Genomic DNA, 72,089 nt, shown 5'->3' on the forward strand with positions numbered 1-72,089 from the left:
GAAAATATGTAGAACTTTAAAAATAGGAGTAATGGGGAGTCCTGGAAGAGCTCAGGGAGGTCTTTGCTATAAGAATGGAGAAGGAACAGGAACATAGATTATGATTTACATTTTTTGTGTTATTCGAAGTTCCTTTTCCAAATATCCCAGGCTCTTCCTTTTCCCATAGTGCTGAATTCTTTTTCTCCCTTCAGGTTGGTGATATGATTTCTAATTGCGTATTATATAATGGAGTTTCTAATTTAGTTTTAATGGGCAAACCAAACTCTGTATTTTCATTGGATTTCCAAATACTGTTTGGATCTTGAGGAAACAACCCTAAAGTTTCTCCAAATTGACTCCTCTATGGACCCTCTCTTAAAGGAGCATTCTTTTCTCCTTGGTTCAATATCTCCTGCTAACCTGTTGAGCCATGATATTTTTTGCAAATTGAACAACACTATTTCCTATTCTGCTATAGTTTCTCGGTCATTACAAAGAAATTCCCTGTTTTGGTTCAGATTATTCAAGAGACCCTTGATGGTCTTCCAGGGATTCCATCTGACACCCCTAATTCTTTGGGGGTGGCTTCATTCTCAGATATAAGTTGTTAAAAGTCCTTTCACTATCACCATTATGACTAACGAAATCTTCCCCTCCTCTACTATCTATTCCTCCATATCCTTTGTCCAGGGAGACCATCAAAAGTACTATGCCATTATTGACTCTTAGAGATCAAGGTTTTATTGTCCCATGTAAATTATTTTTGATATTCTTATTTTTGCTGTTAAGAAACATAAGCCAGGCCCTAATGGTAACCTGTTTATCTGTGCAACATTTTATTTTTATTGTTGTTTTGTCTCATCTATCTCTGTCAGCCTTGGGACTATAACATTCCAATGTTGTCCATGGAGTTTTCTTGGCAAAGAAACTGAAATGATTTGCCATTTCCTTTTCCAGTGGAATAAGGCAAACAGATAAAGTGACTTGTCTAGGATGACACAGCTAGTAGGTGTCTCAGGCTGGATTTGAATGTAAGTCTTCCTAATTCCAGACCCAATACTATATCCACTGAATCCCTAGCTGTCTCCAAGACTTATATTCTGTTAACGCCTATATTATGCTCAGACATCCAATATTTCCCAATCTTGTGACCACAATCTCCTTAAATCCCCACTACCTTAGGGGCAGCTCGGTGGCATTGTGGATAAAGCACCGGCCCTGGAGTCAGGAGTACCTGGGTTCAAATCCGGTCTCAGATACTTAATAAATACCTAGCTGTGTGGCCTTGGGCAAGCCACTTAACTCTGTTTGCCTTGCAAAAACCTAAAAAAAAAAACTTTATAAAAACTTTATAAATTCCACTACCTGTTTTTGCTCTGTTAAATCTTTGATTTTTTTTTGGGGGGGGGGTATCATCCTCATTCACCTAGAAATCCAGAGCCTATTTGCCTTCCTTTGGAAAAGTGGACTTCACTGCCTTGTACAAATTGGCATTTAAAGAGTCTCATTCTATTCTCTAGCATCTTGCAACTGGATTTGACCTTCATCACTTTCAAAGTCTCCTCTCTGATTCAATACATTGATGATCTCCTACTAGTATAGCCATTGTTGAGGTCTGTCAAAATAACTGGCTTTTTTTCTCCAGCTTCATTTGAGATTATAAGATTTCAAAATCTAAGGTGCAGAACTGACTCCCCCAAGTAGTGTTTCATTTTAATTCTCTCTGCTTGTACTAGCTCTGTTTTCCCAAAGCATGTAAAGTTTCTTTAACAATTTTTGGTTTCCATGATTGAATGCTATTTGGGGAGCAACCAGATATTGTCACCAGTGGATTCTGTCCTTTGATGAGATCACTAAGCTTCTAGTTTTCCTAACCAAAGATAATGTTTCAGAACAATGACAGCTTGAATCAGAAAATCTTACTATCTATGTGAATCTCAAGATAACCCTGCTATTAGTTATAGTCATGGGACTTCTAGATTACAATAATCCTCTTTTTTTGTTGTTTTTTGTACATTAACAATGGGGATGACTTCAGGGATTCTCTTTCAATCCCTAACATCCTCTCTTCACATTATAGCATATCACTCTCTCACCTAGATTCAATAGGTACAGGGCTCCCCCCTGAATATAAGTATTAACAGCCATCACAATTTTAGTTAAAATTAAACAAATAAAAAACTATATAATCTGGTTTTAGAGACCCCACTTATAGAGCAGTGTCTCCATGATTTTGAGATCTTCTTGTCAGGACAACATTCTAGCCTTTTTCTGATCAAAGACTATATACATATATATATATATGTATATACATATATATATGTATATACATATATATATGAATATCATTTGTCTGATAAAATGTGACTCTAAAGTATTCTTAATTCTCAACCCAGCTACAATATTACCTTGTTTAGCTACTCAGAAAAGTTCTCCGTGCCTGTTTCCCTGTGTTAGTTATGATTATGAGACCCCACAATGACCTTTCAGAAACACCATTGAATAATCCTATACTTATATGTCTTGATGGCTTTACTTTTATGGGAGATGGCAAGTGGGTCTCAGTCACTGCAAAAGTTTCTGACCAAGGAAGTCTTGAGGCAACCACTCTGCCACCTAACCTCAATGTATAAGCTGTTAAATTTATGGTGCTCTCACAAGCTTGCCATCTGGCTGGCAGACCAAGGGCTGGCAGACCATCTATACTGACTCTTGCTATGTTTTTGGAGATTTTTGCAGCATCAGGATGCTATGGTTGCAGAGTGATATGTTGACATTCTCTGGTAAGAGTAACAAAAATTACAACCCATCAGTGAACACCTCTCTGCCTCTCTGCCTTGCTAACCCCTCAATGTCTATTGTCCTGCCCACACTAATGGTACTGACTCAGTTCAAGAGGTAGTGATTACTTTTCTCCTTGGGGTCTACATATGTGTTTTCATCTATTGTCATTCCTGATAATTTCAACTTCCCTCTATCTTACAATGACTCTGAAATTGCAAAGTGGAAATAGCACTTTTATGCCAAGTTTATGCCTGGGATCTTGATGACTGAAAAAGCCAAACCACACCTACCTCAGGGTTTCTATAATCAAGAATATCCATCATCACTAAGGGGTGAGATATGTTGTTACACAATCAATGGCTTATATGAAGAAGAGGGTCCTCCTTCAGATTACCTTGGTTGCTGTATATATTTGAGCATTCTATCCTACTTGCAAGATATTTAATCAACATGTATTCTATATCTTTGCTTTTGAGGGCTGCCCTCTAGTTTATAATCCTGAACACTTACAAATTGATTTCATATGCATAACTAAATCTGTTCACTCTAAGGTTAGTGCTGTTTTTCTCTATGTCTAGGACTAAACTTAGTTCATTTGTTGGATCAAGTTGTTTTAGGTTCTAAGGCCACAGCAAGTTTCATGGCTAAAATTCTTCACAAAGAAATTGTGGGAACTTCTGGGGTAGAGCCAAGATGGCTGTGTGAAGCTAGCATACTCTTAGTGCTTTTTCCAATACAACCATAGATGAAACCTCCATACCTTAAAGTCTCTAGACCATTAAATTACAGACGTCACCAACAAAAAAGAGTGAAACAAGTTCTTAACTCAAGAAATCATGCAGGATCTTCAGTATGGATATTTCTCTTCAGGGTTAAGGGAGAAATACAGCCCAAAGTGGGAAATTTAGCACAAGGTGGGAAAGCAGGAAAGCCAACAGGAGGTTTTAGTCACTGCATAGCTTAAGTTTCAACACAGTAAGCCAGCCTGATAGCAGGTCAAGTAGGAGGGTACTAATCCTGGACAAATTCCAAGAGCTGAAAATGCTGGAGCAGCCGAGAGGACTGGATTGGGAACAAACCACTGCATAGGCAAAGCACAGACATTAGGGAGGAAAAAAAACCTCTGCATAAGCAACACCTGGGCTGCATAGTTAACATTTTGACAAATAATAAGCCAGGGACCAGATCCTGGCCCCAGCACAAAATACTTGGCCCTATATTCCCTATACCTGAAGAGTAAAATTCGAATATCAAAATGAGCAAAATAAAAAAGGGAGGTATGCTATTAATCATAGATAAGGATGATAAAAATGCCATCTCAGACGAAGAACGCAGTGACACATTACCTACATGTGAAGTCTCAAAAGAATTTAAGAATTTACCTCAAATCCAAAGCCTCATGAAAGAGCTTAAAAATGATATTTTTTCATTTTAAAGATTTTATTTATTTTGAATTTTACAATTTTTCCCCTAATCTTACTTTCCTCCCCCATCCCCACAGAAGGTACTTTACCAGTCTTTATATTGTTTCCATGGTATACATTGATCCAAATTGAATGTGATGAGAGAGAAATCATATTTTTAAGATAAAGCAAATGAGATAGCAAGATTAGACAATAAGATATCAGATTTTTTCTAAATTAAAGGTAATAATCCTTGGCCTTTATTCAAACTCCATAGTTCCTTCTCCATATGGAGATGGTATTCTCCATCTGTAAAACCTCAAAATTGTGGCAAAATTACTGCACTGAAGGAATGAGCAAGTCCATCAAGGTTGATCATCACCCCCATGTTGCTGTTAGGGTGTACAATGTTTTTCTGGTTCTGCTCATCTCACTCAGCATCAGTTCATGCAATTCCCTCCAGGCTTCCCTGAATTTCTGTCTCTCCTAGTTTCTAATAGAACAATAGTGTTCTATGACATACATATACCAAAGTTTGCTAAGCCATTCCCCAATTGAAGGACATTTACTTGATTTCCAATTCTTTGCCACCACAAATAGGGCTGCTATAAATATTTTTTGCACTAGCAATGTTTTCACTGTTTTTCATCATCTCTATAGTACCAGTAGTGGTACTATACAATACCCAGTAGTGGTATTTCTGGATCAAAGGGTATGCACATTTTTGTTGCCCTTTGGTCATAGTTACAGACTGCTCTCCAGAAAGGTTGGATGGGTTCACACCTCCACCAAAAATGTATTAGTGTACCAGATTTCCCTCAACCCTTCCAACAACAATGATTGCCTTTTCTTGTCATATTGGCCAGTCTGAGAGGTGTATAGTGGTATCTCAGCCATGCTTTAACTTGCATTTCTCTAATAAGTAATGATTTAGAGCAATTTTTCATATGACTAAGGATTGCTTTGTTCTCCTCATCTGAAAATTGCCTTTACATATTATTTGACCATTTATCAAGTAGGGAATGGCTTCTTTTTAAAATAAAAAAAAAATTTGACTCAGTTCTCTGTATATTTAAGAAATGAGGCCTTTGTCAGAAACATTAGTTGTAAAGATTGTTTCCCAGTTTACTACATTTCTTTTACTCTTGGTTACAGTGGTTTTGTCTGTACAAGCTTTTTAATTATTGTAATCAAAATCATCTAGTTTGTTCTTAGTGATGTTCTCTACCTCTTCCTTAGCCATAAACTACTTCACTTTCCATAGATTTGATGGGTAAACTACTCGTGATCTTCTAGTTTGCTTATAATAATGTTTTTTATGTCTAAATCCTGGATCCATTTTGATCTTACCTTGGTATAAGGTGTGAGGTGTTGGTCTAATCTAAGTTTCTTCCATACTAATTTCTAATTTTTCCAGCAGTTTTTATCCCAGTAGCTGGTCTCTTTGGGTTTGTCAAATAGCAGATTACTGTAATTGTTTCCTACTAATGCACCCAGTCTATTCCACTAGTCTACCACTCTATTTCTTAGCAAATATCAGACAGTTTTGAAGACGAATGCTTTATAATATAATTTTAGATTTGGTAGGGCTAAGCCATCTTGTTTTGCACTTTTTGCATTGAATCCCGTGAAATTCTTGACTTTTATTTCTCCATATGAATTTAGTTAGCACTTTTTCTAACTCATTAAAGTAATTTCTTTTTTGAATTTTGATTGGTAAACTAAAAAAGTAGTTTAGTTCTGCTAGACTTGTCATTTTTATTATATTAGCTTGACCTATCCACAAGCAGTCAATGTTTGTCTAGTTATTTAATCTGATTTTATTTGTGTGAGAAGTGTTTTGTAATTGTTTTCAAAAAGTTTATGCCTTACAAATAGACTCCCAGGTATTTTATATTTTCTGAGGTTACTTTGAATGGGATTTCTCTTTAAAGTTGCTAATTGTTTCCAGTAGTTTTTTTTCAATGATTTCTTGGGATTCTCTAGGTATGCCATCATGTCATCTACAAAGAGTGAGAGTTTTGTCTCCTCCTTCCCTATTCTAATTCTTTCAATTTTTTTTTCTTCTTTATTGCTGAGGCTAACATTTCTAATATGATATTGAATAGTAGTGGTGATAATGGGCATCCTTGTTTCACCTCTGATCATATTGGGAATGCCTCTAGCCTCTCCCTATTGATTATAATGCTTGCTGATGGTTTCAGATAGATACTGCTTATTATTCTAAGGAACAGCCCACTCATTCCTACACTCTCAGTAGTAGGAATGGGTGATGTATTTTGTCAAAAGCTTTTTTAGCATCTATTGATATAATCATGTAATTTCTGATAGGTTTGTTGCAGATTTAGTTAATTATACTAACAGTTTTCCTAATATTGCTCCAGCCCTGTATTTCTGGGATAAATCCTACTTGATCATAATATATTATCTTAGTGATAACTTGTTGTAATCTTTTTGCTATGATTTTATTTAAGATTTTTGCATCTATATTCATCAGGGAGATAGGTCTATAATTTTCTTTCTCTGTTTTAACTCTTCCTGGTTGAGGCATCAGCACAATGTTGGTGTCATAGAAAGAGTTAGGCAGAGTTAGATCTTTACTTATTTTTCCAAAGAGTTTATACAGAATTGGAACCAATTGTTCTTTAAAAGTTTGGTAGAATTCACTTGTGAATCAGGCCCTGGAGATTTTTTCCTTAGGGAGTTCAATAATGTTGAATTTCTTTTTCTGAGATAGAGTTGTTGAGGTATTTAATTTCCTCTTCATTTAACCCAGGCAACTAGTATTTTTTGTAAATATTCTATTTCACTTAGATTGTCAAATTTATTGGCATAGACTTGGGCAAAATAACTCCAATTACTTAAATTTCCTCCTCATTTATTTTCCATTTAGGATACTAGCAATTTGGTTTTCTTCTTTCTTTTTTTTAATCAAATTGACCAGAGGTTTATCAATTTCATTGGTTTTTTTTCATAAAACCAACTCTTGCTTTTATTTATTGATTTGATAGTTTTTTGCCTTCAATTTTATTAATTTCTAATTTAATTTTTAGAATTTCTAATTTGTTGTTTAATTGGGGGGAGTTTAATTTGATCTTTTTCTAATATTTTAGTTGTATATTTAGTTTATTGATTTCCTCTTTCTCTAATTTTTTCATGTAAGCATTTAAAGATATAATATATACCCCGATAGCCACCTTAAGAGTATCCCCTAGGTTTTGGTATGTTTTTCATTATTGTCATTATGTAAAATGACATCATTATTTCTGTACATAATTTTTTGTTTGATCCACACATTCTTTAAAATGAGCTTATTCAGTTTCCCATTAGTTCTGGATCTATTTCTCCCTGGCCCAATTTTGCATATGATTTTTATTGCATTTTGATCTGAGAAAGATTTATTTACTACTTCTGCTTTTCTGCAATTGATTATTAGGTTTTTATGCCCTAGTACATGGTCAATTTTTGCGTAAGTGCCATGTACTGCAGAAAAAAATGTATATATTCCTTTCTGTCCCCATTCAATTTCTTGCATAAGTCTATCATGTCTAGGTTTTCTAAGAATCTATTTACCTCCTTAACTTCTTTCTTGTTTATTTTATGATTCAATTTATCTAAATCTGAGAGCAGGAGGTTGAGGTCTCCCACTAGTAGAGTTTTGCTTTCTATGTCTTCCGGTAGTTCTTTCAACTTTGCTTTAAAAATATTTTTAAATTCAAAGAAGAGAGGAAGAAGAAAAATGTAGAAAGGAAATGAGTGCCATGCAAGAGAATTATAAAAAACTGAAGAAATCCACTCCTTTAAAAGTAAAAGCAACCAACTAGAAAAGGAATACAAATCATCAGAAAGTAAAAATAACCAACTGGAAGAGGAAACCTACTCATTTAAAAGTAAAATTAACTAACTGGCAAAGGAAACAAAATGCTAACTGAAAAAGTAGAACCCTAAATATTAGAATTGTACATATAGACATTAATGGCTCTATGAGACACCAACATTCCATCAAACAAAACCAAAAGACTGAAACAATAGAAGAAACTGTAAAATAACTTTTAGAAAAAAGAAACAATCTGGAAAATAGATCCAGAAGAGATAATTTATAAATTATTAAATCTACCTGAAAACCTCGATCAAAAAAAAAAAAGCCTGGAAAGTACCTGTCAGGAAATTATCATGGAAAACTGCCCTAATATCCCAGAATAAGAAGACAAAATAGTCTTTGAATTAATACACATAAACAGAGTACCCTTAGAATAAACCTACAAGGCATATTGTAGTCAAATTCTGAAATTCTCAACTAAAGTTTAAAAATACTACAAGTAGCCAAAAGGAAGCAATTTACATACCAAGGAAGAACTTATCAGTTTCAACATTAAAGGACTAGAGAGTCTGGTATATTACAATCCAAGGACCTTGGATTACGATAAAAAAATTAATTACTCTCAAAATTCAGTATATCTTTTTTAGAAGGAAAATGGATTTTCAACAAGAAAGAACACTTCCAAAATTTTCCAATAAAAAGACAAGAAATGAGAATTTGTTTTTAGATTTTTGCAAGTCAAATGGGCTTAAGTGGCTTGCCCAAGGCCACACAGCTAGATAATTATTAAGTGACTGAGGCCAGATTTGAACTTAGGTACTCCTGACTACAGGGCCAGTGCTCTATCCACTGTGCCACCTAGCCACCCCTGAAGAGAAAATTTGATCTTCAAATACAAGACTCAAAAAGATGCATAAAAAGGTAAATAAAGAGGGGGGGGGGAGTCTCTAGTCAAGAACATCAAACTGAATAGATCCCAGTAAGGGTTGATAATACTTGAAACTCTTGAGAATTGTATTTTTTAAGGAGAGTTAAAAGAATTATGCTAAAAGAAAAGGTTCTGGGTGTAATAAGTTCTAATGAAAATTTAAAATAATTACAATCTTTGTGCTAGGATATTGGTTTAAATGAGTTATGAATTGGTATATTGACCACAAGAATTGGGATTGTTCGTAGAGGAAATGGATAAAAATACTGCTGCCTGGTTCAACTTAAAGCACTTGGATAAATTATTCACACATGAACGCTGTCCTTCATATTGTTTCATAGTATTTTTATTGTGTTTTTTTAACTCATTTGTTGTCCTTTTCCCCGGTCTACCCCCTTTAAAGGAATTGGGGAAATAACAATGCTATAAGCAGTCTCCATAGGAAGGATGGTCACGTATTCTATCATCTTAGAACAAATGGGTCCCATGGTTGCTGAGTTTGTTATATCCATCAGAGTAACTCTGATCAAAATGTGATACTCCCTGTTAGTGAAAAAGACTTTCCTCCACAATCGGAAGAATATGCTGATTCTGAGTATCCTAAAATATCACTTTTGAAAAGGGGCTTTTATGCCCTTTGCTTTAGTCATTTTTTTTGTATTAATGACCCTAGAAGAAAAATAGAAGATACCTAACCAAAACCAATATCACTGACCCAACTTTATAAGAAATAAGTTATTTTCAGAGTTAATGAGAACTTAACTGAAAATTTTAATCACTTATAGTTGCCACTCTCCTTTCAAGTTTTTCTTTTCTGTGTTGCCAAGAAGCAAGGTCATAATGACACTGTAGATTTAGGGGAAAAAACCTGAAGGTCTATAGATTGACTTTTACTTTTCCTGATATTATCAAAGGAAACTCTTCTTTACCTGTGCTAAAACTTGTCTCTTAATTGAGATAAGAGACAAAAAACATCAATGTATTTCATCAGTCAATCCTACTTATAATGTCTCTTGCTATATACCAAGCTTAGTACAAATTAATAAGAAGAGAATAATCAAACCTTTGGAGAAATTAAACATCCTCCGTTAAATGTTTTTTAAGGACTAGTAACTCCAGGGCAATTTTTTTTTTATTTATGATGATAAAGCTTAATTTTCATTTTCCCTGGATTACTTTGGAACATGAGATTTCCTGTTTGGCACCACCAGTATCATTCTGTAATCATGCTATAGGGCTACTGGAAAAAATTTTGAGAGTTTTATGATTTCAATTTCAAAACAAAAATAAGATGATCTCTAGTAGAGATGTGGTAACAATTGAAAAGATGGGCAGGGGATGAAGTTTCTCTGTCCTTGTTTCCATTATGTTTGAATTGCAGCACTAGAGTAGGCTGCTAGAAGCATCTCATTTGGAATTGAGAAACTTGCCCAGATCCCACATGAATCCATCCCTTCCCTCAAAATAAAGATAGATTCTTTAGTACAAATGGTCTTACAGAGCTATATGAGTCCTGTGCTATCATCAGTCAATCTTGTTCCTATCTTAACTGATCAGGTAAAATCATGATAAGCCTTCAGAGAATCCAATAGGTGATAATATAAATACAACTGCTTAAACCAAATGATTCCTCCTGTTTCTCTTGGTTGCAGGGAAATGACATTAGTTACTTTAGATAAGTAGGTTCTCTTCACTTTGTGAATCGCTATTATTTTAGGTTATGTATTAATTATAATAAATCATATAAAAGGATGCTTCCTTTTGGACTTGATTTGGTTTGTGTAACTGATAATGAGCATATAGAAACATTATAAATTTTCACTTTAGATAGTAATCCATGAGGGCAAGGGAATAAGGATCATAATGGGGAACTGTGAGAAGCAGACTGATTCTATTTTGTGAATAATCTCCATTTTGAATCATTACTTTAAATCACCCAATTTCGGGGAATTCCAGCAGTTTGCTCACCCTCTCCTAATTTGGTAATTCCCAAGTCTATATTACAATAAATCACCTAATTATATTCCTTGTAGTAAAAGATGAATATTAATAGTCCTTTTACTTAAGCATATTTGTCTTATACTTCAAGGAATATATTGCTATACTTGTTATAACAAAATTCTGGAACCTTTTATGTGATAGAAAAGTATCAGAAACATGGTATGTTTCCATCTATTGGGGAATAACTAAACAAATTATGATGTATGAGTGTAATGGAATATTAATGTGTGGAATATTTATGTGATAAAAGTAAGAGAAATTTGAAGAATACGGAGAAACATGAAAGGATTTATTTCATAGGTCAGTAAGAGTGATTAGTGCAGCCAAATATGATGATGTTTGTCCTTTGATCTTGACAAAAATATGAAATTAAGAAGGTGATACCATGTCAAGCAAATGAATAGAATTTGAGTGAGGGGACGCTGTGCCAGGTAACCAAGATCGCTTTCTCTCCTGAAGTCATCTAGATCCATAACCAGTTATGAATCAGAGTGATTGAAGATCTGTTGGGATGTAAGGCAATCAGGGTTAAATGATTTGCCTAAGGTTACATAGATATTTGAGTCAAATATCTGAAGCAAGATTTGATCTCAGGTACTTGACTCTTGGACTGGTGCTCTATCCACTGTACCACCTATCTATCCCATTAGATGGACACTTTTGAAGCCACAGTTATCTATTTTAGAAATATCATGATTATTAAATAAACAAAAATATAATGCTAATAGTGTATTTGTAACATTAATAGGGTGTTTAGATCAGTGCATTCTGTAGTTGCTATGAAAAATAAATTGAGTATAGACTGTAAACAGGAATTGGTTAACAAAATAGTTGATACTATGCTAATCCCTATAATATTGAGTGATAGATAGACACCCATAATTTACTTATGCTTGTTCCTTCCTTTCTGTGACCATTTATGTTCATGGAAACAACTCAGATAAGCAGAAATATATGGCAAGAGTCTATAATGATACTTAAATTTAACCATTTCTAATGTAAACATCTACTCTGACAAAATGGTACTTAGGAAAACAAATATATGAAACATTACCAGATTTTTTCCATATAGAATAATATTCTACTTCATTTCTTTATTCCATGTTAATGCGACTTTTAAAAATTTCATGACTCTTCTTCAGAAAGTCTTCCAGTGATGATACCTTATTACACTCATACTCTCTTAACTATAATTCTCCTATATTATAGACAGCAAAACTCTTCTACATTTTACTCTTATTTCGTATTTCCACTTGCTTTTTGTACTTACATCTTATTTTTGAATATATATTAAAACTAACAATAAGGACATATCTTCTACTTTAATTTTAAATCTTATCACGCTTATCCCAAACTCTACCCTAACAGTATAGTTCTGTGAGTGCAATAGCTACTATATATTCTTTAAAAGAAAGAATGAAGCAAAACTAAGTTGACTGTGCATCTAGAAATATGATGCAGTCTTGTAACTTCATTAGACGAAACATTTTCTTATAATTTAGTTATAGGAATAATCTATTGATACAAGCTTTATTTTTGTTTCATTTTCCTTTTTTAATAATCTTTTGGATTATTATTTCAGGGAAAGTTTTGATGCAAATTTATACATATTAATTAATTCAAAAAGGTAAATAAGTAAGCTGCAGAATAAGTGCTTTCCAAACCAGCATGAGGAATACAGCTGAATGACCAATTCCTCATCCATTTCAGAGAAGCAGGATAAACTCTAGACTTCCAACGATGAATAGAAATTACTCAATGTACATGCTATCATTCTGCTATATTTTGCCCCAGCAACACAAACTATCACTATTATCTTAATGTTATTTATGATAGCTAGTTATTTAAATAAGGGTAGTATCAATTTTCTTCATTCAAAATAAAATTCTGAATTTTAAATATTTGTTAAACAGTGATATAATTTTTTCAACCAGTTGTGGGTTCTAATTTAATATAGTGCAGGAATTATACATTGCACAGAATTTCTGTTTTCTATGAAACTTAATGATAGTTTTTAATGAAAGTTCTCTAGTTTGTGTTAATTTGCTTATGCATCCATCTATACATTAAACATCCAACTAATCCATTAATTAAAAATTAAATTATAACTACAGAATGCCTTGCACAGCATAGCCTTCACTTTCATAAATATTATTGTACAAATTATGCCACCAATTACTTGGTTTATTGGCATGATCCTCTTCAATGCCAAAGGATGACTCGTTGTACCAAGCTCAATGCTAGATATTGTGGATTAAAATTTAAAAAAAAAATGAGAGCCAGGAACCTGCTTTTAAAGCAATTTCCAACTTGATTAAGGTAACATCATCAATACCTATCAAAATTTATTGATGAAGAAATATATAAAAACATGTGTGTGTGTCTTTATATTTACATAATAAAATAGAGAAGAAAAAGTAAATAAGGGCTACAATGGTGAGGGAACAATTAGACAGCTAATGGGTAGAAAGATTTTTCAGGTTGGGAAATAACAAAGACAGAAAGAATGTGGCATATCTAAGGAAAAATAAAGTGGCAGGTCTAATTGGTGCAAAGGGCTCAAGTGGGGCGGCTAGGTGGTGCAATGGATAGAGCACCAGCCCTGAAGTCAGGAGTACCTGAGTTCAAATTCAGCCTCAGTTACTTAATAATTACCTAGCTTTGTGACCTTGAGGAAGCCACTTAAACCCATTTGCTCTGTAAAAAAAAAAAGAACTAAACTAAAAAAAAATTTTAAAAAAGAAAAGGGCTCAAGCTGAGAGCAATGACAGATGTGACTAAATAGTTTCAATGATACAGTGGATGGTATTGACTTTGTCAATATGGACACCTGAGTTCAGATCCTCTTTCGGTTATTTACTCTCCTTATGTTCTCAGGCAAATCATGCAACCTTGATAAGCCCTAGTTATCTCATGTGCAAAGTGCAGATATCTTCCTAATGTCTATTTCAGTGAGGCAGATTATCATTCTGCTATATTTTTCCCCAGCAACACAAACTATCACTATTATCTTAATGTTATTTATGATAACTAGTTATTTAAAGAAGGGTAGTATCAATTTTGATTAGATTGATTAGAGCATTATATCTAAAGTTAGGAATATTGCTTAGCAGTTGTTTCAGTCATGTCCAACTCTTCCTGACCCCGATCAGGACTTTCCTGGTAAAGATACTGAGATGTATTGCTACTTTCCTCTCCAGTTCATTTTACAGATGAGGAAACTGAGACAAACTGGTTTAAGTGACCCAGTCTAGTGTTGCTCTACTAGAAAGTGTCTGAGACCAGATTAGAAGTCAGAAGTATGTGTCTTCTTAATTGTAGGCCAGGTATTCTATTCACTAAGTCATCTAACTTCTCAAAAATAACTGAGTTCAATCCAGAACCAGAAGTGTCTGGGTGACTGTGGTCAAGTCACTTAGCCTCTATTTGCATCTGTTTGCTCAATCATAAAATAGAGATAATAAGAGTACCAACTTCATATGATTGTTAAGAGGATCAAATGAGATAATAATTATAAATCACTTAGAAGACTTCCTTGAATATTGTAGATTCTCTATCCTTTCTTCCTCTTTCCCCACCTTGGGACAATTTGAAGATTAAGTGAAAAATAACATGCAAAAGGTTTGCAAAATTTAAAACACTGTATAGATGTAAACAATTATTAATGAAAGCCTGAGAATAAAAGAAATCTTGAGGAAAGAAAATATTTTGGTGGAAGCTATCAAGAAGTTCATTTGTACCTTACTATTCCTCTTTGAGTTGGTGAATTTGATATAGGATATTGTTGCTGTTACTGCTACTGTTATCATTTTTTTAGTTATGTCTAAATCTTCATGCATTCTCCATTTGCAATGAGCATATAATACTTCTTTATTTAATCCATGAATCATTTTGTATTATTATGTCAAAATCCTTGACAAAAGAAAAATGAATGTTTTGGTATAAAAAGTACTGGACTGGGAGACAAAAGGTTCTGAATTTGGCCTTTCTCTATAATATGTCTTCAGTTCTTCTAGTGGTTGAGTAACATCTCTTGGTCTTAGTTTTCTTGACTACAGTAATGGAATTTAACTAGTAATGGAATTTAACTAACTTCCAGTCCCCTAACAGTTTAATTTCTTTACAAAATGAAGTACATCAATTTATTGGAACTGTGTTCAATAGATAGATAGATAGATAGATAGATAGATAGATAGATAGATAGATAGATAGATAGATAGATATACTTCCTGGAGTTGCCTTACCTGAAATCTCATCTCATTTTTTTCTTTTTCTTTCTTTTATAAGAAATTATTGCTATGAAGACCTACTAGGTATAGTCCAAAAGAAATTATAAGACTATCTTCCCCTCAGAAAAAGTACTAGCTGGTATGCAAGATAATATTCCTTTCTACCAGTAGATTTTCCAGGACTGGGGAGTGGAATGAGGATATATACCTTTTGTCTTTCTAAACTGGTATTAAAATCTAATAACCAATTCTAAAATTAACAAGCCCCCAAAACAGATGCATCTATGATTATAGAAAAATACTTTTTAAATTAGTTTTTAAGACAAATAAGATATTACATCTATATCATTTTAATTATAAACTTCAGAAAGATATACCTTTTATTGCCACTTTGTTTCTGGATTATCAAAGTATAATTTATTATACTATACTCTCCAAAAGCTATATTGAAGTACCTGAGAATCATACCTAACTACATGCCTAAAAATGTGACTCAAATTATCTGAGAGAGCATAACCAAATATCTGCTTGGCAAAGGAATACTGAGTATTGTTGAAAGTCAACAGAAATGTTTCAGCATAAAGGTAACTTTCTTCATAAGGGTAAATAATTCGTATTTTATTCAGTTTTACTTTTCATTGGAATGAGAATCTAATTTGCATTTACTTTGCCTTTATCCCTCTAAAAATATTATCACTAGCAGACAGAGAAGAAAAAAGAAAAAGAGACCTGAATTGAAATGAACTGTTTATAGAGTAACTCTGAGAATTTAGTCTCTTCTATGTTGCTGTCAAGTTCCATGTTGATGTTAATATTTTATGAAGGAGAAACAGATGTAGTCAAGAATCATTAAAGTTGAAAAATTAAGAAAATATTGGTGTTGTGAATTATAAAGAAACCCCCACATAACTGTATAGCATACTTGTGGGGGAACCACAATAAAAATCAAAACCCTTCTCTTAAATTGTAATGTAAAGGGAAATAAATTACTTTCTTTTTTGGTTTGTCTTTTTTTCTTTATTATACACCTATTTACTGAAGGAAGGCAATTTGGTTTATTTACATAGTAATGTTTTTGGAATGAAGACTGTCAAATTATAGCAGAAGTGTTTACAATGACTCTATTTTTGTTGGAGGGGGACATGGGTTTTATCTATTTTTCTCTATAGACTTCACAGAGTAAACAACACCTAACAGAATGACTTGCATGTAGTTTCAATACTAAAAAAATGTTGCTGAATGAGTGAATGAATATGAATCAATGTGAACAAAAATGAAACGTGTTAACCTGAAAGACCTTGTTTTTAGAGCAATGGTTCTTCAATATTTATATGTATCATGAACCCCTTTACAAGCTTATGTGCCCTTTCTCAGAATAATATTTTAAATGCATAAAATAAATCACATAAGCTTACAAAGGAAATCAATTATATTGAAATACAATTAAAATGTTTGTAAAGTTCAAGGACCCCAGGTTAAGAACATTTATGTTAATGTTAGAATGATTAATTTAAATATGTACACTAGACTTGCTCTTTTATTTGCATTCTAGGAATAATAATGAAGAACAGTTCTAGAGACTTCCTGTGGGACACTCTGCTTCCAATAATCCCATTGTGCTTCCAGGTTCTTTTGATTATTTGTTTTTTTCCAACCAGTTGGCATGTTAACTAGACAGGAAAAGAAATAAAGAATCATAGATTTAGAACTGTAAAGAACCTTAGAGGTCATCTAGTCCAACTTCTTCATATTTTACAGAAGGGGAATTTTTTTCTTAAAGATTTCAAGTTCCTTGTCCAAGGTCATATAGGTCAAATTAGTGTCATATCCAGGAATCAAACTGTTCTGGTTCTCTGACTCCATATATGATACTGAAAATTAAACAAAGTTTTCTGGTAAGAAATAGATAATGAAGGAGATGAGGAAATAACAGTTAAGACAGGAAAGGAGATCAGATATCTACCTGAAGACTGAATAGTAACATTCCCTGTCTATAAGTCAAATCTTTAGATAATCTATCTATATGCCAGATATATTATACATACATATACATACTTATATGTATTTATATAATCAAAAATATAATATTAGGTTGTTTTGGTGTATATACGTGCATATAGTTTTGGTGTAGAAATGAATATATACATCAGTCATTTCGCCTACAAATCATGCTTTGACATCATACAATACCCTGGATTTTAACAATATTTTATCAATATATTTCATACATATACATATAACAACAAACATTTACATGGAGGGTTGCCTTTATGCATTAATCAATGTCAAAGCCCTTCTGAGAATTATATGAACATTTAAATTTCATTTCAAAACATTTCCTGAGCTGATAAAAGTACAGTATCCCTGAGTTTTCTTTTAGTAGTTAGTGAATCCAAAAGATTACAATTTCTCATTATAAAAGGAAGGAAAATAAATGAAGATTATTTTTTAAAACTGTACAAAATATCTACCTAAGGACTTTCTGTCTACAGTGCACTGTATTCTTATAGGCAACACAAATGATTATAAAATATAGTCTCTGACCTCATGATTCATATAATTTGGAAGAAAAAATAAACACATGAATTATCAAACAACATTTTTGGTACAGCTCTGTGATATCTTCAATAAGTGAATTTATTCTTCTAATACAGGTGTCAATTCATTTATAAAATTATCTGAGAGTAAAGGCTCAAAGACATAAAGTGTCTATTGCCATTAATTCATTTTTGTTTTTCTTTAGTCATATGGGACTTTTTGTGAACTCATCTGGGGTTTCCTTTACTAGAGTGCTTTCCTACTTCCTTCTACAGATCATTTTATAGATGAGAAAACTGAGGCAAACAGGATTAATTGATTTCTCCTAGGTCACACAGTAAATCTGATGTAGGATCTGAATAAAGCTTTTTTCTGACTCCAGATCCAGTGTTCTACATACTGTAGCACCTAATTATCCCATTATTTTGATAAACATTTATTAAGCACTTCTATGTACTGTGCTAAAAATCCCAGAGTTTAAAAAAGGGGGTCAAAAGATAGTCTCTGATCTCAAGGAGTTTATAATCCAATGTCATACTTTCAGTATGAGCCAGAGATAGAACTGATGACTTTGTTATCACCATGTCATAACAAAGACAACAGAATTTTTTTGTGAACAACAGTAGGATAACTTCTCTTGGAATTCTCTGAAATCCTTGTGAACTTGATGTCTTACAAGATTCTGAATTTCTAAAAAAATAGGAACAGATGAATGGATGATCAGTTTGGTCATAACTTTAATCATATTTTATGCCATGCTGCTGCCTTTGAAATTGGTAATGCATGGTATCTGTGATAACTCCTCCTTCCCATTTACCAACTGTTGTGCTAAAAAAAAGGAATTCTTTTATACATTTATAAATCTTATCCTTCAGACCATTCATTGCATAAAATATTTTAAATTACTAAAAGCCAACTATCCAAGTGCACACATTAATGTCTTACTATACCAAAATTCACAAAATAAAGCAATAATATAGATTGATTTTTTGTTTTTTGTTTTGCTTTTTGCAAGGCAATGGGGTAAAATGACTTGCCCAAAAGTCAGACAGCTAGGTAATTATTAAGTGTCTGAGGCCAGGTTTGAACTCATGTCCTCCTGACAGTGCTGGTGCTCTCTGCACTGCACCACCTAGCTACCCCAAATGATAATACTGGAAAAATATATATTCAAGAAATTAACTCAAATATGATCACTTTCAATAATAATTTTATACTAAACTCCTCTTCCATATGGACAGAGCATGGGATTTGAAATAGTTAAGGAAACCTAATTTTAGTCTTGGTCTGAGATGTTTAGTAACTGAATGATCCTTCAAAACTCAATCAGTTGGTGATTGAAAATAATAATAGCACCCATCTTTTCAGATGTTTATGATAATCAAAAGAGATACTATATAAAGCTCTTTCAAACATTTCAAATTAAAATTTTATTTTATTTCAGTGCTCTATCCTTATATCCTCTTCCACCCCCCTTCTCTCCCACTTTAGATTTTTTAAAGCTCTTTTTATAAATACATACAATCAAGTAAAAGAAATTTCTGTATTGGCCATGTCCTTCTCCAAAAAAGATGTCCCAAACTATACTTTTACCCATTACCTCTCTAGAAGGAGGTGAATAGCATGTTTCACTTTAAGTCCCCTGGAATCATAGTTGGTCATTGTGCTGACATGAGTTAAGTCATTGGTATTTTTAATATTATTTTATTGTATGCATTGCCTTCCTGGTTTTGAGCATTTCAATCTCCATCAACTCATTTTTTCCCAGATTTCTCTCAAACCATTCCTTTTCTAATTTCTTACCTCCTTCTACAGATCATTTTATAGATGAGGAAACTGAGGCAAACAGGATTAAGTGATTTGTCCTGGGTCACACAGTCAGTAAATCTGATGTAGGAACTGAATAAATATCTGAACATAGTATAACATGTTTGGTTTTTCTCTAAATGATAGGCATCATTCTTTGTTTCTAATCATTTGTTTGACACACTGAAAGCAAATATTAGAAATAATTTTGAACATATGATTCCTTTTCCTTTTACTTTGAAGTCTTTGGAGTATGTACTTAGTAGTGTTATCATTGGATCAAGGGCTATGCGCTTAATGCTTTATGGATATAATTCCAAATTATTTGGCAGTTCCATGCATCAAGAGTACACCAGTAGACCTGCTTTTCTTGAAACTTTTCAATCTTATGTGTGTGAGGCAGAAATTCCTCATTGTTTTAGTTTGTATTTCTCTAATTCTTAATGATTCAGTTTTTTATTAAAGCTATTGATCACTTAGATTTTGTTCCACTGAAAAGAGTCTATTTTCTTTCTTTGACAGTCTTTTTAAAATAAAAGAAAGATTTTTATTTACTTTGAATTTTACAATTTAGGCCCTAATCTTGCTTCCCTCCTGAACCATCCACAGAGGGCAGTCTGTTAGTCTTTCCATTGTTTCCACGGTATATAATGATCCAAACTGAATGTGATGAGAGAGAAATCATATCCTTAAGGAAGAAACATAAAATATAAGAGATAGCAAATTACACAAGGTAAGTTTTATTTGATATTAAAGGCAATAGTCTGTGGTCTTTGTTCACACTCCACAAATCTTTCTTTGGATACAGATGGTTTTTGCCATTGGATATATTCCAAAATTGTGCATGATTGTTGCACTGATGGATTGAGCAAGTCCATTAAGGTTGATCTTCACCCTCATTGCTGTTAGGGTGTACAATACTCTTCTGATTCTGCTCATCTCACTCATCATCAGTTCATGCAAATTTTTCCAGGTTTCTCTGAATTCCTCTCCCTCCTAGTTTCTAATAGAATAATAGTGTTCCATGGCATACATATAGCACAACTTGTTAAGCCATTCCCCAGTTGAAGGTCATTCACTTAATTTCCAATTCTTTACCACAAGATTGCCTTGATTTCCTCATCTGAAAATTGCCTTTGCATATCTTTTGGACATTAATCAATTGGGGGCTTGTATTTTTGAAAATTTGACTCAGTTCTCTGAATATTTTAGAAAAGAGTCCTTTTTTCAGAAATACTAGTTGTAAAAATTGTTTCCCAATTTACTATATTTCTGTTGATCTTGGTTACAGTGGTTTTGTCTGTGCAAAAGGTTTTTAACTATTGAATTAATAAATAGTTTTCTTGCTTTCAGTTTCATTAATTTCTCCTTTAATTTTTAGAATTTCTAATTTGGTATTTAATTGGCAGTTTGTAATTTGCTCTTTTTCAAATTTAATTGGATATTTAGTTCATTGATTTCCTCTTTCTCTAATATATTCATGTAAGCATGTAAAGATATAATATATCCCCTTGATAGCCACCTTAAGAGTATCCCTTAGGTTTTGGTATGTTGTTTCATTATTGTCATTATCTAGGATGAAATCACTAATTCTTTCTATAATTTGTTAATTTAATCACTCATTCTTTAAAATGAGGCTATTTAGTTTACAATTAATTTTGGGTCTATATCTCCCTGGCTCAATATTGCATGTGATTTTTACTGGATTAAGATCTGAGAAAGATGTATTCAATATTTATTCTTTTCTCCAATTGAATATTACATTTTTATGCTCTAGTACATGGTCATTTTTTGTGTTAGTGCCATGTACTGCAGAAAAAAAAAAGGATATTCCTTTCAATCCCCATTCAATTTCTATAATAATTCTATCATGTCTAGGTTTTCTAACAATCAATTTATCTCCTTAACTCCTTTCTTGTTTATTTTATGGATATATTTATCTAAAAGTAAGAGCAGGAGGCTGAGGTCTCCCACTAGTAGAGTTTTGTTCTCTCTGTCTCCCTGTAACTCCTACAACTTCACCTCTAAATATTTGAATGCTAAACCACACACACACACACACACACACACACACACGTATATTTTATAGTCTCCTTATCTCTTTTATCACTATTTACTTTTGCAGCTGCTTTGTCTAAGATAAGGATTGGTACCCCTGCTGTTTTCCACTTCAGTTGAAGCAAAATATATTTTGCTACAACCTTTTACCTTTATTCTATATGCATCTCTCTGCTTCAAATGAGTTTCTTGTAAGTGGCATATTATAGCATTCTGGTTTTTAATCCACCCTGCTATTCACTTACATTTTAAGGGAGAGTTCATCCCATTCACATTCAAAGTTCTAATTGCTAACTCTTATTGTCTTATTGTCCTCCATGCTATCTTCCCTCTGTTTGTATTTTCCCCCTTCTTTTTACTTCATCCATATTCCCCAGTATTTTGTTTCTGACTACCATCATGTTCAATGTGTTTGTCCTCTTATATCCAAACCCCCTCTCCTTTCTTTCCCCTTTTTCTTTGCCCCTTCTTCCTTCCCTTCCTTCTGTTGGTTCCCCTTTCCTCCCCCTCCCCTTTTCCTCTTTTAATAATTGAAATGTAAAATAAGTTTCCCTAACTTAACTGAGTGTGTTATGCTAACTGTAAGGCAAATCTGATGACAGTAAGATTTAGGCAATTCTCATCTCCTGCCTTCTTCCCCTCTATTGCAATAGTCCTTTGTTCATCTTAATATAATGAGATTTACCCAATTCAATCTCCTCTATCCTCCTGTCTCCTTTGTCCACCTTTTTTAAGGAGCCATTGTTTGCAAATCATTCTATCTGAGTTACATAAAAAGTCATGAGTATCCATCCCTTCTAAGTATATTCTCTTTAATAGAGTTACAGTTCTGGAGAGTTATTAGAGTCTTTCTCCCAGGTAGAGCTATAGCCAGTTTCATCTTATTGGATAGCAGTTTCTCGAAAAATGTCATGATTGTCCATCACTTCTGGCTAAGTATATTCTCTCTAATAGAGTTATAATTCTCAAGAGTTATGAGAATCTTTCTCCCAGGTGAGGATATAGCCACTTTCATCTTATCAGATAGCAGTTGGTTTTTTATCTCTTTTTAACCTTTTTCCTGTGTCTCTTGAGTCTCCTGTTTGATGTCCAAATTTTTTATTTAGCTCTGGTCTTTTCATTAGGAAATGTTGGAAGTCTCCCATTTTGTTAAATGTCCATCTTTTCCCTTGGAAGACAAGGCTCAGTTTTGCTGGATATTGGATTTTTGAGTGCATTCCAAGCTACCTTGGCTCTTTAGAATATGTCATTCTAGGACCTTCTATTCCTTAAGGTTGATGCAGTCAGGTCTGCATAATCCTTGCTGTGGCTCCTTGGTATTTAATTTTTTTTTTCCTTTCTGTTTTTTTGAAGGATTTTCTATTTTATTTGATAGTTTTGGATTTGGCCACAATATTCTTTGTTGTTCTCATTTTACGATCCCTTTTCCAGAGGGGATTGCTGTATTCTTTCAATAACTATTTCGCTCTCTGGTTCCATATCAGGGCAGTTTTCCATCACTAAATCCTGTAATATTAAGTCCAAGCTATTTTTCTCTTCAATGTTTTCAGGAAGACCAATAATTCTTAAGTTGTTTCTTCTTGATGGATTCTCAAGGTCAGTGGTTTTGCTGAATATTTATTTTACATTTTCTTCTATTTTTTCCTATCTTTTGGGTTTGTTTAATAGAACCTTGTTGTCTCATAAAGTCATTAGTTTCCCTTCTTTTGTAGAGAAGAATTTTCTTCATTTACCTTTTGTAATTCCTTTTCCAATTGATCAATTTTATTTTTGAAGGAGTTTTCTATTTGTCAAACTATACTTTTGTGAGAATTATTCTTTTTGCATTTGTCCAATTGTATTTTCCAAGGATTTGTTTTCTTGTTGCAATATGCTAATTTTCTCTGGCAAGGTATTAATTTTCTCTTGAATTTCTTTTCCCAATTTTTCCAATTGATCTTTAGATTCCTTCTTGATTTCTTCAAGGAAGTCTTTCTGGGCTTGAGGCCAATTCACATTCTCCTTGGAAATTCTAGATCTTACTGGGTTAGGATATGTGTTTTCTAAATATTTCTTAATGGACTCGCCTTCCTTCATTTTCCTAGGATCTCGTGTTAAGGGATGGACTGGCTCTCAGAGGTGTGCTTTTGAAAACCCTAGAGACTTTGTTCACTTTGCTTAGTAACTCCAAGTGGGCCAGCCAGTAGAGGTTGCTCATTGCTTTCTCTGGAGTGTTTGAGGCCCTGTCCCTAAGGCCTGGACATGGTGGGGGTGGCAACAGAGTCTGAATTTTTCTTGAACAATCTGGGCTGGACTCTGGGGGAGGTAGTTAATCTCCCTTTCAGTTGAGGGAGCTCTATTGCCCACACAGGAGCCTGAGGGGTTGGAAGGTCCTTACTGGATTTTTTGGGGGGGAAGAGGGATCCACTAAAGGTATGGAGCTCAGGGCCAGGAGTGCAGGAGATTGATGGGTTCTGCTACTCTATGCTGGAATTCACCCTCCAGTTCGGCTGGGACTCAAACGTCTGCTACCCCAGCCAAATCCATGGCTAAAGTTGGTCCTTAGACCTGCCACTCACCAAAACCTTCATGGCTAAGGCCAGTCTTCTGGTTTCACACATCCCCACTCTGGTTCTCTGTTCTCAACTCCCATGGTCCCTTGGTTCTCCCATGGCCCCTTGAGGTGGTATTCCTCTCCTAACTTCTTCTCTCTCTGTTTTGCCAATTGAATTTCTGTTAAGAGGTTTCTTTCATATTATTTTTGAGGGGAAACCAGGAGACCTTAGCACAGTGCCTGTCTCCTCTCCACCAGCTTGGCCAGAAGTCTTGTCAGTTGTTTGTTCAGTGGGAGAATGACTTTTAATCTTACAAATTTGACATATTTCACTTTTCAAATATAAGAACATTAATATTTAGTTACTGTTGTTATTTTTCTAAAACAGTATAATAAATTAAGTGAAATTATTTGTGTGGTTTCCTGCAGAAAGAAAAATTTGAAAGAGATTACTCATGAATATTATCATAAACTTGATAAATTGAATCAATGTATTATGAAAAAAGGAACAGCATTGGATTTGTAATTAGAAGACTTGGATTCCATATCTCCCTCTAATATCCCATTAGATCTTCAATTCTATAATAGTCCATCAATAGATACAGACCATCATGAGGAGCAAATTGACCCTACCTCTACATTCTCAGATAAGTTTCTAATAGAATACTAATAAATGAAGCTGGAAGATATCATCTAGTTGATTTTGTCAATGATAAAAATGAGGTTCAGATAGTTAAATGCACTTCTCCGAAGTCAGACTCATTACGGGCTGATTCAGGACCATAACTTTCAGTACCAGGTCTTTGGATTCTGAAAATAATGTTTAACCTTTTAGACAATATACTTGCCATGAAACAAATCACTTTAAGCTATTGGGTTAAAACAAGTGAAAATGCACATGCTTCAAAAATGGAGACACATGAAGTATGGATTTTTTAATAAAGTCCATGATACCCCAACAGATGGCTATGTTGCTGTGACTTTTGTGGGTGGCTATATTTGGCACAAGGCAATGCATCAGCAGGTAGTACAATTCCTGTGGGCCATGATGGATTTCACAGTACGTCAGGCAAGGCAAAAGTCAGCATTTAAATCTGTCTTTCTCAAGAGATTTGAATGTTGAATAGTTGAATAGTTACCTTCACATGGCAGCTGATGCTCTGCCTGTTGAGGTAGCCTTTAAGAGCTAATGTACAATAGACTATCATTACAAATGAGCACCCTCATTTATTAAAATCTTCCTATTAGGCAGGCCTCAGACTTTCAGTTTTTACAGAGATATAAGAAGCCATTGAGGAGCCCTATATTTCTGGCCAAAGACATTGCCAAGTGTGCAATAGAGAAATCTTTATATATGATATACATAATGTTTGTAACTCCAGTGATTAGCAATTTTTACATACTATATGTTTAATAAATGTTCTATCCAGTGATTCATTTATTCAATAGATGAAGAAGAATTATGAAGAAAACCTAAGAGAAATATTAGTAAATTGTTCCATGTAAGTTAGGAAGAACTCTATAAGAAGATGACTAGGAACTATCAAGCCAAGAAGTACTTTGTAAGCACCCATTGTATGTTAGACATTATACTAGGGATGAAAAGAAAAGAAAAATAAGCTCTTTTCTTAAGGAATTCACAATTTGTTGGCAGAGTCGGCATGCAAATAACCATGTAAAAACAAGAAAATTATCAACTTCTTAAATTAAATATAATCTCGCACCAGCCCTGGAGTCAGGAGTACCTGGATTCAAATCCAGTCTCAGATACTTAATGATTACCTAGCTGTGTGGTCTTGGGCAAGCCACTTAACCCCATTTGCCTTGCAAAAAAACCTAAAAAAATAAATATAATCTCAAAGGGAGGAAAATTTTGAAAACCTTCAGGTAGAAAGTAGTATTTCAGCTGAGATATGACTGAAAATAGGCAGCAAAGATGAGGAGGAAGAGTATTCCAGACATGGGGGATGTCAAATGAATATTCATGGAATAATAAGTTGGAGTGTCTTATGGATGGAAAAAGGAGGAGGACATAGTCATTAGGTAATATTAGAGAGAAGGTATAAGAGAACTGCAAAGGTAGGAACCTGGAAATGAAGGGCTTAAAAAGTGATAGGAAAAAATGGTAGGAAAGGGCTAACAAGTTCAAGAGGGATTAGATTTGATAACACTTGATCACAGATCACAGAATTTATAGCAATAAGTCCAAGTTGCAGAGAGGCAGAGGTCAGTTCCATATAATGAAAAAAATAAATAAATCCTAATTAGCTCTCTGGGCTACCTCAAAAGGAAGCATCTTCATCATAAATGAAGATCCTAAAGCACAAAGAGAGAATAACTACTTTGTAAGGTTGATAGTTTATTTCAAAGTACTAAGGGACTTTAGAGGCCAATTAGGTCAAACCACTTTGGGTTTTATATATACAGAAAATGAATCCAACAGAGATAAAGTAATTCATGTAAGGCATGACTCCTATTCAGATATAATTTGAACAAGATTCAATTAGATTAAACAAACATTTATTAAGCAGCTGCCATATCAAATTTCTGAGCTAAGTTCTAGTGACCCAGTCAAAAATCTTGTAGTACTTTCTTCCAAGAAATCAAATAGCTTCAGAAATTTCTAAGGTGTCTTCCATTCTGAGACTTATTTTTCTCTTTGCTTCAGCCTTGAAGCAAAGTACTTTTCTTCGTTTTTGCCACAGATTTTTTTTGCCTTTTTTCTTTTATTTAATGTTTGAATTATATTTAATTTCTCTGGTTCTAGCACTTAGCAGTCACGCCCACATTGCTATCTGCTATTTAATATAATTGTTATTTCCATTACCTGGTATCTGAGTCATTTTCTGTGCCTCTGTTCACTCCAACCTGTGAATATTGTCTTCATTAACATCTGTTTGCCTTACTCACTGTCCCTGCCTAGTCTGGTTTATTTTCAGCCTCAGAAGCATATTTATTTCTCTCCTGTGAAAGGTTTACTGTGCTGCCATTAACTCTAAATAGTGATTTCCTTCCAAGGCAATGGATCTTCCCTGATGTTCTCTAATTATCCTTTCTCTCATACAATCTTAGTAGCTCTTAATTTCTGGTTGCCTTCAAATGACTCAATTCTTTAAATAGCTCATGTATTATGAGTTTTATTTTTATAGTAAAAATGAATGAACAAAACATGGGCATGTTGAATGTAGATACTACTACAGACATTTCACTAAGAAAAAAAGCAAAATATCTATATCTGAATAAGAATTAATGTTACATCAGTTTCAAGGGCATTCCACAAAACAAGTGATTCCCCAAAACAAATAAATCCTTATCAGTGATATTAATTTCTACTGAGGCAAGTCAAAATTAGAGGGAAAATAGTGAAATAATATTTTTACAATAAATAATAATTAATGTGCTTATAATTTGTGTGAAAGAACAATTCTAAGAACCCAGGCATGATCTATCTGATCCTATTCAATAAGTCCAACAGTTATCCATTTTATTTATTTGTTTTTCAGGAAGTAGGCTTGTTTGTTTTTAATGAAACAGGAAGCTGGATGGTCTTAAGTAAATAACTCCCCATCTCTTTGCCTTAGTTTTAGAAGAATTTGGATTGGATGATACCTAAGGTCCTTTCGAATTATAAAGATGAGAGAGTCTTATGAACCTACAATAAGACATCAGGAGTTATTTAAATCTGATTCAGTCACTAAGTATTTTTTAAACCAGGAAGTGAGTTTAGTACTGAGAATACAAGGGAAGGCAAAAGATATTTCCTGCCTTTGAGCAGCTCATAATCTCACCGAACCTTGATGATAGCAGGAATGATGGGATGTGAGTACAGTCAAAAAGTAGAAAATAAGGAGTGAGAGATGATAAAAGAAATGTAAAGTTTCTCAATATAATTGTCATCTGTTTAAAAAACTGAGCTTGTGACATACCACATTTCCTTCTTGAAGTGAAAAAAGGCTTTTATACACTAGAACTACCACAGCTGTAAGACTGACTATATAGTGATGTAACTGCCAATTAATGGAACACAAAATGTCCAGGAAAGTCATACTACAACCAAGAGAGGAATGAAGCATAGTCAGCCTGGGTCCATCCCCTAAGCAGAAGTCACCAAGAAGGTCTCACTAAAGGGAGAAGGATGTTAAATGGGGAAGAAGCCAGCTGAGCCATGGTGGCTAAGGTGAGGATATTTCTTTTTTTGTTTTTATATCTTTCTATATAATCTGATTTCTCCTTTTCTTCAATTTCCTTTCACTTCTCTTCCCTTCTTTCCTTCTTCTTGCCTTTCTATTCCTTTTCTTTCTTTTACATGACTTTTCACTTTTTTTAAACAACTACTCTCTGAAATAGACCAGACAAATACTTTATGCGTTTCTATAGATGAAGAGAATTATGATTATATGCTAGCAAGCATATTATAATATCATAGCTTTACAGTGTGAAGGAATCAGCTGATCCAACTTCTCACTTTATAGATAAAGACACAGGAGCAGAGAGGGTGGTATCTGAGCCCCCATTTTGAATAACTGAGAATCCAATGTTCTTTCCACTATACCAAGATTCTGAATGGTCCTATTCGACAGATGTGGCATTTTTAATATAAGAGATAAAGCAGAATTTGGTGTAATATGATTTTTTCAATAAACAAATAATTCTTGATTTAGCTAATTCAATAAGATTTGATCGCATCTGTTATTTTCTTTCCTTGCCACAACACTAGCTACAGACTTCCTACCTTAACAGACCAATTCTCTGTTTTCAATAACTATGCTATTGCCCTAATCAAACCTGCATGCCTATTTGTTTTGGATTAAGGTTTTATTATTTACTAATCTGCCAAGCATAGACCAACAGTTGAAGGGCTGCCACTGGAAATCTTGTTATCAAATCTAAAAAAACTCAAGTTCTTCAGAGCAGCATGGCTAAACCCAAAAGAGGGTAACCTTTCTTCAAATCAGATTAGCCCTTTTTATTATCTTTCTCTAGGTTCTCTTTATTTCAGTTCTCTCCATCTGCTATTGTATGCTCCTGGAGGACAAAAAAGCCACATGTTTTTTATATTGACTAAAAAGAATTATAAATGCTCTTGCTTGTAGCAGATTCAAATATATTGGGTGAAGATAATTAACCTAAGGCTAATGGCTTTTCAAATCAGAATTTGCATATAAATATAATATTATTTCTTTTAGATATTTAAAGGGTCAAAAATAGGAACCCAAAATTACATGGCATTTTACTATCACAAAATATTTCTGTATATTCTTATTCAATTCTTGAAACAATTCAGAAAATTAGTGGACATAGAATTATCTCTATTTTTTTTTATTAGAAAACTGAAACTAAGAAGTGTCTTTTCAGTCCAGATAGAAGATGGTGGGGTATGGGATGATGGAATCAGAGGTGGAGAGAATAATATGGGAGGTGAAATCAGAGGAATTGTTTATATGAGGTATTTATTCATAGTTTTATGTCAATTATGTTAATTATCTGATTTTTTGAACCTGCAATCAATCAACTCTAGGTCATTCTCACAAATGAAGTAGATCATTGGATTGTCATCTCTCTCAGTCTTATAAGTGTCAAGTACCCTTTAAAGTCTTAGAAATTACTGAGTAGCTATTCCTCAATAGCTTTTATATATGAAAATTATATAAAATAACATACATATATTTAGAGAGAGATAGTATATGCATATTATTTCTGTTGATATTTATCATTTCATAAATTAAAATTCCTTCTTGTTATTATGAAAAGAGTTTTGATTATATAGATTCCCCCTAAGTGTCTTAGGATACCCAGGCATTCCAAGACCACATTAAAATATCTGATTTAGATGATAGAAAATCAGAAAGTATTTATTTTTAAGAATGTGTTCATGACATTTACCTAGGTAAGTAACATAGTGGTCAGGCTAGGAGAAGAGAACTGATTTCCCACAGGATGCTTTGTACCTGTCTGTTAACAAGGTAAAATGAAAAGAGCACTAATTCTGGAGTGGGCAAATCTAAATTAACAAATATTCTCTGTGAGATCTTGAACAAGACATTGAATTTCCTTAGATGTCAGATTATTCTTATTTTCAAAAAATAAATGACTTAGAGGGCAGCTAGGGTTGCACAGTGGATAGAGCACTGGAGTCAGGAGGACCTGAGTTCAAATCTAACCTCAGAAATTTAGTATTTACCTAGTTGGGCAAATTTACCTACCTGGGCAAATCACTTAACTCCATGGCCTTGCAAAAACCTAATTAATTAATTAGTTGTTAGTTAATTAAACAAGATAGCCTCTCATGACTCTTCCACCTCCAGATTGTCTTTTAGTTTTTGAATCTATTTGGTAATTTGGTAAGGGCACCTTGGAGAAATGGGATTCTGCAAGTTCATCTGGCATTCATAGTATGAGAGAGGAATTAGTTTGTGGTAATGATGTAAAATTAGGTAAGGACTAGGTATATGATTGAGAGTTTAGTATGTTAGGTGAGGAAATTTATTCTGTATTTTGTGAGACCCCTTTAGCAATGCTAAGTGTTGTATAGCTGTTCTACTTATCTCTCTTCCTTCCCTTATTTGGATTTTGAATCCACTCATATGCTACCTTCAGTTGACTCCTCTTGAGTTAGGTTTTAATATTGACACTGCTATTTTCTTCTTGTGCAACCTTGGAAAGATCACTTAGCTTTTTCAGTATCTCAGTTTCCCTAATTGTAAAAGGAGGGGTGGAATTAAATTGTTCCTGACATTTGCAAGTTGAAGTATCCCTTTTTTTGACAGAACATATTTGCAGACTTCCAAATAAATATTAGTAATTTTTGGAGAAAATATCTAAATGACTGATATCCATTAAGAAATCAAGTAATACTTCCAAGATGAATATATATTTCACTGCGCACACTAACACCTACATAATTTGTAAAAAAATGGCAACTGATTAATTCTTTTTTTAGAAAGATTTCATTTATTTTGAATTTTACAGTTTTTTCCCCTATTCTTGCTTCCCTCCCTCCCACTCCTCACAGAAGGCAGTCTGTTTGTCTTTATGGTAATACATCGGTATACATAGTATACATTGGTATACATGGTATACATTGATCTACGTTGAATGTGATGAAAGAGAAATCATATCCTTAAGGAAGAAAAATAAAGTATAAGAGTTAGCAAAATCACATAAGATAATGCTTTTTTTTTTCTAAATTGAAGGTGATAATCTTTGGTCGTTGTTAAAACTCCACAAGGTTTTTCTTTGGATACAGATAGCCCAAAATTGTCTGTGATTGTTGCAGTGATGGAATGAGCAAGTCCATCAAGGTTGATCATCACTCCCATGTTGCTATTTGGGTGTACAGTGTTTTTCTGATTCTGCTCATCTTGCTCAGCATCAGCTCATACAAATCCTTCCAGCTTCCCTGAATTCCCATCCCTACTCATTTCTAATAGAAAAATAGTGTTCCATGACATACATATACCACAGTTTGTCAAGCCATTTCCCAGTTGAAAGATATTCACTTAATTTCCAATTCTTTGCCACCATAAACAGGGCTGCTATGAATATTTTTGTACAAGTGATGTCTTTACCCTTTTGAATTATCTCTTCAGGGTATAGACCTAGTACTGGTACTACTGGATCAAAGGGTATGCACATTTTGTTGCCTTTTGGGCATAATTCCACATTGTTGTCCAGAAAAGTTGGACGAGTTCACAACTTCACCAACAATGTATTAGTGTCCCAGATTTCCCACATCCCTTCCAAAACTGATCAATTTTCCTTTCTGGTCATGTTGACCAGTCTGAGAGTTGTGAGGTGGTACCTCAGAGACGCTTTAACAACTGATTATTTCTTAAATTGAATCAATGAGACTGTTGTTATTCAATTATGTTTGACTTTGCATGATTTTTGTTTTCCGAGTTTTGCTTTTTTTATAAAGGTGCTGAAGTATTATGTCATTTCCTACTCCACTTCATTGTACACATAAGAAAACTGAGGCAAATAGAATTAGGTGATATGTCTATGGTTACACAGCTGGTAACCTGAGACCAGATTTGAAAGCAAATCTTCCTGACTCCAGGCTTAATACACTATCCATTGTACCATCTAGCTGACCCCAAATGAGATTGGGCCCCTTGTTATTATTGAAGAGTTCTTAGAAGTCATAGGGGTTCTAATGAAACTTGTCTTATTTTTTCGTGATAGCCATGATCGATGATATCCACAATAGCATAATTCTAGACATCCAGACATCTCCTCTATGACGCTTATTTTTGTTGTAGTTCGTGTATGCAGTTCTTTGTGTCAAACTCTATGTGACACTATGGACAGGTTCATACTCATTACTTATAATAATAATAATGATACCTTTTTTGAGTCTTACTTTCCAACTATAAAAGAATGGGGTTGAAATTGAACATATCTAAGATCCCTTTGAACTCTAGTTATATGATACTCTAATCTATGGAGGAAGCAAAGTGGTAGAAGAAGAGTAACATGAGCTTCTGTTCTCTCTTTTGGTTTATCTGACCCATGGTCAATTTTTCAATCAAAAACACAAATTAAAGAATAGCAATACAAGTTTACTACTTGCCAATTCACAAATATCCCCTTCAAATTTAATTTCTTGATAAAAACTCATTTCTACATACATTTTAAACTTTTTAAAAAATTTATTTAGAAATGACAAATTTAAGAAGATAAAAAATTTATAGAAGGTGTTGAGATGTATGGTATAGTGCCAGTTTCTACTCTCTGATGATAACCAAAGGGAGACCTTTTGTGACTTGAGATTCCATCCCCTGTACAAGAGGATAAAAGTTTTAAAGCGGCAATAATTTATGTTAGTATATATAACTCTTAAATAGTAGAAAATTTAAAAGACACAAACATACAATATATTGATTAATTACAATGACACCTGCATAACTATATGCATCATATGTGTACTGAACACATGAATGAGAGACTACTAATTCCTCTAGTATTTGACAGGAAAAAAGCTTGAAAGACTTGGACAATGATACATTTAATATCTCAGGACATCTGAGTTCCTTCTACCTTTACATCTATGATCCTTTGATTATATACAAACATACATACATACATATATATATATATATATATATATATATATATATATATATAATATGGAGATAGAGAGAGACAGAGAGAGAGACAGAGAGAGAGAGAGAGAGAAAGTTAATTAGCTTTTGGTATAGAATTAGGTATAGAATCATTTGTGGAACTGTGTTTATTTATTGAATTTCAATGTGTTCCTTTTTGATCCAATTAATGTTTTTAAATGTAATAAAATGAGAGCAAAAGACATTGATGAACTACAATCTTCTATATAATATTGTTTACCCCTGTCACTTGAGGGAACAGAGTTAGACTTAACTTTAAATGATGAAGTATACATTCATCAAATTTTAAATAAATTGAGTATCAGCTAGCTGTAACTCACTAAAACTGAAGTCCCAAGAATATAATTATCTAAGATGAAATAATATAATTGAAAAGAAGATAAGAATACATTCATATAGGACTTGGAAAATTTAACTGATCCTGAATTACACCTGCTCTTATAATTAGCCTATGAAGCTTATGATTAAATAAATGCTACAAATTGAATAATACTCTCAATAAGCAATTTTCCATTTTCTTCTGACAATGTTTCATGACAAAAATTAGTTATAGTTGAAAGCATTGAAAACCCTATGAGGAATGAGGTAAATAAGTATAATTAGTTAGTCATAAGTAAGATAGATGCAATTCTCTAAATGATTTCCTAGAAAAAGACAAGAGTGTAGTGAATTACCCATGATTTCATAGGAACATAAGTGTAGAGCTAAAAGAGACCTTTGACATCATATAGTTTAATACTTTCCTTTTATATAGAGAGAAGCTAATACTAGTAAGTGGCAGAATAAGTATTCAAACACAGGTCTTGTGACTTTCAGTTCACTGTTCTTTCCATGTCATAGTTATCACTTGCTCCTTGTCTATGGCATTGTTCAATAACTATTTTAAAATGTCTTTTATGTGAAAAGTCTAGATAGTGAAGGAACACATATTTATCTGTGTTTCGGAGGAGAAAGGGTCATTTCTAACTAGAGAGATTAGGAAAAGCTTCATAGAGAAAATGATATACATGACATGAGCCTTGAAAGATAAACAAGGTTTCAGAAAATTTCATTGGTGTTCTGGGAATAAGGAGTGGATTGTGAAAAGGAACAAAAGAAGAAAAAAATTGGATATGTTCAATGAATGATAAGTAATATATTTTATTTTTAGTATACACACACACACACACACACACACATACACAAAGATACTCAAACACTCACACAGTCACAGAAAATAGAATACTAGCCCTAAAGTCAGGAGGACCTGAATTAAAAATCTGACCACAGATCCTAACCAGCTATTACCCTGTGTTACCACTTAACATATTACCTCAGTTTTCTCAGCTGTAAAATAAACTAGAGAAGTAAATGAGCAAGCTCTACCATATCCTTGCCAAGAACTGGAAGTGACATGATGAAAAGTTATATACAATTAATTGACTCAACAGCAACAATTATGTCTGCAATATATACTTATATATACATCTTTTTATAATAAGTGTAGCACAGATAGATGGATAGATAGATAGATAGATAGATAGATAGATAGATAGATAGATGTGAGAGCAGAGAAGATCCAGAGATGCATATATATTCTACAAGGCACTTTTTCGAGAGGAAACCCTTGATGGAATCCTGGAATCCCTAAGACTTAGAAGGAACTAGGAAATAATTTTTAAATTATCATACTGCCTGGAAACCATGATTAAAAAAACACCTGTGAAAAAATAATTCAAAATATAAAAATGAAAACTACTCAAATCTTTTAGAACCATTGGACCTAGTAAAGGTGAAAAGTACTTGTTTATCATCTTCTAAAAACATTATTCCACAGTTCAAAACAAAACAATTCCAGAATCAAATTTCAAAGCCATGAAATAACCAAAAACAAAACAAAAAATTCAAGAAATTATTAAAAATTCAATTTGAGTACCAAGGAGTCAGAATCAGGATTAAACAAGACTTGACACCTATTTAGATTAAAGGGAAGCTCGGAATACAGTAAGATATAAGGTTAGAATTCTAAAATGCAAGAGAGATAGGCTTACAATTAGGGAAAAACATGCTGTAAAATAGAATAATACTGAGTGGGAATTTTGATAAAATAGAGAACTCTTGTCAATCGTAAAGAACAGTACTAAATGGGAAATTTAAGTGCAAACACAAAACTCAAGAGAATCCTAAAAAAATTAAATTTATTTGAGTAAACAGAAAGAACTTTATGACAATGAAGTGCTAACATTGTAAAGTGGGAGAAGAAATGTGTCCCTAAGGAATCTTAATATCATTAAATTGTTTTGAGAAAGTTAAATAGAAACTGGTAGTGTATTATTTCTGCTCTGAAGTTTTTAAAAGACTGAAGGGAAGGTAGAGCAAAAGAACTACACTAATGCAGAAGAGAGGAAGTAACAGGTAGGTGTAAATTTCATTGTAGTGATGGATGTATAAGGAGAAAAGATCAAAAACATGGAGGAAAAAGTAAGGCAAATGGGTTATATATACATATACATACATATATACATACATACATACATACATATATGTATGTATGTATTATGAGGGATATAAGTCAATCAGGGAATCTCCCACAATGAAGAGTTTTGGGAGATATACATGTTGAAATATAATGGAAATATTCCCTTTTCCAATTTGGAGAATATATAGGAATTCTGTTGCTGCTTCCAATTTGCTCTTTATTAGCTGCATAAATCTAAAGAGAATCTATTGACTTTGAATCTGTCAGAGTGGCATTCAAGACTGAATATGAATTTCTAAGGACCTGCAGGCAATGTGAGAGCCCCAGATGCTTTCTCAACTGTAGCCAGTAAGAAGCTTCTAATAGTTATCTTTAGTGGTGTTCTATTTTATTCTTCCTGAGATTGGAAATCACAATAATCTTGTGAGATTAGGAATATGGTTCAGAAGTAGAGTCCTTGTCTAATTGGGTCTGTTGAAAGTAATTATTTCTCTGGGAGCAGGGGGTTGGATGGTGCATCCTATCTAGGGATGATTATATTTGGGGCAGCCAGGGCTGGAGGTTGACACTTGCAGACTTGCTGGAACTATTTCAGCTTTAGCTGAGGAGACTGGAAAGCATAAATTTCCATGAAACTGAGGATGAGGATGAGCCTGGGCTCAGTGCCTTGGTCCTATGGAGAACACAGTGCTGGAGCAGTTCCTTCCCGAGTTTACAGATTTACCCAGTCTTCTGGACCATAAGCACTTGAATGAAAAAATCTTGAAGAAAAAAAAATGACTGTCTCAGGCAGTCTGAAGAATTTACAGCCTCCTCTATGAAAGGATATGCCTTACATGTATATGAAAGAACAGACTTGCATTCTGGACCTAACTATCCTATAACCAGGATTAATGGGGAAAAGAAGAACTCCTATAATGAATGACCATTTGCAGCTCATATGAAGCCCATGATGATGAAGGAGAGGTTAGAAAGGGAAGCAATTAACCCACCCATAACCTTCAGAGAAAGCCTCTATACACCTGAAGAAAGACTGTAGAATCTGTGCCTTCCTACAATGTAAAAGAGGTTTTGTTCAGTGAACCAAGCAACTGACTCTTATCAGGGATACCCAACTGTTGTATTACAAAAATTTCAAGGACCACCAGCCCCACTTGAAGGTGCCCCTGGCTATCTATGATGTGATTTATGTGCCCAAGGATGGATGTCACAAGAAGCATGAGCTACACTTCTATCTGGTGGTATAATGAAAGAATGACTGAAGGTTATCAAAGAATTGAGTAAATCTAGTAATGAAGCAGATGGATCAGAGGATCCCAAGTCTCCAGTTTCCCAGTGCAAACTGGATCTAGACAAGAGATTATCTCCAAACAGATTTCACTCAAATAGCATCAGCACAGAAGAAGGCTGTTCAACCAATACTCACTGTGAGCCAACAGACTCTGGGAGAGTCAAGAAGAGAAGGCTCGAAGAACTGAAGGACTCTGTCAGAAGTGCCACTGACCAGAAGATCAACCAAATCATTAACTTCTTCAAGAAGTCATATGCTGTGATTATTTGAATGTCTTGGGAAACCAGTGCTGGAAGAAAATTTTCTTCTAAGGCAACACATTTTATTATTTTTTGTTTGTTTTTGCAAGGCATTGGAGTTAAGTGACTTGCCCAAGGTCATGCAGCTAGGTAATTATTAAGTGTCTGAGGTCAGATTTGAACTCAGGTCCTCCTGACTCCAGGGCCAGTGCTCTACCCACTGTACCACCTAGCTGCCCCAGCAACACATTTTATTACCACAAGTTCAGACTCATGTGAATGCCATTAACCTTCAGAACTGTGAGGTGGTGCCAGACTTCGACCCCAAACAGCCATTTACTTTCCAAATTCTCTGAGGCTGGTAGGAATTTCTCTCTTGGAAGCCAACTGTTTTGAAGATTTGAACAGCAGATTGAGGCTGTTGCTGGCTGAGATAGGCTCTAGATTACCTCTTGAGTCCCTGCACTCTGACTATGTAGATGTGAAGACAATAGCTAGCATTGTTAGTGCTGGGTGACACTCCTTTTATTTGCAAGATGTTGTCAGGACCCATGGTCTGAACCTAAGGTGTATAATGAAATCTATCTATGAGAAAATATAGGACAATGAGCCCAAGAGTTAATGTGGGGCCCAAATGAAGAGGTATGCCTCTTCCTGCAGTGAGAAGTGACTCCATGAAGACTCACAAAGTCTAGCTCTAAACTGCCAATGTCAATCAATATAGGTATGGATAGAATCTGACAGAAGATGATGCCTGAAGGTACTGGATAGAAAAGGAGAAGCTGCAGACTGAGAAGGGTTTGATCCAGAATGAGTTGCAAAAAGAGAAGAAGGAGCTAATGAGCAGTGCAGAGACACAATGGATGCAGAAGAAAAACTAGTGATATTAAAGACCCTGTGACTGAAGAAGGAGAGGAGGAGAGCTGAAGCAAACCCTGGCAGGAGGACCTGCTCTTGGACTTGCTGTGACCAGTCAATGAAATACTGGAGAAATAGCAAATAGGTCCTCCAGTCTAGAACCCTCTCCTGTCAACTGTACAACAGAACTTTGGAAGAGGAGACCATCTATCAATGCTTCCAGCTAAGGAAAGTGTTTTAAAAGGTCAAGGAATGGAAAATGAAGACATCCTAAGAGAAACATGAGAAATATAACCTCTGGAAAATACCAGCTTCTCTAGTCTAACCTTACAGCCCCATTTTTCCTTAAGTATCAGAGAAAAGTATCACTATTTGGAAACATAAGAACACCACTTTCATTTTCTATGTTGGCATGAGGGGTGGTAGCAGAAGGGAAAGAGAGGAGGTACCTTGCCAAAAAGAACACAAGAGGGTGGGGGGGAGGATGGAGGGAGTAAAATGCTAGCTGTGCAAGCAATGGAATGAGGAAGCATTTGCTACTTTGATGGATGGGGGGATGAAGATTTACAGTATTTCTGGACTATCTGAATTGGCCATTTTTTCATCTGAACAAGCAAGAAATCGGTGAATAATCAACTTAATTTGGCTCTCATTTCATTTCTTATCTCTGAAATGACATAAGGAAACAGTAAAGCATATAGAATACTGTAATAAGGATAAGCTCCTCTTTTGACACTGTTAAAGTGTCCTGTGGCACTGGGTAGCAACTGGAAGCCAGTCTGAGCCTGAATACGAAGAGGATCTTCTTCACTGCCAGATATCTGTGATCTCATAGCTTGAACAATCCCTTCTATTTTATCGATGATCATCAATGGCTACAGTTTTCTTGTTCACCCTTCACACTTACATAATTCAGCTGATTCTCAGACAATGGATCTTATTCACCAGACCTGGGCTTGAAGTCTTTTCCCCTAACTAGGGTCTTACTAGAGCCTCTGATGGGCTGGCCTAGCCTTAAAGGTCTCTGGGTTACCTTCACATCATGAGAGAGATGACTAGGATAGTGGCTATGTTTTTAAATTTGGGTTAAAGTTATGTAGAATGTCATCCTTCATCTATTCCCTCTGGGAAATAGGACAGGTAGCCATCAGAACCTATTGTGCATGTCATCCACTAAATCTGACTTACATGAAACAAGGATCTGAAGAAGTTTTGAAAGTATATGTGGCTGGGATGCCCAGGCCAACTCTGAGAAGAGTGGTGCACATAAACAAAAGATTATGATGCTGTTGGCACTCTCATAAGCAGACACTTGTTCACAGACACACATTATGGCATCAGAAAGAACACAAGTTTGAAACCAGCCTCAGACACTTCGAAAGTGTGTCCCCAGAGCAGTTACTTAAAAAAGACTGAGCTTCAGTTTCCTCATCTTTAAAGTGGGTACAATAATAGAAGCTACTTCATAGGGATTTTGTGAGAATCAAATTAGATAAAAAGGTTTTTTTTTAAATATTGAAGTGCTTATATTTATAAACTTTTATTGTCAACTCTGTAACTTATAATCTATATTACTTTAGGCAAGTTCCTTAAGTCTACAAGCTTTATAAAAATAAAATAAAGGGCTTGGGTTAAATAAGTTCCTTCATACTCAAAATACTATGACATTATATACTCCATAGAAAGATATGAGTCAATAATGCAGGTGTTTTAATATAGTGAGTGTACAGATAACCTTCTTCTCATGGTCTCCATCCTAACACCCATCAAATGGGTTGCCTGAGAGGCCCTCTGCCAGTTAATCTGTTGTGAATGGGAATAGAAATCTGCTTGAAATAAGTTCAGAGATTTCTCTTCTTTCATCTTGATGTAGAACTCACTAGGGAATAGGCCTCCTCCCCTTTTTCTTTCCCAACTTTTCTGTAAAATAGTCCATTGCCAAAGGTCAAAGAAAGTCATACCAAGTGTGAGTGTAAGAATATTACAAAGTGGAGATCTTCAATGTTGAGCTATCATACAGACTGTGCCACAAATTACTTTTAAAACTGTACATACTTTAAAGATCTCTTATGTTTTCCTCCAATAAAGATAAAACTATATAATTAAAAACAAGAGGAAAAAAATAAAGTGACTACTTCTCTCAGTGTTTCTGAGGTCTCCCAAAGGAGTTGGAATTCTAGTACTCTTGCTCAGATGCCTACACTGGTTAACCAATTAACATTGCCCAAATATCAATTAGTCAAGCATATTTACTTAGGTTTTACAAAGATGTATTTATTGGGATGGGCAGCTATATGGAACAGTAGATATAGTACTTTGGCTAGAGAGAAGATATAGCTTTGTGAGTTCAAATCCAGCCTCAGAGTCTTGCTAGCTGTGTGAACCTGGGCAATCCAGTTTGTCTTAGTTTTTTCATCTATAAAATGAGCTGGAAAAGGACATGTCAAACCATTCCAGTATCTTTGCTAAAGAAATCTCCCAGAGTCACAAAGCCTTCAATATGACCAAAGTAACTAAACAAAATATATTGGGATAATACAGCAATGAATAAAATATTCCACATCACAATCACTACCACAGGACGTTTTTTCTCTGCCACCACTAAACACCTGTAGAGAGTAAATTTAAATTTAAAGTGACAACTTTAAAACATTTTTTAAAAGTATGAAATATATTCTTTGTACAAGTTCATATAGAGTTCATGGAAAAGTGGGAGCAAGATTAGAGAACAATTGTGGGGAAAGTATTCCTTGAAGGTACTGAGTAGACAGAAAGTCCCTTTTTGTTCCTTCATGAAAGCTTCATGAAGTATGACTTAGGTGGGTATTTTTGTTGACTTTGTGGGCAGATCCAAAATTTCTTTTCCTCAGGGATTCTATCCTGTTTTTAATATGTCTCTTAGCACTCACTACAGTGGCTATTACTTCTGAGGGATATAGAATTTAAAAATGGAAATGCCAACCTTTTAACCCTTGAAAGCATATCAGCTTTTCTTTCAGTTAAAAGACTCAGTTTAGAACCTAATTCTCTCCTCTCTTAATTCTAACCTCTTCTTCAGCAATTTCCTTGTGAAGTTGGAAGGGCTGTTATTGATTATCAGATTCTGATTGACTTTCAGTTTTGTATAAACCCATAAGAAATGAAATATTCTTATGAACTCCTATATAGCATTATTTTATCTGGCTATTTAAATCACTTCACTCTTCTCACATTTTTTTTACTTAAATATGATGTGTAGCATCTTGTTAGTAACAGTAATCAGGTATGGAATATAGAGTACCTCTATCTTATATATCTATTATGTTATTTGAACTTTTTAAAAATTCTGATGAAAAGTTGCACCCAAAGAATAGGAAGTGATATTTTAAGATCATACTGGAAGTAGGTTTATAATATAATACCCTAAAGATTTGTGTTTAACTCTCTGTCGCTTGAAATTTATATTAATAACTTAGAAAAATTCAAAAATCACAGGTAAGATTATCCAATTTGTAGCTGATAAAAGTTAGAAGGTATAGTTGCCCCTTTCAAAGTCCCATCAGACATAAAACTTCTAAAAAATTCCCCAACTAGTGATATCTTCTCAATTGTTTTGTATTTACATTATACATATATTATTTACTTAAATGTTTACATTAAAGCCTTTTAGAGCAGAAAAAAAATCATTTCATTTCCATCTTTGGATTCCCAGCAACTTGTACAGTATCTAGAATACAGCATCTACTTAATAAATGCTTCCTGATTAATGATAAGCTGATTTATTCAAGCCTATATATCTGGATTTAGGAAATATTTAAAAGAGATAGATTAAGGTAGAATCAAAGTTAAAATTTAAAACATTTAGTACACAATTATAAACTGGTAGTCAAAAATTCAGCTTTACAAGTACCACTAGGTAAAGGTATGACTCAGCAATAGTTCATCTGTGAAAGATCTCATGAAGGTTAGGAGAGTGAAAGATCTAAATGATTTTAAAGCTTGATATGAAAACCCTTCAAAATGGTGTTAAACTAAGTTTAACCAAAGTGAAAAGGTTTCAAATATTAGGTAATTGTTAATTCACCTCAATTTGGTCACAAACAAATAAGGAGTTATATTGTGTTAGACACTACATTTCAGGAAATATGTTGAAAAATGAGAGAGAAGCAATGTACTACCCTATAGTGCCCACTTAACTTTGTGTATGAATCAATTCATTAGGTATGTAAGCATGTCTGTACAATAACACACACACACACACACACACACACACACACACAAAAAACACAACCACCAACACCACATTATATTTAGAATGCTTTCAAAACAGTTGCCAAAACAACACATTTCCCCTAAGTTGTTTTATGAAGATATAAAAATTGTATTTTTAAAAATATGAATGAAATCTTAAAAAATCATAACTGTTAAATGTCAAATCTTTGAATTTCAGAATAGAAACAAAAAAATCAAATTGAAGTGATTGTCTTTAGTCAGCATATTGTTATGTGTAGAACAATAGCATTAGAATTAGAAGACATTGTTCAAATGCCAGATCAAGAATATGACAGCTGTGGGACATTGGGCACATCTCTTATTTTCTTTGAGCCTCAGGGCTCACCAAGTACCTAATTTTTTGGATGGTTATAAGGAAAGAATTTTTCCAGCTGAAATGCATTTTTGGAACCATATCATGGGCAAGTCAATAGAAAATAAGGATGCTATTCCACAAGATGTTTTATCCTACAAAAATGAGTTATAAAAGAAGTTTTGATGTATTTGTTTTTGGAAATTTTACCTTTCCAATATATAAAGGAAAGACTTAAAAACTTAAGACAAGAGCTAAAATAATTAACATACTAAGGCATATCATCCTAAAGACCTTCTTAAATATACCTTATAGTTTCATATGAAACATGTATAGAAAGATAATCATTATTATAGTATATGATTGTTGTTAATTCTGCAAATCTACTAGCAACAAAACAATGACTTAAAAAATTCATAGAAATATGAATTGAAATTATTATATCAAATCATATATAAATGTTATTAATTATCAAATTGTATGTAAAGTTTTATTTCTTTGAATCTATTTTTGATTTTGCTTTATCTGAGAACAGGATGGAAAGGCCTAACTTTTTTACTTCAGCTGAAGCATAATATAATTTGCTCCATCCTTTTACCTTTATCCTGTGGGTATCTCTCTGCTTCAAATGTGTTTCTTGCAAAACCTTTTCTAGGATTTTGATTTTTAATCCATTCCTCTATCTGCTTCCATTTTATGGGACAGTTCATGACATTGACATTAACAGTTAAGAATACTTATTCTGTATAACTCCATGCTATCTTTCACCATTTATATTTTTCTCTTTCTTTCCTCTTATTCCTCCTCAGCAAAGGTTTACTCCTTTTATCTTTTATCTTTTCTTTTAAAATTTAAATTTCAGTTTATTTTCATTTATACATTTGCCTTCCCTTTTAGCAGTCCCTTCTTCCCTTTCTTTCACTTCTCTGCTCTGGCCCCTCCTGCCTTCCCTGTAGAGAAGGATGAATTTTTAAATTTAAATGTAAATATATCTTATTCCCTCTCTGAGCTAAATCTATTGATTAGAATTTACTCAATATTCACCTTCTCTTCTTTCTCTCTAAAATTATAGATCTTTGTGACTCTTCAACTGATGTTATTTATCAGTCATGTAGTGTTAATCAGGTACCATCAATAACAGCTTGATTAATTGTTATACTAGGCGTACTATCAAAGTACAATCACAGATTTATTGATTGATAAGCAACATTGCTTCAAAGTCCCTAAGTTACATCCCCTCTTCTGTATCAATAGTAGTATTCTTCTCAAGAGTCTTGAATTATATCACATTATAATGATTTTTTACCTTACCCCCTTTTCAAGTTCCCTCCAAGAATACACAATCCTCATGAGCCAAAATGTGATCCAAAGCCAAATCATTTCATGAACGATTTTCACCTCTTTCCCCAAACTTGCTTTCTCCCACACACCCCCTTTAGCTCTCCACTCAGGGTACTTAACCCCTTGTTAATTAAAGTATAGATTAAGTTCAACCCTGATTTAATTAACTGTAGAGTCTCAAAGTTTTCTAAGTACCGGGATCTAAAGGTCTCTTTTAAGAATTTACAATTGATTATAAGATATGTGAGATACTCTCTCAGGACTGCCCAGCTTATGATGCCCTCATCAGAGAAAGTGGTAAGCATTGTGACCCATACAGAATTAAAGTAGGTCTAAGGAAACTAAGACACTTAAGTTTAGAATAAACAACCTGCTTTTCAAGACAGTCAAGACAACTGGTGATGACTCTAGATGTAGTGATTAACCTTGGTATCTTCAATATCTAACCAAGCTCTACATTCTCTACAACTCCTGCTTCAGCTACCCTCATTGCCGTTGAAATAAATTATTCTTATTTGCTCATTCCAACAAGGGAACTCTTCACCCCCAAACTCACTGATGGATTTGAGACTCCTTCAGCTACCCTCAACCTGGTTTTGCCCATCTGCCAAACAGTTTACTGTAGTTTGACTGGAGTGCATCCTACAGCCTCTTGGAACCAAAGTTGAGAGTTTATTGGATGAAATTTATCTCTATTTATAATTTACTTTTTTGAATCACTATTATCAGGTAAATTTATTTTTTCTTCCCTCCCCACCCTGCCTCAAAGATGGGTACTATTACATTAACACACACACACACACACACACACACACACACACACACACACACAAAATATTATTTTCCAGTTCTTTCTTTGCATGCATATGTTCTTTATGCTTCATGTTATCTTTTCATTTCCTTTGGGTATTTATAATGATAAAATAATTTATTCATGCAAAGTTGTTCTTAAAACAATATTATTGTTACTCTATATAAAGGTCAATTGGTTTTATTTATTTTGTTCTTCCTTATTTCATGCAAGTATTTCCATGTTTTTTTCTTTGAAATAATTTAGTTAAACTTTTCTTATAGCACAATAATATTTCTATCATAATCATATAACATACCTTGTTCAGTCATTCCCAAATAGATGGACATCCCTGAATTTTCTAGTACTTTGCCATTACAAAGAGAATTATCATAAACATTTGGGTTTCTTTCCCTTTTCCCTAATGATCTTTGGAAATTAAACCCAGTAGTGATTATGATTGGGTCTAAGAGTATAAGTAGTTTAATTGCTCCCCAAAATAGTTGAATCAGCTCATAATTTCAACGAGGATAAATTAATGTCCTAATTTTTCCACATGGTCTCCAATATTTGGCATTTTCCTTTTCAAACATTTTAGCCAACATAGTAGGTGTAAAATTATATTTTAAAGTTACTTTAATATATATTTCCCTAATCAATAATAATTTAAAGCATTTTCATATATGACTATAAATTGTTTCAATTTCTTTACCAGAAAACTGCCTGTTCACTGAATTTGAAAAGGGATTTTGGTGCACCGATACATAACTTTGTGCTTGTGCTAGATAGAAATATGAAGCTACACAACCCCTATGATAATAATGCATGGCTAAAGTGAAAAGAGAAAATTTCATCCTAAATCATTTATTTCTGAAAAGACCTTCAATAATTAAAAAACTGCAAATTATATTGATTTTAGTTGAAAGAAAAGCTGTCACTGTTCAAAAATTATGCTATATTTCATCATTTTTATTCATAATTAAAATACTTTTAAAGAACTTAACATTCTTTATCAAAATTGTTGGGAGATGTAATAGTATAGCAGGAGTAATATAGGGAGAAATGACATATCTACATTCTAAAGATTGTTTTTAATAGAGGAAACTTGAAAAGGATAAGTCTAACTTTATTATGTAAATATATGTGCATTTTTCAAAGTACACAATATAGATTGTTTTTCAAATAACAAACAAAAATGGGGAGTTTATTAGGGACAGAAAAGGGAAATGAATTAAGATATAATATGGTATAAAAAGAAAAATAGAAAGAAAATTTTAAATGTTTCAAATTAGGAATAATCATGTCCTTAGATTCAAATATACTACTGAGAGATAATTTAAAAAGAAATCCACAATTGTTATTTAATGCATTTATCATTTTTCCAAGGAAATGCTTTTCCCTCAGAATGAATACTACAAGTTACGTTCCAAATATGACACATTATTCTCTCTTAAAGATAAATAAAAACTTACTCACAGCAGAAAAGGATTATTTTGCTTTAAAAATAAAATTATTATCACATTTCAAAATAGAGTAAAGGTTTCTGTGGAACAAAAACAAATGTCATTTGCATGACTACAGGATGTTCACTAGAATTTAGATTCATATTAGAAGTAGGTATGCATAGCCTGTAGCAGATAAATAACAAAGAGGATAAAACACTGGCCCAAGAATGAGGAGGACTTGAATTCAAATTCAGAATTTTCTAGGTATATGATTCTAGGAAAGTCACTTAGCCCCAATTGCTTTCAAAAGGGAAAAAAATATTGAAGGATGCTGAGTACAAAAACCTATATGGAAAAAGCAGTGACAAAATAATTGGAAGAGTGATAGGAAATTATATTAACCAAATTTTGTTCCAAAGAAGAGGAAATAAAATATACCTTCTCTTCTTTGAAGATGTGGAAAATTAGAGATGCTTCACACATTCTTTAGTGTCATTAAACTAGTTTTCTTATTATTCCTAACACTAAGCAATCAATACTCTAACTCCTTGCCAAAGGCTATCCTCCATGTCTGAAAAAATACTTCCTTATTCCTTAGAAAACATACATCATCAATATCATCATCATCATCATCATCATCATCATCATCAATAGCATCACCATAACTAATGACATATTTATTGGGGTTAAAGTTTTATAAATCATGTTTGCAAAAAATGCTTTTAATGAAATCTGGCAGTTAGTACCATTTTGATTTAATAGATGAAAAAAGAGGAGGTCTAAAAGATTTCCTCACAAGTTTTCCTCTGAATTAATCCTTTGTCTTGGATAGCAATATTTTAAATTATTAATTGTATTATTAGTAATATTATTAATTAAACATATTGATCATTAATAATATTAATAAAATAAACATTAAATAAAAAGCAACATATTTCAAAGCAGAAGAATTGACTTTAAGTTTTATATCTATCAATTATTAACTTTTTTATCTCTGATAATTCATCCAATCTCTTTGGAATTCAGTTTACTTATATAACTGAGATAACATACTTTTTACTATACTCACAGGCTAATTGTGAATCCTGAATGAGATAAGACATGGACTCTGCTATGTAAGTATGAAATTCTATTATGATAGAGTATTGCTAATACTTTTTTGTCTTTTCTTACATATTGGATTAAAAATATCTTCTTTTTAAAAGAAACCTTCTTTAGTCCACTTTTACATCCTCCTATTTTCTTCTAGATGTGAAATTATACTAAAAACTTGATTTGTCTTGGAGATGTGTGCATCGTAAGCAGACAGAAAATTTTTGCATTTCCTCAGCAGTTCCTTTGTTCTGCTTTCACACTGCAAAAAGAGTTCCAGGATATGTTTTCCATAGACATTTAGCTATATGGGAATATTATTGATTCAGAAACTTGGCAGTCATGTGAAGATAGAAACCACTTGAAATCACTCTGCTTCAAATATCTCCTGCCTCTACTTATTCCTCTCCTTGTGATTATAAAGAATGGGGGAAAAAAGAGAATAGAGAATAAATGCTAAGAAGCATGCAACTCTCAGACTACATATAACTCACAAATGCTTTTCTTTCATTTTCTTACTCTTAGCAAGATAATTTTTAAATAAAACATTTAATAAAAGTATCAGTATAAAACACTATTCAAACATCCACAAACCTTACCAAAAGTGAATATGGATTTGTATTATACTTGTTCTTACAAGTATCACAGTTAAATTGTTTCTGACACAGCTGTTTTAAATCCAAAGAGTAAACGGTAAAGAAAGATAAAAGGGGAAAACCTCACAATATGTAGTTGTTTGTAAAAAATTATTGCAAAGAAATAAATCTGCTAAAGTAAAAATGTTTTTCAAATGCTCTCATTGAAAATATCTTCTGTACATGTATAGTCCATTTTTTGAAGAATTAATAAAAACAAGAATATTTATATCTAGAATCAATATATTTGCAAAACATTTTACATATGTTATCTCATTGGATATTCATATGAACCCTGTACCCTATCTGCTACTAGTATTTCCCTTTTACAGAGGGTGAAACAGATGTAACAATATTTAATAATTTTGCCAGAGTTCATTCAATAGCTTTTAAGAGCCCATGGAAGAATTTGAAGCCAGATTATCCTGACTTCAAATACAATACTATATCCTTTCTAAAATTCATAAGGAATTGCATCAAATTTATAAGATAACAAGTCATTCCCCAATTTGATAAATGGTCAAATGATATGAACAGGCAGTTTTCAAATGAAGAAATTAAAGCTATATATAAGCACATAAAAATGTGCAAAATCACTATTGATTATAGAAATGCAAATTAAAATAACAATGAAGTTTCATCTCACACTATTAGATTAGTCCAGATGAGAAAAAAGGAAGATGATCAATGTTGGAGAGGTTGTGGGAGAATTGGGGCATTGATGCATTGCTGGTGGAATTATCATTGGATCCAACGTTCCTGAAGAACAATATGGAACTATGCCCAAAGATCAATAAAACTGTTCATATACTTTGATCCAACAATTCCAATTCTAGGACTATATGCATAAGAAGTTGTAAAAAATGGAAAAAGCCCTACATATTCCAAAATACTCATAGCAGCCCTTTTTGTTGTGGCAAAGAATTAGAAATTGAGGGGATGCCCATCAATTGGGGAATGGCTAAACAAGTTATGGTATATGAATATTATGTAATACTATTGTTCCATAAGACATAATAAATGGGGGCGGCTAGGTGGCGCAGTGGATAAAACACTGACCCTGGAGTCAGGAGTACCTGGGTTCAAATCCGGTTTCAGACACTTAATTACCTAGCTTGTGGCCTTGGGCAAGCCACTTAACCCCATTTGCCTTGCAAAAACCTAAAAAAAAAGAAATAATAAATGGTCAGACTCAAGAGAAGCATGGAATGATGTACAAGATCTGATGCTGAGCAAAGGGAATAGAGCCAAGAGAACAATTTGCACATCAACATTATGAGATGAACAACCTTGATGGAAGCAACCCCTCTTGGCATTCCAGAAAGCTAGGACAACCTTATTTGACAGCTTATGGATTTTATTATCCACAGCCAGAGGAAGAAAAACAAAACAAAACAAAATACACAGAAAAAAAAACACCCCTACCGAATCTGATGAACATTTTATAAAAATTATCTCTTCTATATCTCTTTCCCTTAATCCTAATTCCTCATGCAAAAAACTACTAATTTGTAAATATGTTTAAGAAAATATGTAGGGGGGGGGCGGCTAGGTGGTGCAGTGGATAGAGCACTGGCCTTGGAGTCAGGAGTACCTGAGTTCAAATCCGGCCTCAGACACTTAATAATTACCTAGCAGTGTGGCCTTGGGCAAGCCACTTGACCCATTGCCTGGTAAAAAAAAAATATGTGGTAAAATGCTAACCTGACTGTTCCCAACTGAGGGGAGGGGGGGTGGAAAGGGAAGCTTGATGGAAACTTTGTAATTTGAAAATATACCTGTACAAATGGATGAAATTAATTTTTTATAAAAGTTCAATACTCTAGCCACTATACTAGATGCCTTACTTAGGAATCAGATAATGGATTACCAGAAACTCATTTTCCAAAAATCTGCAAAAGCTGTCAAATTATGACTCTAGCCAAAATCTAGAGGGGCAGAACACAAATAAAGACTGAGTGATACAATTTCCCAGCCCAAGACAACTTAGAAGTTCTGCAGGAAAAGTCTCTTTGACCAGGACTGAGGGTTGGAAAGAGCTACAGCACAGCCACAGCCACAGTTGCAGCACAGTCAGGCCCAGCACCTGGATACGTGGTGGGGGGTGGGGGTGGGTTCCCACCCTCTTGGCCCAGGAGTCATCATAGACAGCCAGAAGGAGTGGTGAGAGAACTCTACCACACCAGAGTGAGTGCAGAATGCATCTCTGGCTTCAGAGCAGCTCTATGGTGAGAATTTGTAGCAGATGTCAACAGAGCAACCAGGCACATCCAGAGCTCTCAGTCCATAGATGGTAAGGGGTCAGGGAGACTGCAGAGGTCTCTCTGCTCTCCCTGGGACAGGACTCAGCTGTTTGCCCACACTCAGATCCAGGTAGCAGACTGGGCTTCCATGCTATCATAACAAAGCAGGGACCCTCCTCAAAGCTCCAGGGCAGAGGGGAAGACGATGATCATCCACATCCCAGAGCACAGGCAAGAGACCAGTCAAGGCCTCTCATAAGAACCTGGAGGAATTAAGATGCTTTTGGGTTAACCCCCCCAAAAACCCCAAAGCATTGGAAGTGTGATAAAGCAGTCATAGTCTGAGGAAATGAGCAAACAACATAAAAAAGAACTGACCAGAAAAAAAATCACTTTGATCCCATTGAGGATCAAAATACATACTCAGACGGTGATAAAATTGAAGCTTCTCTAACCAACCTCCAAGAGAAATAGAAAATAGGCTTAGGCTCTGGATGAAATAAAAAAAAATCTTTGAAAAGCAATTAAGGGAGGAAAAGGAAAAATTGGGAGGAGAACTGAAAGCAATGAGGATAAATCATGAAAACCAAGTTGGCAACTTGGTGAAAAAAAAATGCAAAATCATACTGAAGAAAAGAACATATTAAAAACTAGTTTAGGGGTCAGCTAGGTGCTGCAATAGATAGAGCAACGGCCCTGGAGTCAGGAGTAGCTGAGTTCAAATACAACCTCAGATACTTAATAATTACCTAGCTGTGTGGCCTTGGGCAAGCCACTAACCCCATTGTCTTGAAAAACCAGTTTAGGCCACATGGAAAAAGCAAAACAAAAGGCAAATGAAGAGAAGAATGCCTTATAAAGCAGAATTGGCCATCTGGAAAAGGAGATAAAAAAGTTCTCTGAAGAAAATAACACCTTCAAATTCAGAATGGAACTAAAGGAGGCTGTTGACTATCTGAAGATTCATAAAGGAAAAAAAATTATACCCTCCCAAAAAAATTAGAAGAAAATGTGAAATATCTCATTGGAAAAACAACTCACCTTGAAAACAGATCAAGAAGAGATAATTTAAAAATTATTTGGCTACCTGAAAGTCATAACCAGGAAAAGAGCCTAGATTTCATTTTTCAAGAAATAATACAGAAAAATTGGCCTGAGATTCTAGAGGATAAAATAGAAATTGAGGGAATTCACTGGTCACCTCCTGAAAGAGATTCCCAAAAGACAAACTTCGAGAAATATTATCGACAAACTCCAAAACTCCCAAGTCAATAAGAAAATACTAAAAGTTGCTATAAACAAGCAATTCAACTACCATGACTCTATAGTCAGGATTATACAAGATATGGCAGTATCTACATTAAGAGTTCATAGAGCTTGGAATATGACATTCCAGATGGCAAAAGATCTTAGTTTACAACTGAGAATCAACTACCCAGCAAAACTGAAAATCCTCTTTCATGGAAAAGATATACTTTCAATGAAAAGTGGGACTTTCAAATTTTCCTATTGAAACAACCAGAGCTGAACAGAATATTTGGTCTCCAAGTACAAGATTCAGGGGTGCCATAGAGGGGGTAGATGAGAAGGACTAATTATGAGGAACTTAATGATGCTGAACTGCTTGTATTCCTGCATGGGAAGAAGATACTGATAACTCATATGAACTTTCTCATTTATTAGAGCAGTTAAAAAGAGCATAAGACAAGACACAGGAAGGAGCTCAAATAATGGCATAATATAGTAAAAAATAGAGTCAATGGGTGATAAAGGTAAGTACTGAGAGGAAGAAAAAGGAGAGGAAGAAGGCACTAAGATACTTTACATAAGAGTCAAGAAATAAGCTTTTACAATTGAGTGGAACAGGAACAGGGGTAGGAGAGGGGAAATGAGTGAGCCTTCATTCTCATCAGAAATGGCTCAGAGAGGAAACAACATACACACTTAATAGGCTATAGAAATCTCTTACCCTAGAGAAAAATGAGAGGAAAGGAATGGGACAATGAGGAATGAGGGGAGGGAAAGGGGAGTAGATGATAGAAGAGAGGGAAGATCGAGGGAGATGGTACCCAGATCAACACACTTCTGAGCAGAAACAGGGTGAAAGGAGAGAGTGGGGGAAAAATGAGAGTGGGAAGGAATAGGGTGGAGGGAAATCCAGCTTGTAATAGCAACTATGGGAAAAAATGTTGAAGCAACTTCTCTGGTGGACTTATGATAAAGAAGATAACTCATCCCAGAGACAGATCCATTGGAATCTGAATGCAGACAGAACACATACACACTTTTTTCCCCCTCTCATTATTCTCATCTTTTGGGGGGGGTGTTATGATTAGTCTCCCAATAAGAATATTGTGATAATATTAAGTAAATAAACAAAAAAAAAGGAAAAAAGGAATCAGATAATGATTATAGCTGTAATGAATTTCAATGTCCTCTTAGTGGCCTTAATTTTTTATTTAGTACTATTAATATGCTCCATTGTTTTGGAATATTTCATTCCTTGGAGGATCTTGAATATTAATAAATATAGCTTGAATATTAATAAATATAACTTTGAAAGGCTACCATGGCAGGGACTGATATAATACGCAAGATGATATTAGTGTCATTTAAATGATGAAATTCAGAGTGGAATGCCTGACCTGCTAAAGTACAAATAGAAGCAATCACTTCTACATAAGGCACCATTTTGAAAAAACTAAAGGATTAATCAAGAACTTTTCTGAACTGATTCATATTATGAACTTTATCATTATTTCTGCTAAAACTCAAAAATGAAAGCATCATCTTAGAATTTGACTAATAACTAGATGTTTAAAAAATACTTTTGGTATTTTTTCCTCTTTGAGAAAAAATTATTATAAGATAATTTTTAATTAAAAGCAATGTTTCTCAGCAACATAGAAACCTGAATTTTTGATAAATTATCTTGTCATTTGATTATATATATATACATATAATTATATACAAAAATATTTATAGTAGTTCTTTTACTGATGTCAAAGAATTGAAAATCGAAGACATGTCTATTAAATTGGGTAATGGCTGGACAGGTTACTACTTGTGCTATGAGAAATAACAAACCAGATGCTCTCAGAAATACCTGGAACGACTTACATGAACTTATTAATGCAAAGTGAAATGAACAGAACAAGGAGATCATTAAATTCGGCATTAGTAGTACCATATTTTGATCAGCTATGAAAGATTTAGCTATTCTCAACAATACAATGATACAAGACAAATCTGAAGGATTAAATAAGAAAAATACTATTCATCTCCAGAGAAGGAACTGCTGGAGCCTGAAAGCAGATCAAAAAAGTATTTTTTTTATTTTTTATTTTTTGTATATGTTTTCTTTCATAATATGACTAACCCAGAAAAATGTAATTTGTATTACTTCTAATTATTTTTATTTTTAAGGCAATTGGGTTGACTTGCACAAGGTCACACAGTCAGGTAATTATTAAGTGTCTGAAGTCAAATTTGAACCCAGCTCCTCCTGACTCCAAGGCCAGTGCTCTATCCACTGTGTCACCTAGTTACTTCTTGACTTTACTTCTATAATGTATATAAAATTCCTTGCCTTTTCAATGAGGAGAGAGGGAAAGAATTTGGAACTCAAAAATTTAAAAAAAAAAACCCAAACATTAAAAACTGTTTTCAATGTAATTAAAGAAAAATAAAATAACTTTTTAAAAGGATTTCTTCTAAATTGCTTTCTTTAAAATATCTAACCTTAGCAATGTGTTGTTGTACAATGAATAGAAAGTTCGATTCACATTCAGGAAAACCAGTATTCAAGTTTTAGCCTTGACGCATACTGACTGTGAATCTAGGAAAATCATTTTAACTTTATCAGCTCAAACAAATTAAAGGAAAAAGTCCAGTGAAATAACTTTGGAAGTAAAGGTCATCTTATTTCTACAGCTGTCTACAAAGGGAAACTAGATTGGTCTGACTATTCAGTTCAGTCAAAATAGTTACCTTATTAATGTAAGTGCTCTTGTTGTTTAATCAGAACAAATATTTATGTTGATAATTCCTATAATTTTATCCATTATTTACAAATTTCTCTGCATCACCTAACTAAATGGACATGTAATTCTCTGAATTTGAATTATGATATTACCTTTCTTTTAAATGATGGCTATATAAAAGGAAGTCAGAATGTGCTTTTTCACTATTTTAATTGAGGAAATCCTGATTCTCTCAGTAAATCCTGAGAAAGAATTCTCCAATGTAAATGTCTCTGGAACATTAATTTGGAATAACAAAGACACTGGACTACTCTCCATGTATTAGAGGGTAATCAGTCCTGGTTTGTGGTAGAGACACAGCATGCATTAGGGAGAGCTTGGCATCCAACTGTAGCACTAGATGAAATAGTTTACCACCTGGGGAGGTCTGAAGCATTATTTTGGAAATGTTGATTTGGTGCAATCAGTGTTTATGGCCAATGAATGCTTGTTTGAATAATTTTCTCTCCAGTAAATAAAGCTGTGGCCTTTGTCCTTCCTAATAACAGTTCTGAATTTAAAAAAAGATACATGGATGAGTGAGGAGGTATATTATCAGTGAGAGTGGCTAGAATTTCTCCAGGTTTAGGACATTTTGCATAAAATGGAATTCCCACTGAAGACACAAAGTGACCCCCTGATAGTTTTCATTTAATGAAAGTTTCCAAGTTTTAAATAAAATGACTTAATGAACAAAATATGGACAAAAGAGGCAAAATACCATAGCCCCAGTCCTTTTTGAAGATTCAGATGCCAACTGGAGAAAAAGCCTCTTCGTAGCTCATCTGGCTGTTTGGCAGAATCTGCAAGCAGCTGTGTTGGCTGCCTTCACTAGCTCATGAGATTGTCAGACGGCACCACAAATGCCATGTGCCCTGCCTCACTTAGCCTGAATGCCATTTCCATTTGTTCTACTCCTTCTGATTTTGTGATTGTTCTGTGGGAGTGTTTTACTGCAAAATGGTGAGGTTTTTTCACCCAAGATAAATATTTTAATGCTCCTATTTTCTTCTTCCATTTCTACATTGTCATCTTTCGTTATTGTCAGATTCTTTATTAAGAGTCTGATCCATAAGAGGTAGAACCTTATTCAAAGTGACATTAAGTTGAATTTTTCTAATTTTTAATAATCTTTCACATCTTTTATTTTAGAGATAACAAAACTACATAATATATAATAACATAAGACAGCTTTTAAAAATTGAATATAATAAGCCTTGATCTTCATTTAAATACAACAGTTTCTACTCTGAATACAGATAGTATTTTCAATCACAAGTCTATTAAAATTTTCTTTGATTAATCATTCTCCTGAAATGGACAAGTCATCATCACCCCATGCACATGTTAATGTGTACAATGTTCTTCTGGTTCTACTCATTTCATTCAACATCAATTCATGGAAGTCCTTCTAGGCTTTTCTGAAATCCTGTCCCTCAAGATTTCTAATAGAACAATGCTCCATTACATACATATGCCACAATTTGTTCAACCATTGATAAGCATGTTCTCAATTTCTAATTCTTTGCTACTATGAAAAAAGTTGCTATGAATATTTTCTTACTTTGTGGGGTTTTTGCCCTTTTTCATGATCTCTTCAGGATACAGACCCAATAATGGTATTGCTGGATCAAAAATTATGCATATTTTATTGTCCTTTGGGCATAATTCCAAATTGTTCTCCAGAAAGTTTGGATCAGTTCACAACTCCTCTAACAATGCATTAGTGTCCCAGTTTTCCCACAACTCTTCCAACATTAATCATTATTCTTTCTAGTCAAATTGACCAACCTCATAGGTGTGAAATGTTATCTCAGAAATACTTTAATTTGCATTCATCTAATCAATAATGATTTAGAGCAGTTTTCATATGACTATAGATAACTTTTATTTCTTTGTCTGAGAATTGCTTTTCCATATCCTATGGGGAAGTGATGTTTTTTTTTTAAAATAAATTTTACTCTGTTCTCCATATATTTAGAAATGAGTCCTTTGTCAGAAACACTAGTTGCAAAAATTGTTTCCCAATTTGCTATATTCCTTTTAATCTTGCTTGAATTGGTTTTATTTGTGCAAAAACTTTTAATTTAATGTAATCAAAGTTATCTGGTTTGACAATGTTGTCTGTCTCTTTTTGGTCATAAACTGCTCTCTTTTTCCTAGATCTGACAAGTAAGCTATTGCGTTTTCTCCTAATTGACTTACAATATTATCTGTTATGTCTAAATTCTGCACCACTTTGACCTTATCTTGGTCTCATGTATGAGATATTGATGTATTCCTCATTATTGCAATTCTATCTTCCAGTTTTCCTAGTAGTTTTTATTGAAGAATGAGTTCTTATCCCAAAAGTTGAAATCTTTGGGTTTGTCAAGCAGTAAATGACTACAGTCATTTATTCCTGCATCTTTTACACATATTCTAGTCCACTGATCCACCACTAGGTTTCTTAGCCATCACCAGACAGTTTTTGATGACAGATGGTTTATAATATAATTTTAGATCTGGTAAGGCTAGGCCACTTTACTGTGCATTTTCCCCCATTAAGTACTTTGATATTCTTGTTCTTTTGTTGCTCCAGATGAATTTTGTTACAATTAAATCTAGTTCATTAAAATAGATATTTGACATTTTCATTGACATGACCCAACTAGGTAATTTGATTTGGTAGAATTGCCTTTTTTATTCTATTAGCTTAACATAAACAAGACCAAAGACCATTTTTTCAATTGTTTAGATCTTCCTTTATTTATGTGAAAAGTGTTTTGTAATTGTGTTCATACAGTTTCTGGGTTTGTATTTTATGTTGTCTCAAATTATTTTATGTGGTATTTCTCTTTCTATCTCTTTATGTTCTATCTTTTTAGCAATATCTAGAAATGCTGAAAATTTCTGTGGGTTTATCTTATACCCTGAAACTTTGATAAAATTGCTAATTGTTTTCAGTAAATTTTTAGATACTTTTTAGGGTTCTCTAAGTATAACATCATATCGTCTGCAAAGAGTGAGAGCTTTGCTTGCTCATTCTCAAATCTAATTCTTTCAATTTCTTTTTCTTCTCTTATTGGTAAAGTTAACCATATTCAATAGCAGTGGTGATAACAGACATCCTAGTTTCAACCCTGATCTTACTTGGAATGCTACTAACTTATCCCCATTGCACATAATGCTTATTTATGTTTTCAGATGGATACTGCTTATCATTTTAAGGAACAATCAATTTATTTCTATGCTTTGTAGTGCTTTTAGTAGGTTGGGTCCTATATTTGCTCAAAAGTTGTTTTGGCATTCATTGAGATAATCATATGATTTCTCTTAGATTTCTTATTGATATAGACAATTATGCTGATAGTTTTCCTAATATTGAACTTCCCTGTATTCCTGATATAAATCCTGCTTGCACATAGTGTATTATCCTAATAACTTGCTATAATCACTTTGCTAATTCTTTCTCATCCTGGTTTGTATTGATATTATTGGTGTCATAGAAGAAATTAAGAAGAGTTCCAACTTCCCCTATTTTTTTCAAATAATTTATACAGAACTATAACCAATTGTTCTTAGAATGACTGAAATCACTTGTGAATCCATCAGGCTCTGAATTATTTTAGGGACTTCTTGATGGCCTGTTGAATTTCTTTTTTCGGAGATAGGGTTATTTAGGTATTGAATTTCCTCTTTTAATCTGGACAATTTATGTTTCTGTGAATATTCATCCTTTTCACTTAGATTATCTAATATATTGACATACAGTTTGGCAAATTAATTCTGAAATATTTATTTCAATTTCCTCCTCATTGGTGGTGAATACACCTTTTTCATTTTTTATACCAGTAATTTGGTTTTCTTCATTTTAAAAAAGCTAATTAAATAAAGGTTTAGCAATTTTATTAGTTTTTTCATAAAATCAACTCTTGGTTTTTTTATTACTTCACTATTTTTCTTGCTTTCAATTTTATTAGTTTCAACTTTAATTTTCAGATTTTCTAATTTGGAATTTAACTGGAGATTTTCATTTTTTTCTCTGACTTGTTTATTTCCATGCCCAGTTCATTGATTTCTTCTTTCTCTATTTTATTCATGTAAGCATTCAGACATAAAATATATCCTCTATTAAATGCTTTGACTCTATCCCATAAGTTTTGGTATGTTGTCTAGTTATTGTCATTGAAATCATTAATTTTGACTGTATTAAATTTAAAAGTTTTTGCACTAATGAAACTAATGTTGAGAAAATTAGAAGGAAAACAGAAAGCTAGAAAACAATTTTCCACATATAGGGTTCTAATAAAGGTCTAATTTCTAAACCATATAGAGAATTGCATCAAATACATAAGGTTGAAAGTCATTCCCCATTGATAAATATGCAATTTTCCTTTTGAGTTTTATATTTTCAATTATGTTTTCACCTTATAATCTTTTTGAAAAATAAACTAGAATTTTTCATTTGAAAAGTAAAATCTGCCTAAACCAATAAATTTAGTCAAATATATATTTTTCTTATTCAAAATGAAAGCAAATAATGTAAATCTGAAATCCTGTTCTGTTTACCACTTTGAAAGACAGTTTGGGTGATTTTGTATGTTTAAGACAATAGTTCCCTTAAATTATATTCTAAAAATAATATTCAAATAATTTTACATGCTTTGACAGAGTTCTTTCTAAACAATTTTGACACAGATTTTTATTTCAACTCACATTTGTGTATGTTTAATTTTAGAAAGAACCCACCAAATATCTAAATTTCAGATGATAATAATAATATTATAAAAAAATTTTGTTATTTTTAAAACATTGAATTGAATAATAAAATTATAGAGGCATATATAATTTGTGAATTTATTTTGTTCTGTTTTGCTAATTTTTTTTTAAATTCCTTATATTCCTAAATTGTAGCAAGCCTTTTCTTTAGGCTTCTCACTCCAAAACAATTAAAGGATATAAAAATTATCTTCATAACTGAATGTCAAGAAAACAGACCTATATCACAATCTAATATATACTAAACTTACAGTGTCACACAGAAGTCATTTTGATATTCTATACTTTCTGTGTTTTTCAGCGCACCTCTGTCTCAATCACATGTGAAGAGCAAAGATACCAAAATGAAGATTTGGGCTTGGAGACAACTAAAAACATTCTGTCTCTCTTCAGCCATTCCAACACCAGTTAAACCAGTAATGTACAAAGCAACAAAGCAAGTTCTATAAGTGAATAAAATTAGGAAAATCTCTAGCCTATGTGAAGAGTATTGATAAGGTTTCTTATGTGTACATGTAAGATTTTGTAGCTTACATATTATCATAACTTTCTATGTCTACCTGAGTTCTAACTATTTCAGCCTATCTATAAAACAATAGGACCAAGTTTAGCCCTGTAGAAAAATATGCTGATATTTTAAAGTGTCTTAGTACCCTATTAAAGATGTGTTTCCTATTATTCTTATTATTCACTCAAATATCATTCCAACTCATTTGACTTTGGTGTTGGTTTTCTTTCATTTTCTCTCTCTATTATTCATTGATTTACCACAAATATCACTAAACTCATGAAGTATTTGCCATTAAATACTCTCCATATGGGAGATCTTAATTACTTCCCAACCCCACCTAAAAACACCACTTGCATCACTCTAATATTGTAGCAAATAGGTAAGTTTTATAATAACATTTAATACATAAAAAGAGTAATATATCTCAGTTTGAAAAAAGTAGTCTAGAGACAAATTTGAAGCACTTTGAACAAAAAAGATGAAAAGTTTGAATTTTATGCTTAAAAAACTATTGAACATGGGCATGGAGGGGGCAGGGGGGAAATTGTATTTTAGCAAAATTTTAAAGATAGGATAGTCTGAAGGAATAAGAATATGAAACACAATAATCCTACATTAAAAGGTTCTTAAAACAGTCTAGGCAAAAATTGATGAAGGTATAGAATTATTGTCATATCAGTGGAGATAATGAGATGAATGCAAAAACTTCTGAAAAGTAAAACAAAAGATTGAGAACTGATATGTAAGGTAAGGAATATGGAAGAATTAAAAATTTTTCCACAGTTATAAAACTGATCTACTTGAAAGACAATGATTTTCTTAACCTAGGGAAGTCTGAAAAAAACAGGATTGATGAGAGATGCTGAGTTCAGTTTTGGTGCCTTAAAGAATCTAGAATGAAAATCTAGGGATTAGTGAATTGATTCAAAATGTGTTTTTAATTCATGAGGACTTAGAAAAGGTCATCAAATTTAGCAGGACATATAACTTTATGAATGAAAATAAAGAATTTTTTTTCTTTTTCATGTTATCTTGAACATTCTTTGATTTGCAATTAATTGCTTATTCCAAGATAATATCACAAAAGGAAAATGTCCTATTTAAAATAACTTCATAAAACCTGATTTAAAAGTCATTTAACCATAATTCTAATTTAAAACCACGACTTGCAATTTTAAAATCAATTCTCTATTCAAAATCAATGATTAAGTACCTTCTATATACACCTATAATTAAGGTACTATGAGTAGCTTAAATATCAGTGGACACAGAACCTGACCTCTATAATTAGAAAATAATGTAGAAAATGTTAATAATGCAAAATAGATTTCAAAAGTGTGTTGTGGATATATTTTTTAAAAGAGTTGGTTGTTAAAGTTACAAGTAAACTACTGATAGCAAGTCATTTGGCTTCTTATTACCCCTGGCTACTATCTAATCAAATATACTACAAATGAGCTGCTGGTCTTCACTGGAAATACGATATTTCCACATGAAGATGGATTTTAACCTCTCCCTCCCCACAAGTGTTGTTAAAAGAAAGACTAGATTGATCTAAACAGTAGAAGTACAATTATGAGATTGATTGTTTTCCTTCTATATCAATATGATTAATATTTTATAAATTTACATTGGCATAGCTATAGATTATGTAAGGAAATAAGATTATTATTATTTCATGAAATAACATATGAATCGGATAGAACAATATATTTCGACTGAAAACTCCAAATTAGGAGAAGAAATATTAAGATGTTTATTAGATTGAGAGAGACATAAATTATGAATTATCTAGGATAAATCTATGGCAATTTTCTCATATATATATATATATATGTATATATATATATATATTTCTCACATATATATATATATGATCTTACCAAATTTATTGAATTTACCAAATTTATTCAACTGTTACATTAAAAGAGGGCATATGGAAATTTTACTCTAGGTGTTATATAGATGAGAAGATGAGAAGTGACTTCTAATTTTCTTTCATCAAAGAACTTTCTGAATGAAATGAAGAATCTGTGCAACAATAAGAGGAAACTTTTATGTCCTCAACATTTCCTGGTAGGATAAGAATAAATTAACTTAGAAATAAAGCAAACACTGCAAAGAACATGCTATTACCTCGAGAAATTTCATATTTGTCATGTCCCTTAATATCATAACATAATAATGACAAGCAAAGATATAAGTATCAATGTGCAAACCATTCTGTCTATTTAAAGGACTGACTCATTGAAATACAAAATAGTTCCTTATAAATATTTTTTAAGTTGGCCACATTTGAAATCAATGTTGCCTTTATAATTCTTGGAAGACAGGAAACATCATTGAAAATAATGATAAAATAACATTGATGATTATGATAATTATGATAATAATAATAATACCTTGCGTTTGTATAGTTCCTACTTTTATAAGAGATTTTATTATGAGTAGATAATGGAGAAGAGAGCTGAGAATTTTTTTAAAATCTATTTGTTGAAGATAAACTGCATGAGTCATCCTATTGAGTTCAAATTTATAGAATTCTTAATAAATATGACTTTTTCATTTTGATATAATCATGATGTGGGGGATAAGAAAGGAAGATGGCAGAGGGATAGAGAATGTTTGCCTCAGGAGATTGCAGAATAGAAATGTTTGAAAACTAGTGTATTAAACCAAGCATAATGTCTTGTCAGCTGTAAAATTTCTAAGAGAGGATGCTTTGGCTTCAGGGGCTTACTGATTCTGACATATTACTCTATTTGTACAAAATAAGTAGAATATACTTTTTCTTTTAAAATATATATTTTAGTTAATTTTATAGATGTATATGTGTGTATACACATGTAGTTATATTATATATATATATGAAAACATATCTACATGCTTCTTTTCCCTTTTATGATTGACACATATGAAACATGGAGGCAAATTTGTACAATTCAAGTGTCTTTCTCAATTGTAAAAAAAATGTAAAAATTGCAAAAAAGCATTAACTACACAAAAATATCATCGGTAGGCTTATGCCCCACAAAGATCTAATAAAAATGAGAGTTCCCTATATGTACAAAATTATTTAAAGCTAATGAAAGAATGAGAAAGAATAAGTTGCCCCCCTAATGGGGCAACTATTATTCATGAAATGGCTGAACTATACATATATATATATATATATATATATATATATATAAAATGAAATATATAAATATAGATTTAAATATCTATCTATATATATGTATTCTGTATGTAATTATTTTGTTTCCTTGTATGAAAAATATTTTTTATTTAAAAAATACATCCTAACATATCTACAATGATGTGACAAAATCATTTTGAAGTTCTTTTCTTAGTAGGACTTATTTTTTAAGTCTTGATAAGGTCAAAATTTTATATTAATGTATTTAATTTGAGTTCTTTTTACTAATATAATTTTTAAATAAAGTTTACATTTCCATCCTTTTCAAAGTTAAAAAAATAATTTTGAAAAGGAAATTTCTTTGGGATTATCCGAAGTTAGATCCTAATCTGGAGTTTTCATTCCTAGTCAATTACTACATTCTTAGAGTCCTTAGGCCATTCAAAAATGTTTTTCTTCAATTTTTCATTTCTGTAAGAATTGTTTTTTTCTGCTCTCTTTACTACATTAGTTTGGACATGTAATCCCAGGTTTCTCTGAACCAGGTCCTTTCATTTCTTATTGTATAACAAAATCCTATGACGTTAATATGCCATAATTTATCTAGTCATTCCCCACCTGATGGGTACTTTACCCTTTGTTTCCAGTTCTCTGATACAAGTGCAGTTATGATGGTATTTGTATATATCACTCATTTTCCTCATTTTTTGGTCTTTATGAGAATAATCCTAATATTTATTTTGTTGGCTTAAAAGACTATACAAAGTTTCGTGACTTTGGAGGCAACATTTCAAATTGCCAACTAGAATAGCTAGAACAATTCAAAGGACAACCAAAAGTTCCTTGCGTGTTTTTCCCTCCATAGATCATGAATATATGTTTTTCAATGTCATATTTGTCAATCTACAAGTTTTCAAGTTGACTCTCACAATTGGTTTCACTAGTTTCCTAAATTAGTGCTTTGGAGGATTTGGATATATTTGCCTTCATCTTTGTTATCTTCCTTTGAGAAATGCCTGTTCATATCACTTATCAATTAAGAAATGGGTCTTATTATTATAAATTTGAATCAATCCCTTACATATTTTGGCAATGAGAGCTTTATCTAAAAAAATCTTCAAAGTTGTTACAAAATAATTGCTTACATTATAATTTTAACATCATCTACTTTATTTGTGCAAAAAACTTTATATAATCAAAATTGCCTGCCTTTTATTATGGTTATGACTTCTCCTACCATAATTGAAAAAAAATTTTCATTCTTGTTGCTTTTTTTTATGCTATGACCTTTGTCATTTGAGTCATATATTAAATTGAAGCTTTTATGATATATGATATATACTCAGAGGTCAATACATAGTAGAGGCAATAGCTTTAGCCAATAATCTGAGAATCTCATTATTTTTAGAAGCCATAGGAATTACTTAGGACTCTTTAGTTACAAATTTACATAGACTTTTTAGAAAGTATTTTAGAAAGTTATTTTAGCAAGATATTTTGACAATTATATCAAAGTTAGGTTAAAGAGGGGAGAACTTGAAGGAATGGAGACCAATTAGCAAGTTATAATAGGAGTGTAGGCAGGGCAATACAGGTTGGCTGACCTGGTCTTCCATAAAATGAAGGCTCCAAGAATTCACAACAGGAAGAGGAGGAGGTGTTTGAAGAAGGATATTCTAGGATCACATAATAAAGGCCATTTTAATGTTTTTACTACTGTGTTTAACTGTAGCAAAAGATTTCATCTTTTAATATATATGGTTTTAGGATGGGGAACTCACCCTTGTTATGAGACTCAGAATCAAAGAAAAATGAGACATATAGGCCAGACTTCTTCAGAGAATGACAAAAAAGAAAAAAAAGAAAAACCAAACTATCTAAAAGTGACTCTTAACATGGTAGATAACTTGGGTTTGCAAAAACTTGGGTTTTCAGGGAGAATGTTATAATTATTTCAGGATTATACAGAAATGTTCTGAAGGTAAATTACATGTTGATGAATACTATCCCCCACAATGATTATAATTAAAGCTGTAGATACTCTAGCAAACATTTCCCTAACAAATCCTTGTTCCTTCAAATGGAACTTTGGTAGCATCCAAATAGTTGAGACATGTTTACCATAAAAATTTTGAATTCATTTTAAAATATTTGTCTCTGGGCAGCCACAGCAGTTACACTAACCACCTGGAGGTGGGGGCTTCTGTTCGCCCTGCTGCAACTTCACCGTCCACAGCCGCCGGCCTGAGAAAGGAGAAATAGAGCATAGAGTCCAGGACTCTGGGCAGAGCCCGGTGTCACGATTCTGCCCACCCAGAAAATCTTACAATGACTGGATTGGACCCCTGATAGATATTCAAACCTTCGACCAATTGAATTTCACATACCTGAAAATGAATCTCCTTTGGAATAGAAGCTTGGGAAATTAAGAAAGACAAGAATGAGGAGCGGCTAGGTGGCATAGTGGATAAAGCACCGGCCCTAGAGTCAGGAGCACCTGGGTTCAAATTCGGTCTCAGACACTTAATAATTGCCTAGCTGTGTGGCCTTGGGCAAGCCACTTAACCCCATTGCCTTGTAAAAAAAAACCTAAAAAAAAAAAAAAAAGACAAGAATGGAACCAATAATATTGGGTAAACCAGAATCAGATCCTTTAGTAAGGAAAAAGAAGAATTTATTCACTCAAGATTAAAAGTCAGAGGTCTGGAATTGAAAGATGGAAGAGGTAATACAGACACACACACACACACACACACACATACACACACGTGTATGTGTGTGTGTGTGTGTGTGACATTAAATGCAGAGAAATGGCTGATTTTTACAGGGAATTCTTGAGTAAAACTTTTCAGAAGGATATATACTATAACAGAGACTTAAACTATCACGTTGTTCATGGGAAGAGTGACACTAGATAAAACTTGGAGGAAACTGGGTTTCAAATTTTTGAAGAACAATTAAAAGTACACCACCATCTGCCTTCACCAACTCCTGTACTGGCTATCAGGTTCAGGCATTGGTCTGACTGACATCTTATTTACCTCGAACATCATTATATCATATGAAAGAGACTGACAAACTCAATTTATGTAGATAATAAAAAAAATTTAAGTAAGGAAAATATTTTCAGAAGTTTTTCTGTTGAGGATCACTTTTGCCTTCGCTCCCACAACAACCTGAGCAGGTAATGTAATTTATATGAACTGGGACAGATTTTGGAAGAGTATTTCAGGACAAAGGTGTAGCCCAGAGAGCAAACAGCTCTCAGCTTGCTTTTGCTCCTCATGACTTTTCCTGAGGGAGTTAAGTATTATGGTCATATTAATTCCTGAATTGGCAGTCTTGGGTCTGCATGTTCTGAGATGAGATCCTGACTCTATAATTCTTTGTGCCATATTTGCCCAAGACATACTTTTCAACTGATGGGGTTGCCTTTATTGTGTAATCACTTACAGTCTCAGGTAATTAAGCCATCCTAACTTTAACTATCCCCTATGTATAGATAGCCACATGCTGATCAGACATCAAAGCTTTAGAGAAATATTTGGTATTTATTTTGAAATGATTATCCTTTGAAACAAAGTTTTGAAGTGTGAGTATACTGTAATTAAAAAGTTGTGTGGTTTTGTTTCAACAATGTACAAGAATGTATATTTCCAAATGAAATTATTACTGTTGTTCAAATATTTCTGGAACTCCTCTCTAAAGGTTACCTCCTAGTGTTTTTTAACCAATAGATTTTTATTCTTAAAGGGGGATTGGAATTTTTTTTAAATATTGAGAGCAAATTAAGTAGGTGATACTGCTGGTTGGGACATTTTGGGGTTCAAAATGCATTTTGATTCCAAAAATAATGAATGGTTTTCTTCTGAGGATAGTTAAATTTGCCCTAACTGACCCATAAGAGGTTTCCTAGAATTCTTTTTAAGATCCTTTTCAACTCTGAGCTTCTGTGTTTTAAACAGGGGCAAAATTGTAACCTTGAGTGTGCCTGTCTCTAAGGATGATTACTTTGAAAAGGGGCAACACATTCAAATATATAAATCCTGGTCTGTTAGTTAAAATAGTTGCATTGGTTTAAATTTTCACTTTGGGCTAAATGCTCTAGTAAAGGGCTACAGTAATCAGTGCCATTCCCTTCTGTAAAACCACTCAGAATTATAATTACATTGTGGAGGATGTTAACTTTTCATACTACAATAATTCCTGTCACTATTCCAGTACAATTACCACTTACCTGAAGGTCTTTTAAGACCTTTAAATACCCCAACCAGCAGAGATAGCAGAATATTTGAACATTCCAGCTCTGTTAGTGAATGGCATCTCATCATGATTATATGACAATGACCTTTTTCCTCTATGGTCCAGAAAGAGACAAGTGAATTTAAAAAAAAAAGAAAAGATATTTTTGAGGTAAATATTAAATGTAAGAGGTGGATATGAATTCCTTTAGAAACATACATATTTGTTTCCAGTGAAGGATTAGTAGTTGCTGAATTGCAAATGGCTGACAGGTATGAAGGAATAGGGTATATGTGAAGGCTAGTGGAAAAAGGAATGTTTGTCAGCTGTGGAAATATGAAAAAAGAGGTGAACAAATGATTCATCTCTTGAGAGCTATGAGGACACTTGATTTTTATTTTCTGCCAAGGCTTATATCTTAAGACTAAGAAATGGTTTTGGGAGAGCATTCTTTTTGTTTGTTTTACTTGCTTTTGCTTTTTGAAAATTTGTTTCTGCCTTGGCAGATAGATTCCCAGGTATTTTATATAATCTGAAGTTACTTTGAATGATATTTCTCTTTCTAGCTCTTTCTTCTGAATCTTGCTAGTCATGTATAGAAATGTTGAGGATTTATGAGGGTTTATTTATATCATGCAACTTTACTAAAATTGTTAATTATTTCTAGTTGTTTTTTAGATGATTTGGGGGATTCTCTAGGTATACCATCATGTCATCTGCAGAGTGAGAGTTTTGTTTCTTTCTTCCCAATTCTAATTCCTTCAATTTCTTTTTTCTTCTCTTATTGCTGAAGCTAACATTTCTAATAAAATATTGAATAGCACTGATGATAATGGGCCTCCTTGGTTCACCCCTGGTCTTATTGGGAATGGCTCTAGCCTCTCCCCATTTCATATACTGCTTGTTGATGGTTTCAGATAGATATTGTTTATTATTCTTAGGAATGATCCCATTATTCCCATACTCTCTAGTGTTGTTAATAGGAATGTGTGTTATATGTTGTCACAAGATTTTTCAGCATCTATTGATGAAATCATATGATTTCTGTTAGGTATGTTATTGATATAATTAATTATACTAACAGTTTTCCTAATATTGAACCAAACCTGCATTCCTGACTTAAATCCTACTTGGTCCTAGTGTATTATCTTAGTGATAACTTGTTGTAATCATTTTGCTAAGACATTATTTAAGATTTTTGCATCTATATTCATCAAGGAGAAGGAGCTGTGATATTCTTTTTCTGTTTTAACTCTTCCTGGTTTAGGCATCAGCACCATATTGGCATCATAGAAAGAGTTAGTTAGAGGTCCATCTTTCCCTATTTTCCAAAGAGTTTATATAGAATTAGAAGATAATGATCTTTAAATGGTTGATAGAATTCGTGTGAATCCATCTGGCCCTGGAGATTTTTTTCTAAGGGAGATCAAAGTTGAATTTCTTTTTCTGAGATAGGTTGTTTAGGTATTGAATTTCCTCTTCATTTAGTTTTTTCAAAAATCCAACGCTTGGTTTTATTCATTAGTTTGATTTTATTAATTTCTCCTTTAATTTTTAGAATTTCTAATTTGGTATTTAATTGGGGATTTTAATTTATTCTTTCTCTAATTTTTAGTTGAATATTTAGTTCATTGATTTCCTCTTTCTATAACTTGTTCATGTAAGCATTTAAAGATATAATGTATCCCCAATAGCCACCTTGAGCGATTCCCATAGGTTGTGGTATGTTGGTCATTATTGTCATTATCTAGGATTAAAACATTAATTCTTTCTATAATTTCTTGTTTGATCCACTTCTTTTTTTAACATGAGGCTATTTAGTTTCCACTTAATTTGCAGTCTATATCTCCCTGTTCCAATATTGCATATGATTGTTATTGCATTATGAGCTGAGAAAAATGTATTCAATATTTATGCATTTCTGTAATTGATCATTAGGATTTTATGCCCTAGTACATGGTAAGTTTTTGTGTAAGTGCCATGTACTGCAGGTAGAAAAAAGTATATTCCTTTATATCCCCATTCAATTTCCTCCATAAGTCTATCATATCTAGGTTTTTTACCAATCTATTTACCTCCTTAACTTTCTTCTGGTTTATTTTATGATTAGATTTATCTCAATCTGAAAGTGGGAGTTTGAGGTATCCCACTAGTAGAGTATTGCTGTCTATGTCTTCTTTTAGCTCTTCAATTCTCCTTTAAGAATTTAGATGCTATACCATTGGGTGCATACATATTTAGTATTGAAATTACTTTATTGTCTATTGTTTCTTTTAGGAGGATATAGTTTCCTTCCTTATCTCTTTTAAAGCGATGTATTTTTGCATCTGCTTTGTCTGAGATAAAGTTTGCCCCCCTACTTTTTTCACTTCAACTAAAGCAAAATATATTTTGCTCCAAACGTTTACTTTAATTGTATATCTTTCTCTATGCTTCAGATGAATTTCTTGTAAGCAGCATATCACAGGAATATGGTTTTTAATCCACTCTGCTATTCAATTACATTTTAAGGGAGAGTTCATCCCATTTCCATTCAGTCATAATCACTAACTCTTTTTTGACCTCAATACTATCTTCCCTTTCTTTGTATTTTCCCCTTTATTCACTTTATCCTTATTCCCCAGTATTTTGTTTCTGAATACTTCCCCCTTCAGTGTGTTTGCCCTCCTATATCAACCCCCTCCCCTTTCTTTCCCCTTTTCATTTTCTCCTCCTTCCTTCCCTTCCTCCTGTTAGTTCCCCTTTTTGTCCCCCTCCTTGTACCCACTTCCCTTTTCCTCTTTTAATACTTGAAAGGTAAGATGAGTTTCTTAACTTAACTAAGAGTGTGTGTAGGTTAACTTTAAGCCAAGTCTGATGAGAGGAAGATTCAGGTGCTTCTCATCTCTTCCCTTCATCCCCTCTATTACAATAGGACTTTTGTAGCTCTTAATGTAATGAGATTTACCCCATTCAATCTCCTCCACCCCCCATCTCCTTATTGTCCCCCTTTTCAAGGGGGTATTGTTTTTAAATCTTTTAAATCTATCTGAGTCACAGAAAAGTTTTATGTGTCCATCACTTCTGGTTAAGTATATTCTCTCTAATAGAGTTTCAATTCTCAAGAGTTGTAAGAATCTTTCTCCCAGGTGGGGAGAAATTGGCTACAGCCAGTTTGATTTTATTGAATATCATGTTCTTTTCTTTACCTTTTCTTCTACATTTTCATGTGTCTGTTGGGCCTCCTGTTTGATGTCCAGATTTTCTATTTAGCGCTGGTCTTTTCATCGGGAAATCTTGGAAGTCTCCCATTTTGTTAAATGTCCATCTTCTCCCCTGGAAGAGAAGACTCAGCTTTGCTGGGTAGTGGATTCTTGTTTGCATTCCATGCTCCCTTGCTTTTCAGAATATCTTGTTCCAGGCCCTTCGATCTTTTAATGTTGATGCAGCCATGTCTTGCATAATCCTTACTGTGACTCCTTGGTATTTAAATTGTTTCTTTCTGGCTGCTTACGGGATTTTCTCTTTTATCTGAAAGTTCTGGAATGTGGCCACAGCATTCCTTGGTGTTTTCATTTTAGGATCTCTTTCTGGAGGGGATCTATGTATTCTTTTTTTTTTAGGTTTTTTATTTTTTGCAAGGCAAATGGGGTTAAATGGCTTGCCCAAGGCCACACAGCTAGGCAATTACTAAGTGTCTGAGACCAGATTTGAACCCAGGTACTCCTGACTCCAAGGCAGGGGCTTTATCCACTATGCCACCTAGCTGCCCCGGATCTATGTATTCTTTCAATAACTATTTTGCCCTCTGGTTCCATGATATCAGGGCAGTTTTCCATCATTAAATCCTGTAAGCTTAAGTTCAGGCTTTTTTTTCCTCTTCAATGTTTTCAGGAAGACCAATAATTCTCAGGTTGTCCCTTCTCAGTCTATTCTCAAGGTCAGTGGTTTTGCTGATGAGTTATTTTACATTTTCTTCTATTTTTTTCAATTTTTTGGTTTTGTTTAACAGTATCTTGTTGTCTCATGAAGTCTTAGTTTCCACACACTCCATTCTTTTTTTAATTCTCTGCTGTATAAATATATTTTTTAAAAATATGTATTTTTTGTAAAATACTACCTTGAATATAAGTCATATGATTGAATATGATCTCAAATATACACATTTAAAAATTTTCAACAATCACAATTAGAAACAATTATTTTTAAGACAAATTTATAAGACATTCGAAAATATTCATTTAGTTTCATGTAGGATAAATGGAGTTTCTCTTATTAATGGAAAATTCATCTTTGCTGTGCATAAACTAGTGTAGTGTGAATGTAAATTACTTAGCATATTTAAGTATTACAAACTGAATTATTATTTGTAAACAAACAAAAACCTCTTACAGACTGCTCTTTTAGTTTTCAAGAATTCAACTGATCAGTTAATAATTGGCTCAAAATGTCTCTATTGGGTCTCACTGCTAAAATAAATGTGTGCAAAAAGGGATAATTGTGCAAAAATTTTAAAACTCTAGAAAGAATGCTTTGCATTGTAATAGGTCTGCAGTTTACAAATCTTGGCCAAAACTAACTGAAAATTATGACTCACCATTTTTTTAAGCAGATGAAATGCAGCAAAATGTTAACTCCTGTCAAATTAGGCCCAAAATTTCTGCAGAAATTTAAACTGTAAAATTAGCTAATTAGCTCATCGGTCTTAATCAAGATAGAGCCAAATATGTTCAAACCAAACTTGAAAAGCTAATTTACTTATTATGTGCAAGTGTTGTGATAATAAATTAGAAAATAATTTGTTTAATAATTTTTAAATCATCAAATACTACATAAAATTTAGTTTTTATGCAGAAAAACATCAGTATTAATTGTTTTTTCAAAATTTCATCTGATCTTATGATTTGTGTCTTCTTTGATTTAATGACATTAATTCTAAACAATATATATTGTAACCATCTAGTTCCTTCCTGTAGCACAGAATAATTTGTCAAGTATAAATAATAAACTATTAGAAATTTCAAAAGATTACAAATTTATCCTAGATTTCTTTAAGAGCTAATACTGCTCCCCAAAATGAATAAATACATTTCCATCTATCAGTCACAAACCAATGTTTTTAGAAAAGAAAATAAATTTTTTACTTAACAAATTCATTAAGTAACAAACATATTTCCTATCCTTTTCTCCCTAAGTGGACATCCATTTGATTCATCTTTAATCCTTAAAAGAAAAGGAAAGGAAAGTATAACCTTTGATTTGTGGGAATGTGTGG

The 72,089-nt window shown here is 33.3% G+C and overlaps 1 long non-coding RNA gene and 2 pseudogenes across 1 annotated transcript; all 3 read left to right on the forward strand.

The window, feature by feature from the left end:
- Window positions 1–36,482: 36,482 nt before the first annotated feature.
- Window positions 36,483–37,226, forward strand: LOC141519247 (actin filament-associated protein 1-like 1; annotated as a pseudogene).
- On the forward strand, window positions 37,227–38,511 carry LOC141519248 (actin filament-associated protein 1-like 1; annotated as a pseudogene).
- A 2,163-nt stretch (window positions 38,512–40,674) lies between these two features.
- LOC141516326 (uncharacterized) lies at window positions 40,675–59,373 on the forward strand. Its single transcript, XR_012476662.1, has 3 exons — window positions 40,675–40,872; window positions 47,265–47,308; window positions 59,248–59,373. It is a non-coding gene; the product is annotated as an uncharacterized LOC141516326 (long non-coding RNA).
- The last annotated feature ends 12,716 nt before the right edge of the window (window positions 59,374–72,089 follow it).

The sequence above is a fragment of the Macrotis lagotis genome, chromosome 3, assembly GCF_037893015.1.
Source record: "Macrotis lagotis isolate mMagLag1 chromosome 3, bilby.v1.9.chrom.fasta, whole genome shotgun sequence".
Classification (NCBI taxonomy): Eukaryota; Metazoa; Chordata; class Mammalia; order Peramelemorphia; family Peramelidae; genus Macrotis; species Macrotis lagotis.